This window comes from Chaetodon trifascialis, chromosome 13 (genome assembly GCF_039877785.1).
Source record: "Chaetodon trifascialis isolate fChaTrf1 chromosome 13, fChaTrf1.hap1, whole genome shotgun sequence".
Lineage (NCBI taxonomy): Eukaryota > Metazoa > Chordata > Actinopteri > Chaetodontiformes > Chaetodontidae > Chaetodon > Chaetodon trifascialis.
Window position 1 is genome coordinate 4,516,877 of NC_092068.1, and position 72,089 is coordinate 4,588,965.

Consider the following 72,089-nt stretch of genomic DNA (forward strand, 5'->3'; position numbering starts at 1 on the left):
AGACTGTATGTAGGTGGCAGTTCTCAGTGTGCTTGGTTCCAAGAGAGACTGCTTCACATTACAATTGTTTTCACTGTTAACATCAAATATATTGCTTAATGCAGGTTGATGTTTATTGTTGCTCTGCATGTTTGCACACTGGGGAGATTTAGAAATAAACGTATTAGTATTCGATGATTGTATGCATGACAGACTGACAGATTGATTGAAAACTACAGGCATATGATTCGGTCCTCTGACTCTGAATCCCTGTGCAGGGTTCACACATAGTGTGTTGTGAACTGAAACTGGAGTCTAAGTGAAAGTAACAAAGGCAGCAGGATGGACTTCACCCTCTTTAAACAACAGGCTGTTTCAGACAGGGCGGGTTGGGACCTGCGCTGACACACAGATGGGAATGCTGCAAAGCCTGAATCATCAAAGTGTTAAGTGTTGTGCAACCATACCTAACCGACAAACCTGTGAAGAATTGTGATGTGGAAGAATTTCTGTCACTAGGAATTAAGCATTATAATGTTTTGTATGTCAGTCTCAGCAGTCTGTCAGTTCTGTGATGAAGTCACTGTGAAACTGAAAAAAATTCATGTTTCACTGTTGGTGCCTCTCGGCCATGTTGAATACAGTCCAGTGCTGGACTGTGTAGTATGAACGACAATTTCTGTCTCCACCTGCTGGACTACAATCTCAATTCAATTCTGTTGAAGTAAGACATGATCGTTGTGCAAATGTAGATGTGAAAATGTTCTGTCTCCACCTGCTGTTTTCCCCCGTTGCTTAAGACTTTGCTTCAAACAGTCCTGGATTACTGATGATAGAACAATGAAAATACAAACCAAGGAGGTTTTGGAGAGCTTTACTGTGTTTGTCACATTTGAATTAAGTATGTTTCATGATGATAAAATGACTGTTTTTGTGAATGGAGTCTGGTGGCTTCAATGCATGAAAAACCACATACGACCACTAAACCCCCGCGACGTTCGTTGATTATCCGCCATTAACGGCCAGTTTACCGGGAATTTCGCCCGCTCGGAATATCGTCGGGAACGGACCATCTGTCGGCGGGGGGCGTGGTTATTCGCACCTTTGCGAAGGTGCTAATAACTAATTAAACGTAACTATACGTAATTACTAGCGTATTGTCTATGGAGGAAAATACGGAACAAATCGCGTCCCGTATTGGGACATTTAATTGTCAATTAAAGGACGATTCTGTATCTTACGGGACGGGTGGCAACCCTATACATGTATGACGTTTGCAGCAAAAACAACAACAACAACAAAAAAAAAAAAAACGGGTGAAAATCAGTTTAGTATTCAGAGAGGTACGATGGATTAAATGCGCTGACACTTCTTTGCGCCTGCCAAACAGCACTGAGTGGAGCGGCTGACCGCTCCAAGACGGCGGCCCCACGGCTCATCAGGTATGGCAGCTCGCCCGCCGCCTGCAAGAGAGCTTGCCTGTGGCAAGAGGGCCGCCGGTGATGACGTTCGAGACTCCGCTATAAAGCATCTAGCCTTTATTATGTATATCTATGAATACTACCGACGTTGATCTACTCAGGCTGGCCTGCTGGCATCACAAATAACCACTGGATGATTCCACAGGCATTTTAAAAGGAAACCCTCATGTTACTGGATAGCAACTCCAATCACGAGTGATCATGCGATTGGATGGCGCGCGCACGCACGCACGCACGCACGCACACACACACACATATATAAAATTTTAATGATTTAGACAAAACTACACTACCACACAGTAGAACACAAAAAACACAGTTGACAGAATGTGGTAATGAAATTGTGGCAAATAAAATAAATACAACACATCAATAAGGAACAGCAAACAACCAAATAAAACAAGTGACTACTGGGGACTGGGCCACACAGCTGGTCCCTGGTACCTGGAAAAATAAAGGAAATCTGCAGAGGAGTTCCCTGGTAGAGTCTCTGCCTCTGGGTCATACTGAGTTGGTGCCTGTCGCTTTGAAGGGGACTTGATGCAAAGCCTGTTGCGGTGTGTCGCCACATACTTTGGGTCGCTCTCCAGCCGCTCTTGAAGTGTCTGGCAGAGTTGGGAGAGTGTCTGACTGCGGAGAGATGGAGGGTTTACTATCCACCCAGCTTCCCCTTCCACGGTGTCATCCTCCTCATCAGACAATCAATCAATTTCCTGCTGGGTGACTAAGACACTCCTTCTTGCTTCCAGCAGCTGTAAATACAGGTATTAATATAATATTAGTACTGCTAAGAAACAATAACACATGATAACATATGTGAGCATGTTTGTCAAAAACAATGCAGCTAATAAATAAAATTCAGGCCATTTTTACATTGTTGTGAAAATAAAGCGCATTCATGGGACTCTTACCCGCTTCCTACTCTGTCTGCTGCGAGCTGAAATCTTCACAGCTGCTGCCTGAACTGAAAGAGCTGGCTGGGCATACCTGAAGCTCCTCCACACCATCTCATAATATGTCTGACAGGCCGCTGGAAGAAAATATATATTGGTTTGAAATAATTAAGATAGGCTTCAGTAAAAACAACAACAACAACAACAACAACAACAACAACAAAGAACAGAAAGGGGTTAAATAATAATAATAATAATAATAATGATAATAAACTTACATAAAAGGACTCCTCTGTCCACACCATCCATGTCTGGACTCCCAGTTAAAGTGGCCATCAAATATGACGTCACCCCTTCGTTGTCGGACGATTTCAGTCTCTAAAACACAAAAAGTACAAACACGTCACGCGACGTTTATATTTACTTACATTCTGCAGAATATATACTGTGTATTTTTGTGTATTTTATTAACTTACCCCTGCTCAGGTTCATATCGCCTGTCGTTTCCGTCACAGACGCCGGACCTTTTCCTTTAAAATACAAAAATACATTGTAATGTTAAATGTAACGTGAACGGTTACCAAACGTTCGGAACGAAGTGCAATAGGAATAATAAAGGTTTGGCGGCCTAAAAACTGCACAATGTAGTATTAAATGCTAACGTTACTTGTTGCAACTTTTGGGTTATGCACCCGGTCCTCTTCTGGTCTTCTCCACAGCTGCAGTTCGGTCGGGGCTGCTCCTCCAGAGTGAGCAGTCTGGCTCAGCTATTTCTCGTTTTAAGTCCGCCAATTGTATGATCAGCTGCGTTACCTGCCGAGACAAGCCACTGAAGGCGCTCAGCAGTTTCTTCTCTTGGTCATTGTTTGGGCTTTCTGGATATGGTCGCTCCACTGCCAGGCCGTCTGGTCGCAGAGGAGTGCCCTCTGGGGTGAACTGAAGACAACGTCCGGCCATTCTATGAACACAGTTAAAGCTTAGTAGGAAAGAATCTGCTGCTGCTGCTGCTGCTGCTGCTGCTGCTGCTGCTGCTGCTGCTGCTGCTGCTGCTGCTGCTGCTGCTGCTTCTTCTTCTTCTTCTTCTTCTTCTTCTTCTTCTTCTTCTTCTTCTTCTTCTTCTTCTTCTTCCCTCGAATTTTTGGCGGATCGCAAACAATTGAAAGTTGCATACCACCACCTACTGTACAAGAGTTTGTAAAATCATGTCAATTATATTCTGCCTAAAAGTGGAAGTTTAAAAGGTACCGTGAAACAAAAACAAAAAACAAACCTGATATTCTGCCCGCTTTGGCCAGAGCGCTGTAGCAGCTTTTTCTGCTTAAACAAACCTGATCTTACTCTTTAACAAACATTTCTGGCTCTGTTGTCAGACACTTAAAACAATCTGGGCCTGTCACTGGCAAAAACAAAAACCTTTAGCTGCAATGTATTTTGTGGCTGGAATATTCGAATATCATTATAGGCTAAAATAACAAGAAAACTGGGACACAATACAGACAATTACTTCAAACTCCAGTCAGGAGTACTATCATCCAGTCAGTACCTGTTGTCCATATTTTCATACTTTTTATATTCCTTGTTTATATTGTTTATATTAGTTTGTTTGATATTTAATGTGTTTGTTTGTTTGTTTGTTTGTTTTACTGATGCCCTATATTCCTGCTATCCACTTTGCTGCTGTAATACCTGAAATTTCTCCACTGTGGGACTAATAAAGGTATATCTTATCTTATCTTATCTTATCTTATCTTATCTTATCTTATCTTATCTTATCTTATCTTATCTTATCTTATCGTCTACTAATCCAGTTTTCATGTCTTATAGATATACTACAGTATGAATCAACAGATACTATAGTACCATGGCTCTAGCTGTTAGGGAATAAGATAGTGGCTAAAAGCAAGCTGCTAAGACCATAAAGCCAATAACACAAAGACAGTACAAAAGAAAAGAAGTAGACAAACCACACTAGAGTTAGTCCTCACTTTATTAAGACAGTTTTCCAGGCATGAAGATCTTACATCCATCAGCTTTGAAGTCTTGTTCCAGTAGCTGGACCTGAATTATAATAGGATCTTCAAAGCCACTTTCACTTTACAAATCAATCCAGTGATCAGCATATACACAGCACTTAAAAATATTATCTTAAGCACCTTAATTACCTATAAAGCAAGGAATCTGTGTGTGTACGTCCTTATATCTGGAGATCTGTTCAACTTCTTCTTGTGGGTATATTGCTGGGAACCCAAAGATGTTCAGTGCTGAATTTGGACCAAGCTGGACATGCAACATGTTTGGTCGTAATAAACTCTGAATATACCATAGGATTAAAAAGCGAGAGAAACTCTGAGAAGCAATGGGTGCAGATCTTCCACGCTTTTATGTTATCCTAATGTAAACGAACATTTCTTACTGCTGCAGATTTAGATTAAAAGAGAACAACTGTTTTTCTGTTCCCGCAAGAATATTTACGTCTCGTAGTGTTTTCTTCAGCATCCCCTGGACTTTCAGACAAGTGAAGGACACTTACCTTGGCAGGGAATTCAGTATTTTTGCTGGTTCACTGGGTTGACTGCTGTTGGCAACAGCCATTTACTTACAAGCATATAAATCACTGACATCATCTTTGATACCTATCAGTGATATAATGCCTGAGCAGAGCCTAAAGGATCCTATAAGGCAATACCCACCACAGCCACAGCCACTTCACCCTGCAATACAGAAATCTCTGCTGCTGTACCACCAGACTACAGAGCAGCTTCTTTCCTCACTTAGGTTTACTGTTCACTTAAATACAACTGAATTACCGTATATAGAGAAAACCAAATAAGAAACATTTGTTCGGACTCTGTATTGGCACATAGTAAATATTTAAGGCACAGGAGCAATAAATGATATTGGGACATCCCTAGCTTTGACTGAACCCTGTGACTTTCCAACATAAATGCTTACTTCAAACACAGGCTGTGACTTTCTTTGTCCTCTGGCCCTGTGGGCCGTTTTAGAAATCCATTAAGGTTGCCCCATGTGGATCCAAGCCTATGTGGGAGAGATCACAGTAAGGAAAGGTTATTTCAGTTTTAGCATGTCTCGAACTTGACTGGGTCATGTGTTACCTACATGCAGACAGTTCATTCACACAAACTACACTTTACACTCTCTTCATACAGAAAGAATTTGAAGAAGCCATGCTTAGATTCTTTTCATCCAGTTGGCCTGCCTCTGTAAGGGCCAAACTGAGAAGTGTGATACAGTATGCTGTGACAGAAACCATGTCCTGTGCTGCTGTGCATGTCTGCTCACTGTCACAGGTTACTGGGAAGAGAGCCTTTGTAATGTTGGTAGTAACACTTGTGCTTATCTGACTTGAATAATTCAGAGTGAATACTGTGGAGAAGGCCTATATTACACAGATTTAAGGTTAGGGAAAGACCATGGTCTTACAGAAGTGTGTATTGACTTGAATCATGACACAGGTTCATTAGCATTCAACTGAAACTACTGCTCTTTCTTAACCTTAAGGAAGCCACAAACACGCACAAGATACCAACTCTAGTCTAGTCCTACATTTTCTAAACTAACTATCCACCACACTCTCCTTGCTGTGACAGACATAAAATCAGCTCACTCAAAAAGTCATGACCATTATCCTGGCAACAATTACATTTAGCAGCAGGTTACATTCTATCAAAGCAGCATTCAAGGATTCTGCCCACCTGTAAAATTTGGTTTACGGACACATTTTATTCTTGACGTTGTCCAAGAAGACTGACCAAGTCCACCTAAAATGTGGTCAGGCAAGCCTTAAGACGTTGATGATGCTTTACTATAAAGATTGATCAATGCACTGCAAAGAGTATTCACGTGACCACTCATTTATTTAAGTTATTTTTAACTCTTTTTAATGAACTGTAAACATACTTCTGTGCTTTTCTTTCATCTAATGTCATAACAGGAGATAATATTTTATATTTTAGGTAAAAATGCAGACAAGTGAGATGGAGAAGGAACTGCACAATGTGCGCATTGCATTTCTAATACCACAATGGTGTTGGTCTTTGCAAAATGTGCATGCAACAGCAATGGTACTGAGAAAGATGGACTTGAAGACAAATAAGGCACTGCTTAATTTTTCAAACATTTAATAAAAAATGAATCCAGGATGTGAGGTCATACTTAAGACATACCATAATTATATGTATTCACTGTAATGTAAAAACAGGTAGGAAAGATGTAAATGTAAAACAGCCAAAACAAATTTCTATCAATTTCATCTTTTTGCTTCCAGTAGAGTTCACCCTGGGATGTGTGTGACCTTGGCTGGCATAAACACTGGAAGCACACTGGAAAATTCACCTCCAAGAACTCCCCCACTTCCAGTTTTGGTGCTAATTATACTAGATGCACAAGGACAAAATTGATATTAATCTTCTCTTTTGACTATGGTTGACAGTAACAAAGCACAACAATGAATCAGTCCTTGATGGCTTCCTCCATCTTCTGATCGCACCAATACAAAAAGAACTAAGGCTAAGAGAAAAGAAAGCAACAATGTGGTACCCTGGAGTGTCCTGATAAAACTCAACCTTTTTAAGTGTGGAACCTTAGGCAGCAACAAGCTGCCGACATCATCTCAGGGATCAGTCTGGTATGGATATGGAAACTGATGAGCATAATACAACAATTAGGACTTATCAGTCTTCTTCTTCTTTTTCTCCTTCTTCTTCTTTTTCTTCTTATGTGTTTTAGCTTTGGGGGTTTTTCCTTTGTCACTGCCACTACTATCACTGCTTTCGTCTTTTACTTTGTCTTTTTCTTTGCTGTTCTTGGAAGACTTTCTCTTGCTGTCTGTGTTTTCTACTTTAGCTTTGTTATGGCTTCTGATGGCCTGCAGGTCCTTGTTGACCTCCTCCTTGACACTGACATTTGGAAGAGGTGTCGGTCCACTGGACACTGTTATGAGCATCCTCTCCTTTCTCATCTCTTCTTTCAAGGAGATATTTTCCTGGCTGGCCGTGTGACTTCTGTGATCTCTCTTATCTCGCCAGTCTTGTTGATAGTCTCCGTGGTTCCTGTGGTCTCCTGAACCTCTATGATGACCGTAGTCCCTGTGATCCCTCCTGTCTGGAGGGTGTGGCTGTTGGTTACTGCTGCTGCTGAAATAGTGCAAGTGTGCTTTGCTGTCTCCAGGAAGCTTGTCCATCTGCACTTTTGGCTAAAAACAAATAAAAAACAATTTTACAGTGTGAAGATAAAGAAACCAAAGACTCTATAGGCACCTTGAGACTGGGGTGGTCAGTAAACATAAGAAACTGTGGGAATACATATTGTTCTTTTGATAGGGTCTTGTCAGTAACAGGGATAAAATGTTATGTTGTTTGTGAATGTTTGCCCTGAGAGTAGATGAAAATTCATTGGATTGATAAAATCAAAGGATTTATACCCATTAGAGCAGAGATGGGGAATGTCTGGCCTCTAAGCCACATGCAGCCTTTGTTAGCATTTGATCTGGCCCACAAGGCAATTCGTAAATAGAAAAAAAACAACTCAGAAATACAAAAAAATTCTCTGGACAGCAATCACTTTTAATATACCATGTGATTGAGGTGATCCCTGAATGCAACACACATAGTTACAGTGGTAGTGTCATACTTATGTGATGTGTCATCAATGACATGCATCATGGCAACTGTCAAGAAAAGTAGATGTGGACAATTTTTTTGGTTGAGGTAAAAGGCTAGCCTGCGTACCTAAGTTAGTTCATGGGGACGCGCTCTTAGTGATGAAAAAGGCTAATCTCAAACACTGTTACAACTCAAAAAATGCTAAACTGGAAGCTAGAAAGCTACAGCTACAAAGACAATGCACTTGGATAAGGTCTTTGGTGAAGTAGCTTTCACAAGACCACATTCTGACAATGTTATGCAGGCACATTTTGTGGTGAGCAAACGAATAGTTCACCATATAAGTTCAAAATGTTGTCTGCTTATTTTATTATGTTCTTATCCTAAATATATGCAGGACCGATGACACGTATAAACTAGGCCATTTAAAGTACACTGAGGACTTAAGCATCCCTTCCTTTTTAAGAATATAGTGTCTTATACAATTAATTACATTTTTCTTCTTGTCAACATACTCTATAAAAGCACCAAAACCAACAATGCATTATTCCGTCTTTCCTACCCTGTCTGTGACTCGGTCAGCACCAAGCCCTACACGCTGAAGATGTCAATCTTTGAAAAAGGATTAATCCACATTTGGTGCTCCAGTGAATATTTGGGGCAGCAGGATTGTGCATGTTGGACTGAGTATAAACTCTGTGAGTTTTCATGGTAATGAAGGAACATATATCATGTTTTGATACACACACAATGAATTCAGTGTTGATCTGGTCTTTTCATGGGAATTGCTGACAATTAATTAATTAAATAAATATCAGACTCAGAGGTATATAGGAAGTATACTTACACTGCTAGAGTTACTATGGTGGTGGATGCTTGAATGATTTTCAGCACTATTCAGATCTCCAATGAACTCCTCACACTTCTGGCAGTAAAACCCAATTACTGGTGTCAGAAAACTCAATGCTGCAAATGGACAGTGAAGTATATTGATTATTTTAGTGTGTAGAAGACAACAAAGAGGGTGGAATCAGGAAGTACAGGGTTGTCTTTAGAGAAAGCTGCTTTACCATTCTGTTTCAACAACTCCTCCAGTTCCTTCATCAAGGTTTCAATTTTGCTCATTCTGACATGTTTCTCCCTCTTCCGTTCTTCATCGTCACATGCCTGGGAAACACAAGTGACAATTTCAAAATTAAGGGGTTTTGCCATTCTTGAATATGTTCAACCTCTCAGATCTTGGGCAATAAATTTCACAGCTTGGAGATCCTTTACCTTGTGTTTATCAGAGGATATTTGAGATGTGCCACTGATATCTCTTTTTTCCCGCTTCTCCTTTGTCGCTTAAGGAAGACAGAACAACAACATAATCCTGTACTCTACAGTAACAGCATTAAACAGTGAAGACAGAGAACATAATTCATCAAGCCAGGTGGCAGAAGTTTCCAACTTATTGAGTACACCTCCAGGTTCAGCTGTCACAAAATCTTATCCTTGACAACTGGAGAGAAAACAGATCCAAAATTAACTTGACAAATCTTTTAATTCTAAATGACTACCATTAGGCAAGTAAACACGCACCAAAATAAACTAGACATAAACAATGCACCCACACTTTTACAGATCAAAATACTTTTTTTTTTTTAGGTGTTGCAGAAGTGAACTGTTTTCCACAGACATATCAAACTTCAGTTGAACAATGTCATCAAACAGTTTTCGTCCAATCAACTTATCTTTGTACATTTTTGGTATGACTAACTGGGAAACTATAATGCTGAGGCAAAGCCCTGTGTGAGGAGTAGACGTAGGCTACTTTGCCAGTAAATGTTTGATCACATGACACTCTGATCCAAGGAAGTCGTATACAAAATTGAACATTGCATCCTGAATGATTCAGGACCAACACACGTACCATTACACCCCTTACAGCCATATAACAGCTATAATATCAAATATAAATAAACTATAATTTAACAAGTTGAGTGATTAAGTTGAATCTTTCATTGAATAAAGGATTCTCACCTTTGATCAGTGACTGTAGAGACTCCAGAGCTTGCCGTACATTCGGGTCACTCACTGCTGGCAATGCTAAGCCTGCTGCTGCTGCTGCTGCTGCTGGGTCTGAACTGAGAGGTGCAGGAGACAGCTGCTTCCCCTCCTTCTGCCCCTGCATCTTCACCATGATATCACTGATGTTTGCTTGACCCAGACTTTTTAATATGTTTTTGATCTTCTCACACTCACTGCTGTTAAGATTAGCAGAGGCAAAGCTTGAGGAAGTCATCTGAAGGGGTTGCTTCAGATCAAGAAGATCCCCAAAGCAACTGAACATGGATTTGTTCTGATGCTGTTGACTGCCAAAAGCAAGACTATCCTTTTCCTGTAGGTTGGCATGTTCTCCAGTCTGGGAAAAGGCTGAAAAAAGTGCAGTAGAGGAGGCTGGTTTTCCTCCAATGTCTTCATTCCCATACAAGAATGACTCTTCGTCTTCAAGCTCATCAGCCTTCTGGATTGAGCAGTCCTCTTGATTTTGTGTCTGGAGCCAAGAGAAGTCACTTCCTACTCTGTCATGAGGAAGAAGCATACTGTCGTTTTCCAACACTGAATTCTCTTGACTGTCATGCTGTTGATGTCTGTGCTCATCAGGCACAGACTCCACTTTTTTGCTTTCATCTGAGGCCTATACAGAAGAGATCGCAACAATTACATACAATTAACAGAAGGGAGTGTTGTCATACATAATTACTAATGTTTAGATTAACCTGCATATACAGGAATTTACATTTTGTCCAGAAGCCAGGGGCCATATTCACATTCTCAGAGAGCCCCTAACTTAGCCTACAAACTTCTAGCAAGGTGAGTGATTTACAAAATCAGAAAGGCAAGGGACTGAAACTTTTATCTTACAGAGGAGGTGTTGACCCCATTGCTAGGTATGAGGCATATTTTTAAAAAGGTGTGATCAGTTGATAAAAAGATATGAAATTCTTAGTGATAATGGAGAGTGAAATTGAGAGGCCTAATCATGGAATTTAGTCTCTATTAAGACATGGTGTAATTGTGAATACTATTTGATGTAATGCACATCTCTGTTAAATAGCCATACTTTAAAAGTAGCCTACAGTATGGCAGCACCAAACAAAGCAAAGTTGAAGAGGCTGATCGCTGCAGCAGCTGTAATGCAGTCAGTGCAACAAATAGGAAACTTCCTAAACATAAACAGATATGGAGGTGGATACCAAGAAGGGCACTGCTGCAGACCGTATAGTGTGTGAACTAAGGCAAGAACACACCGGAGCTCACCACTTAATATTTGTAAAGCATCTATCAATATGCACAGCAGCATAGCTTTTGCACAAAAAAATCTTGAAAATGAATTTCAGTGGAACTTCATGAAATATACACAACAGTATTAAAATATTTCGTTATACCAAACATACCAGTGCACTGGTCTCCAATCCTATCAAGTTATTTGAAGCAGTCTAAGGTTTAAATGTGGTTGTGGAAGTGAATCAGGATTTTCAGGATGAGTATCACAGAAAGGTGAGCCACTCTTTTTAGAAACCTGTGACTTGACCTGATACATCCTGCCATCGTCCTTGCTATGTCAGCAGTGCTATAATGATGTCCTGACTGTTGGGGAAAGAACAGGGCATCATCCTCAGTGCTGTTCATAGGTGCAACTGCAGGGGTAATGTTTCAATGGTGCATCTAACATGTCTGGATGCATCAATGGTGGACAAACCAAACTGAAAGCAGAGTGCCCAGGCTCCTTGTATGTCCACTGCGGTAATCATGCATTGGACCTCACTACGCAGGAAGCAGCGAGACAAGTAAGACTCATAGCTGACGTGTTGCATTTTTTTCAAAGAGTTTCTGTAGTCATCAGAATCGTCCAAATGCAAGAGTTTGTTTCAGTCTCTTTTTGGCCCAGAAAAAGTGGTGTGCAACATTTTTAGACTATGCCCTACCCAACAGTGCATCCGCATCAATACCATTTCACAAGTTATCTCCACATATATGACACATCTCGAGACTCTAAAAGCACTGGAACAGGACAAGACAATGAGGGAGGAGACTTAGGCCAAGATTCCTGGACTGTATAAGCAAGCAATGAAAGTGACATATTTCAGTTTGGTGTGCAGCGAGGCTCCTTTCAGGCCTTCAAGGGCAGAGGCCAGAGGTCTTCAAAACAAGTCAGAACATCCACTGCTGGTGAAGCCCTGGAATGCATCAAAGCTTTTCCACAATGGATGCAGGTACTTTGGGAGAATGATTTGCTAAAGCAGCTCATGGCCAAAGTTAACATCTGTGCAGCCTGCAACAGAGTGAGCAAAACCCCATCTTGTCTTCGCAACACTACGGAACCTGAAACTGCGGTGTCCGACTCAGGAAAGGCACAGTGGAAATGTCAGTTCTAAGGAGCTCTGGACTTAGTCCATACAGAACTAGATCAAAGGATTGACCAAGAGCTGTGAGGGAGGCTGCCCAGACAGAAATCACTGTTGTCAATCCTGCAAATCAAAACTTGTCTGGGCTGAATGAGGTTCCACTCCCCAAAGATAGACGGATCAGGCCTGCAAATGCAGCTGACTTTACTGGGTGACTTGGCAAAGAACAGACCTTCAGCTCTGCCCAGGAAATAGCCAAATTTCTGACAGCATTGCACAGGGGGAACCATGGGACTGTTTAAAGGAGCTGAGAGATTTGTTAAACTTTGTGTCTCCCTATGTCAGCTGCCTCATCAGTCAGGTCATTCTCTAGTCTACACCAACTCAAAACTTGGCTGCGAAGCACCATGAGCCAGAAAAGGCTGACTCACCTCCCTATTATGCATGCGCACTGTAACATTTTGGACAGATTGGACATATCAAATCTCCTTATGCGCTTCATTAGCAACACACCAGAATGCAAAGCTATGTTTGGTAGAGCATGGAAAACCGTGATAACACTGCTGCTGTGCAGTTTCTGTTATTGTGCAGTTGTTGTTGCTTAGCACCTGTAGACAAGCTAACGTAAATGGATTTTGCCAATAATAATGCTGTTGCTGCACAGCTGACGTTGTTGCTGCTGGTGAGTACCTGTATTTGCAAGAAGGATAACTTAAATGAATTTATTGTATGTGTGTTTCAATGAATATGCCCATAACAGGACCATATCATTAAAACTGAGTGGGAAAACTGTTCAGCTTCGTGACAATGCGTTGCTTTGCGTTGGCTAACAGGAAATCAGTTGTTTACATTTCCTATGCAACTTGATGCAGAACGCTATGACTGACGGGTTACACAGATTTCCAAAATGAAAACACGATCACTGGTATGTATGTGTATAGTACATGGCTGTGAGCCTAGTGAGTGGTTGCATGCGTTGTTGCCACTGTCATTGTTACTATTGCGAGTGACATTGCCACAGAGGCCCTATTCTGCGCTAAAAATACAATTCAATTCAATTTCAATTCAATTTTATTTGTATAGCACCAAATCACAACAGAAGTTGTCTCAGGACACTTTCCATATAGAGCTGGTACAGACCAAGCTCTTTTATCTACAAAGAAACCAACAATTGTAACAACATGTCATTACACTTGTATTCTCAGTTGACAGCTCCCCATATTAAAACATCTTCCTGTGCATCTGGTGCTGTTTAGGATCGGGAATGCAGTGATGAGCCAGCAGTCAGCTGCAGCATAGACTATAGGTAATAATTCAATAATAAATGCCAGATGCAAATGGCTAGGATTTATGTAGGCCTATATCTTTTAATCGAGAGGTCCTTATGGAATAATTGGTGTCTACAAGCACTAACACTACCACTGGCATAATTTGTTTATGATTAAATTAATATATTAGCCATAGTAAAGGCTCCTGGTCATTTGGTCCTGTTTACCTAATGACTGTCCTTTTAAAATAAATTATGTAATTTCTTTATGTTCAGGACAGCATCCCCTCATCTACTTGACACCTCTCTCTCTCTTTGGACTATGTTAATAAAAACACTAGATGCACATCTGTTCATGATACATGCTAGTAGTTTGTCTTGTGATGTTTTGGTAGACATCAGGCTGTTATGACAAATTGCCGCTCCATGTAGTTGATACAGAACTTTTTGCTTTGAATGCAACTTTTGGATTAGGATGTATTATGCAAATGCCTTTGGTGTACCGAGCACACTATCTTCAAGAATCAGACAGACATTTTTGGAGATTTACACTACTCACAGACAGAAACAAGGCATTTTGCAGAAAGAATTATGAACTCTACCTTAATAGTGAGGATGGCATCTTTAAGGGTGGGCAGCCGTTCTTCCAGTTCTTTGCTGTTCATGACTAGCTTTAGACCTTCTAACAGACTATTCCCCATCAGATTCTTACTGCTGCGAAAACCGGTGTTGCAGCTATGGCTGGGGCTCCTCTTTCTTTTCTTGTCTTTGTCATGATTCTTTTCACTGCTGCTACTTCGTGACTTTGATCTCCTGACTCGGCTCTTGCTCCGTACATGACTGTTCTTGTTTCGGCTGCGGCTGTGGCTCCGGCTCCGACTGTGACTGCGAGCCCTGCTTTTGCTTCTTGCTTGACTCTTGCTGCGAACACGACTTTTGCTCCTTCCCCTGCTTCGGCTGCGTGCTCGGCTTTTGCTTCGCACATGGCTCTTGGCTCGAGATTTGCCCCGGCTTTTGCAACGACTTCGGCTTCGACTGTGGCTTTTGCTCCTGGTCACATGCTTCTGGAACTCAGGGTCTGATTTGACTGCTTCTTTCAGGACATTCGCTGACTTAAATGCATCAGCCAGGTTGTATGCCATGTTCCCTTTGAGATAATCTGGGAAAGGCTTATTCGCTGCAATGCATCTCAGGAATTCCTCACCAGCTTTGTCACTGAAAATCAACAATGCGTTTCAAACATCAGCAAACATGAAAAATACATTCGTATGAATGTTCCAGCTTAGAAACACAAAACAATTAACACAAATAGACATATACCTGTTGTCTGAAGGACGATGTTCCACAGGAATTGGATTCCATTGTGGGACTTGAGTGTGCGGTGATTCTGCAGGAGGGCCAATCTGCTGCCTGCCTCCCAATGCATTCACTGTACTATGGTCTATGGAGAAGCTGCTACAGTGGGGCTGAGAGTATTCAGAATTCATGTTATAGTGCTAATCAAGACAGAACTACAACAGCATATGTAAGATATTTGATTACAAATTTACAGATTCTAAATAATTTGTAAATACAAGGGATGGTTGTACACATTCCAAGGTTTAAATGGAATAAAAAGTGTACACAGTTTACTTTACATTTAGTCTGTGGCTGTAATATAGACAATGTACAGCATACTATTTGCCTGGGAGTCATATTACATCTTATGCTGATCATTTGCATCTTGTCAGAAATGACATGCTCAACAGATTGAAAATGCTCATCAACAGAAATAAAGAAAGATATAAAAAAAATAATGTGCAGAGTAAAGAACAACCAGGACACGTGGATCAATGCTTTTCTGTTGGCCTACATGACCAAATAATGCTGCTAAATCTGTGCTTTCTTCCTTTGCAGACCAGTAAACTGCAAAAGTATATTACCAGTCAAATTCTGGTTTACTTTTTCTGTCTGAATGTTGAAAAACTAAATAATCTATTCCATTAAATATGAAACACTGTATTTGCCCAAATATGAGTGTCATCACTGAACAGGAGACTATTTTGTGCAATCACCACGTTCACAGTCTTTGATTCCTTGCGATAGGCAGCTGTTAAGGCAGCAAGCAGAGGATCTGCAGTGGAAATGGGTTTGTTAGATGTGTATTACTGAGAATAAGACAACTGAGCTGTTCTACAAATTGCATAATGTTGTCTTCACTGTCAACAGTCTCTCCCAGCATTATATACTTGTAGGAGTAAATACTAGCAACTAGGGCTGGGCGATAAAACAATAACGATATGTCTCGCGATAGACACGTAATCAATATCAATAAAAAATGTGTTCAATTAAACATTCAATTTTTTTTTTTCTTTGCCAGAAGAAACCTGAAGTTGCGAAGCAAGGTTGGTTGCATGAACAAAGGCACTTGCTCTAAGGTAACCGAGCAACGTAGGGAGTAATCGCTAATCAGTGAGAGAGACACGCTAACACGCCAATCATGTAACAGTATCAAGTTCAGATCAGTTTTTTGGATTTTATAAGTTGGACCGTAGTTAGGCCAATGTGGTCTGTAACTTATGCAAAACTGTCATCCCCACCAACAACGGTAATACCACAAACTTGTTTAACCACCTTAACCGCGCTCACCCTTTGGAGCACAGCCGTATTTGCCAACGTCCAACAACATCTGAAAACGCAGCACCACTGCACAAGCAGCAGACCTCCATGCAGAGGTATCTGCTTCAGTGCCTGATGACAAATCATCTAAAAGGCACAAAGACATAACGGAGGCAGCGGCATATCATATTGCTAAAGACATGCTTCACTGAGCACTGAGGAGAAGCCAGGTTATAAACATCTCTTACATGTGCTTTTTTTTTTTTTAAACACACTTGCAATAAAAATATAATTGAAGAGTTCATGCATGTTTAGAGTAAGAAGAGTGACTAAAGTTATTCATATGTCGAGGCTGGTTTTATAGTTCAATCAATCTTACTGTACTGTCTATCATGTTTGTTTTTTGTATGTTACAGATGTCAAGTCTACCTCAGTTTCTGCTATGTTTCCAAAACACTGCACATATTTGAAAACATTTTATTCACCAGAAGGTGAATCAGCTTGTGAACTTCCTGCACTAAACCTGCAGAAAAAGGTTCTCAGGTTTCTCTCTGTTTACATTTTTACACTTTATTTACATTTATTATTTGAGTGTTTTCCATGGTTGTGTTGACATTTCCTTTCCTTTCTGCCTTGATAGCTGAGGGGATTATAATCAGAGGAAGGTTAAATTTAAAATAAAAATGTTTAAATGTAATGTATTTTTCTCCTGGTCCTTATTTTAAATAGGTCAGAAAAATATTGATAATTATCGATATCGACCGATATAAAACACTATCACTATCGTGATACAGTTTTCAGTCATATCGCCCAGCCCTACTAGCAACCTAAGGTGACCAATCGCAGTTCTTGCTGTATGCACAAGGTGTCTGTGAAAACACTGTGGCCCTGAGCTGGAGATACATTGCAAATCAGCTACTACTGCTATGGCAGAAAATATGTGTCATTGCCCTTTATCTTATGGGTATTCTTGTCAGAGAATGGTATTCCTTTTTCACCATACATCACTACGTTTTCTGCACTTGATGTACTCAAGACAGTGTTGGTATGATAAGCAAGGCCACAGTGTGTATTTCCACTGGTGGCAGTATTTGCACAATTACAATTACAATTAGTCATTTCACAGACACTTTTATCCAAAGCAATGTACGTAAGAATTCACACACCGATGGCGCAGCATCGGGGGCGGTTTTGGGGTTCCATATCTTGCCCAAGGATACTTCGGCATGTGGACTGCTGAGACCAGGGAACGAAACACCGACCTCCTGATTGGCAGATGTCCGCTCTACCTACTGAACCACAGCTGCCCGCATTTGTAGCAGAGCAGAAGTACAATGTGGGGTGTGCCAGTATTGAGAGCAGGGACCACAGTAAAGACGAAATAGCTTAAAGAAAGACATCAAACAGGTTTTCTTTTAAACTTCTGATATATTTTGTATAAGAAATAAATTCTCTTTATGTGATAAAACAAAACAGATGAAATTAAGACATTATCATAGGTTACTACACATATAGGAGAGTAAAATGTTTGACCAACGTTTCAAAACCTGCTTACATAGATTTTCTTTTGTTTGTAGATAATTGTTTTAAACATTATTTACAGAAAACGTCCTCGTTTTGACTTTCAGCCAACAAAAAGTTTCAACAGATCAATGACATCTCAGTGAACGAGTTGGAGATTTTCAGTAGACTTACAGAAAATTTCCAAAAATAACATGGACTATAAACACTAAAACAAATTGATTTTTGTTTAAAAAGAAAAAAAAACTTTGAGGGACAATTCTTCATTCAGGCTTTCAGTCAATCCATCCAATAAATGTCCAAATTTTATACTCTGGACAAAGTGCTGGAATGAAGGACTGACCAACATAACCATCCTTCAGGCGCGGTCACAACAGCATTTGAAAAGGGTTTAGCTCTGCAACTTTCTGTTGTGATCGGGCCTTTATAATCATGTTGCTAGCATAGCTAAGAATAACAGAAAAAATGTAGCAACAACATCTTTGGCCTTCATAAAACTTGACTGAAATTCTACTGAAAAAAATGATCAGCTGGCACAAATTAAATAATGGATTTCTCTTCCATGGCTGAAGCAGCATTCGCTAAATAGCTCTTAAAGGAACTCAGCAGTGTACTTCCGTCTGCAAGCTTTCTTCCTCTTTACTCCAGCTGTACAGGAATGCTGCAAATACCTTTCAGCCTGGTCCAATGCTCTGCCATTCCTTGATTCTTTTATATTTTCACTGTAAAATATAGGAAGCAATTTAAAAGACACTGCCTGTTAGATATTAGTTCATAATTAATAAAAAATACATTTATATATATCACAGTATTATCATTTCTGCTAAAATAACCTTGATTAGATTGAAGCAAAAACTTAACTTTATAACAATAATGATAAAAAAGTAATAACCAAAGTCTAGCAGTCTTTTAGGTTGCACAAAACTTTAAACTGATGCAATATGTAGCAAAAAAAAAAAAAAAAAAGCATAGCTCACAAACAACCTAGTCTACTTTGCTTTAAAAAAAAAAAACAACAACAAAAAATGATGATCTACTTACCATTTTGATGTATAGCAGACACACAAAATACTGGGGCCAGTGCAAGTGGCTGATCCATACTGTGCTGACAAAGTTGACTGCTCTGTCTGTTGTGATGCAACTGAAATTTCCTCTGCAATATGGTCATTTAAATGGGAAATCTGTAGACGGTAACTGTATTAGAGGCTGAGATCAGTTTCACTGTTCATCATGTGATGAGTTTATATGTATATATACATACACATACACAATGCTTAACAAATTTATTAGACCACCTGTCATATCTTTCCAAAACTTGTTTAAAACTAAAAATGTTATTGTTATTTATTATTATTATTATTATCCATACTGTGCTGACAAAGTTGACTGCTCTGTCTGTTGTGATGCAACTGAAATTTCCTCTGCAATATGGTCATTTAAATGGGAAATCTGTAGACGGTAACTGTATTAGAGGCTGAGATCAGTTTCACTGTTCATCATATGATGAGTTTATATGTATATATACATACACATACACAATGCTTAACAAATTTATTAGACCACCTGTCATATCTTTCCAAAACTTGTTTAAAACTAAAAATGTTATTGTTATTTATTTGGCAAATAACAAACAAACTGAAACGACTAAATAGCCCTTTTTCACAAATAATTACCAAAAAGCTTAATATTTTGTATGGCCTCCTTTGGCCTTGATTACAGCTTACATTCTTGTTTTTATGTACTTTTCAACAGTCTACTTTGTTATTAAGTTCCAAATAGTTATCTGGATATATATCCAGATAACTATTTGGAACACTTTATTTAGAACATAATGTTAATTGTTCTGTCTGTCATTTACTATATTGCTGGGAACTTTTTCCTTCAAGTGTGAGGACTTTCTGCTTTGTCTGCTTTGACTTTCTGACTTGTCTGCCTTAATGATGTTTCTGCTGTTAAGGAGGCAGCATTTGCTTTCCATAGCCTAATATTGCTTGTCGCATTTGCCATGGTGTCTTTTGCTCTTTTTATTTATTGTTTGTCATTTGTGTGTTATTGTCTGACTTTTGTCCTCTTTTCTGGTTAATTCTAGTGATCTTATACAGGAGAGGGCCACTGTATATGTATATCTGATAATCAGTGGTATGCACCGGCAGCAAAATCTGTGGGAAATTTACTGTTGGTTTGGACATCAAGGCTGGGTGGCATGATGTGACGTTGTTCCACTAGCATTGTTGGATTGACAATGAATGCAACTGTAGCCTTAAGTTGTCCTTACTCTAAAATTAACATCAGATTACATTCTAAACGACTTACTTTTTACTTCTACCAAGGTAAGTTATTTTCCTTAAGTACCATTTCTTTCATGTAACTGTACTTTTATTTGAGTATAATATTCTGATACTTTTTCCATCTCCGTCTAAAAGTAATATGAATAGCCAGAACATCAAATCAAAATCTTGCCACTGTCAGATAATCTTATCATCCGGGGTTGAGATGGTTGGACTTTATTTTGTATTGTTAGTTAGGGGTAATTAAAAAGTCATTTCTGCATTAGTATTATTATGTCGCTTTTCACTACTTTTACATTGTCCAAACAGTAATTCTGATGGATCGTATGTTTTTCAACTGTTCTAACTTACAAATCACAACCTTTAAGCTTAACTATACAAAAATGTTCTTCGTTTAAAAAAAACATTTAGTATGAACTCTAAAGAAGTGTCACGGGAGCAACAATTGACAAATCCACTGAGCCACAAGCCCCAAAGAGGATACTTTCAAAAACCAAGTACAACCTATAGGTAACTTTTGAGATGCTACCTTTCTTGGTCACATGATCCACTCGTACCACTCTCCTACAACAGGTTTCATCACTGAGAGATGATTTTTCTTTTGCCTTCATATTGTAATGTCAACATTGGCACAAATAGGGTAGAGTTGACCTATTTCCACCTTGGGGTCAAAAGACAGCAGAAAGATACCGGGCTTCCTGCATCATCTCCTATGAAGACATGCTACTGAAGTATACATGTGGTTTTACATTTCTCACACTATTATTGTGTAATTACAGCAGAAGGATGTATAAGCACTGTAAACGTGTAAATATGGGGTGGGGGGCACTATACAAAACTGGAGTTGAATGTTAAGCTTGGGTATTTTAGATCAAACATGGATAACTTCAGGTATGGGTTTACAAAGTGTGAAGACCATAGGTTGTATATAAGCAAGCTTTTCTTGAAATTCACTCTACAAGTCAGAGAACAACATGTCAACGAGATTTTAGATACCTTTGTCGGTCACATGACTCATGTCATATTTGTCTCAAAAAATGCAAGAGATTGTAGGGAAAATAGCAATTTGGTTGAGATGAGAAATCCACACAAAAAGTTATGATGGTGTGTACTCAGGTGACCCTTCTTTTTCTGCAAATTCAGAGATACACATTGGCTAGCTGGTAACATTTATAGCTAATTCTCAGAGAGGTCTACAAAACAACACTGAAGTTAACTTCCAATTGGGCAGTCCAGGGGAAGTTACGGGAAACTTAACCTACACTACCTTTTTTGTTAAAGAGTAACATTTGTTTAACCAGAAACATTAGTTATATCGCTCTTGCCAAAGCAATACTTGTAGTATTGCTGGTAGTTAACTCTCATCAGTTAACTCCCAGCACATGGCGTCACTGGGGATGAGCATTTCATGCACAAATAGTATTTGACATTCTCTGGGAACTATTTGACTGTGACACAGTTCAGATGCATGAAAAGATAATTTTCACAAATACAAGGTAAAAAAAAAAAAAGGTTAAAAAATCTGGTATTGTGTTTTTAAGAACCTCTGGCTTCTCTGGGACAATCTAGTGTGGCTTTGACATGTCAAGGTATAGTGGTTTTTGACCCAGACCTAGTCCAATGTGGTCTAGAAGTAAAAAAAAAAAGAAAAAAAAAAAAGCAGTGTAATTTCAGAAATTTTAAAGGTGGTTTCTGACAGCGTTACATACATTGTGCAACACCCCTTCAGTAAATAAGTCGCTCACTGTACGAGAGGTGAACTACCCAGTTGGAAGTTGCGAATAAGAAGCAAATTTCATCGCTGTGTCTATAAACCTATTTTATCCGTCAGAGTTATGCTAGCTAATCCCTTATCTGAATCATATAATGTATGCTAACATCCAGCTAGCTTTATTAACCTGTTGGGTACGTACCCTGATGAAATGCCCACTTGGAGGCCTGTTAAGGATAAAATGACTGTCCATTGCTGAAGCCGAAAATGGGCCGCAAGGTCCAGGGGGCAAGTGTCCAGGAGGAGGAACACCACAAGGGCCCCTGAGTCTGAACGGAGGGCCTTGTGGTGGCGGGGGTCCGAACGGCGGCTGACCGTGTACAGGTTTACCTGGGCGGTACATGTTCCTGCTCAGTACGGTATTCTGACACGGGTATAGCTCAGCGAAGAAACCAGCATGAATGAAAGCAGTTTCTCGGAAAACGTGGAATTTTATCCACGTACTTGCGTATCTTTGATTCCACTGTCTGCAGAAATGACTATGGCTCCCAGCAGACACAACACAGACGCAAAACGGTTCTTCTTCTTCGGCTTTTACTGTTTAATGGTGGTTGGCAAACAGCTTTTAGCCACCCTGTGGACTGGAGTGTGAATTACAACAGATACCATACTATTGGATTAACCTCCGTCTGTAATTATCTGACTGTAACTGATACCCGACATCACCTGAACTCATCTACAACATTTCCCTAATATCTAATGTCATGTGATTCATCTGGAGACTCGTTTTAAGTGTATGGTTCTCTTGTTAATATCTAGGACAGTATAAAAAGAAATGTTCCACCGTTTTGTGTAGGCTGCAATGTTGACATCTACTGGAAGCATGCTTATTCATTATGTTTGATGTACTGCTTAGATCAGTGTGACCAAACTTCATCCTTGATTTAATGGCCTGTTCTATTCTATTCTATCATTTCTCCTGCCTTTCTTTGAATGTTGTGGGAGCATCTGCTGTTTCCTCTATCCCACTCTGCAATTATTCTTACATTCTGGTTTGACTGTATTTTAACCTCAGCCTTGCTAAATTTTTCAATCATACTTCTGTTTCTTGCTGCTCCTTTTGGATATTGATCTGCTAGCTTGTTTTCATTAACACAAGCATGTGCAGGAATCCATGGGAATTTAATATCTTTCCCTGCCCTCTTAATTCTGAATATTTGAGCTATGTCAACTATGTCATGCCTTGTATGTGACTACATTTGGTTAATACTTGTTCATGCACTGCTCGACTAGAACTATCAAAACTTTGATTGGCTTTACCTCCTCTATCTCAACAAACAATACAGAGTAATTACAATTAATTCCAATATCAATCAATTCATATGCCAGAGCTAATTCATTTGTGTATCATACTAGATAATTAACCCACTCAATGAAAAAGTGATCATGCTCTCATTTCAGATTTTATTGCTCATTCACACATCCATGCAAACTTTCCAACATCCATATTTGTATGCACACAATCTTCCATGAGCAGTACAAGATGACATCTTTTAAATAAGTAACAAAGGAGATTCCAGTCAAATCTACTGAAACAAAATGTAGACTGGAAAGATGAAGCTGTTTTCAAGTAACTGTAAAATTCAATTAAACTATTCAGGATTTCAAGAATCCTACATGAAATAATGAGGTGCACTTACCATGTCAGACACACGGTAAATGCACCAACACTGAAATCTTAGGATTTTTTCCTGTTTTCAAAAAAAATGTTCCATATAAGGCTAACTCATCTGTTAAGTGTCAAAAGGAGGTCAAAACAGCAGAGTCCAACTAATCGATCAACCATTTATAGCAGAGTTATCGGCTTGAATACTCATTGAGGAGGCAGAGAAAACGAACACACAAGTATGAAAAAGCAAAGAACTACATTAGAACAGTCGTCTATAGTAAAACGATAACTCCCAAACAGCCTGGTGAGTATATACAGTATCTGCATGTGTAGATGTCCTAGATCCTCATTTTATCAACTTTCAACCATGCTGAAAATTCAAGATGATAAGGCATTTAAAATCTGTTCACGCATGAAAAGCAGTTGAGTGGACTCTGCTGCGATGCCCCCACGGTCTTCAACTAGTGTAGTGTCTGCCTTGATTAAAGCCAGCTTGGTTGTAGTGCTGCCCACCATGTTGGAAGAACTGTTCAAACTGTCCTCCTTGGTTAAAATTCTGACCCCCTCTCCCTCCCCAGCCCCCTCCTTGTCCTCCTCCTCCTCGACCCCCTCTACCCCTGCCCCCGCGACCTCCTCGACCGCCACCTCTCTCATGATGCCAGCTTCCATCTTGGTGGTAACTGTCATGGTAACCACCTCCTCCTCCATGGTGACCAGAGTCCTGGAAGCCTCCTTGGTTGCTCCCTCCTCCTCCGTAACCACCTCTCCCTCCTCCCCCCTGATGACCTCCTGCATCTTGATAGTGGCCCTGACTGTAATTTCCTCTCCCTCCTCCACCTCCTTCTCCCCAGCCACCCTGCACCTTCCCACCTCTGGCGCCTCCCCTGCCTCCCCTTTCTCCATGTCCTCCTCCGCCTCCTCTCTCATATCCCCCACGGCCACCTTGGGAGTAGTGATCGTAGCCCCCCCTGCTGCCTCCATGCCCACTCCCAGCATAGTGTCCTCCACCTTGGGGAGCATCCTGACGCTTCTGCCAGGAGGGCATCTCTGGAGGAGGAGGCTCAATCTCACAGGGTCGTCCTCCTCTATCTGGCACTCGGCCCATTAGAACCTAGGAGAAGGACAAAGGTTACAACAGGAATGTTGAAAAGGAAGCACGCTAGCCAAATTTGACTGTCTTTTGTTGGTATGAGGTTCAGTTTCTGTCAGTTTGACTGAACTTGTGTTAAAAAAGGGCTCCCAAGCACAGAGCCCTTAGTCTGCAAGCTTTAGTGCATCACAATGGATTTCTGTACGTGCATTATGAACACAGAAATGGGACAAAAAAGGTACAAATCAAAAATGAAATAGAAATAGAAAACATGTTGTGACCACACTGTTTAAACCACCTTATTAATGGCACACGCAGTCTTCTCTCTGATCTTGCCACTGCTTGTGCGGAGGATCTTAGAGAAATCTTGTCGAGCAGCAAGAAGGTGGGCAACAGAGATTTTGCTTTTGGTTCCGAGGGCAGAACGCAGCGGCTGGTAAACTTTGGCCAACTTTTCAGCATGTGTCTGTAATAAAACATACAAAAGGAAGTCATAATCGTTTTTGTAAAGCCAATACATCAAGGACATCAGTCAAATACTGTATATATGTCAAGAATGTGGTTTGCAGCAAATCACCAGAAGTTGTTATTCACATGTCCCACTACTGCACCTCATGTAATCCATTTAGCATGGACCACTTTAATGGTATGACGAAAAAATAAGAATTCATTCATTCATTCATATTGCAGAAAATTAGGTCAACACACAATACTTTAAGGAATAGTGGAAAAAGAACAGAAAGATGTTTCCATTACATCTTGCAGAAACACTGCAGAAACACTACTAAAACATTTTTCAAATCATGCTTGACACATTCGAATAAGAACAATTGTTATCAGATACTGACAGGCCTGATATAGAATCAGGTCACGTCAGTGTTTATATAGAACTGTGGCTGCATTCAGTTCAGAATATGATAAAGTTTAGTAGACTGCCAGAAAATCAGCCAAAATGAGCCAACTATTTACAATAGACTAAATTGACATGTCAAGCAGAAATGCCAAAGATTTGACAGTTCAAGCTTATTTTCCTCTTCTTACATTGTTGTGCACACAGAATCTTTAGATGTTTTTTTTTTTAATAGACCAAACAATAATCAAGAAAATAATCCATTAATCCAACAGTCCATTCATTCAAAATGACAATAATTATAGGCGCAGTGCCAGGAGGTTCCCTTTACATGGATCATATGGGGTTAGAAAAAACAGCAGTGCATTGTGTCCTTTTCAAATGTAGGATTGGACGTTTCCACATACCTTTGCTCTGTCAGACCAACCAAAAGACTGCACTGTCACATCGAGACGTTTCAACAACATTTTTCTCCTCACGTCATACTCATTTACAAGTGCTTGGTTTATAGCTTCAATTTTTTCCTGGAAAACAAGGAGGGAGTATATTCATGCATGCGATCATTCATTTATGCAGTGCTCTTCAATTACACAGTATTTCTGCATTGTTTTGAGTATTTACCAAGTGCACGGGTCCAAGGGCCTTCTTCATCAGAGGCTCTCCAACATGATTTGGTGGGACTCTGCTTATGGCTTCTTTCAGCTGTGGATGTGTGTAGTGTGAGTGTACGGACAGGTAAAAGCACAGAGCAGATGCAATACATTAAAGCACATTGACAAAAGCAGAAATGGGTATAACTTGATTTCTTCTGTCACTGTGACTGTGGCTAATATGAAAGTATGTTTGGACAGAACCTGCTGACATTACTTTGTGCTTGTTCTGCTTATTATTATATTTTCATGCCAAAACATTCTAACCAAAATAGGCATTTCCTGTGAGGACAGAAAATGTAGTGAAACTGGCTTCACATCATTATGATGCACAAAAGTCACATCTACTACTGCAATTTAAAAAGAATTGTGTTGGGTCTGTTGCTCTTGAAGGCAGTTTAAATAATCAGATTAAACTGTAGGGGACACATTACAATCCAATTGCACAGTAGTTTTATGAGGGGTGTTTCAGTAGCTACTGTCAGGAACTTAAAGAGAACAGGCAGCTTCAAAAGCAGGTTTAACCAGCCTAAATGTTCAGTTCACTCATGAGTGCACACCATCTGGCTGAGTCACCAACTGACCTTCTTCTCAATTCCACTGAAGAACTGGAACATGGTGATGTTGGCTGGAGGCTTGGACATACCCAGCGCCATGCAGATGCCCTTTAGCTCCTGGAACAATGGGCTGCCTGACTCCTGGGCTTTCTTCTCAGGCTTATTAACCAGGATCATCCTTGATGCCTCCAACTCAGACACCAGAAAGGCTGAGGTTAAAAATGGATTTAGTTAAATTATAATTGCTGTTACAAGATGCTTAGGTTTCAGTGCTATCTGAAATTAAATAAACAAAATAACTGACAAAAAAAAAAGTCACCAGGCAGGACTTAAGACTTGTTTTTTCCACTAGCGGTGCTCCCAAATGAGAGTTTATATATTTTCCATCTCAACTGCATTGACAAATAATAATAGGCAGTTTAAAGAAATAACAATGTTCTGCCTAATTTTAAAGGAAAAGGCTAGGAAGCAAAGTGCCTTAAGTGAAAGTCATTTTCCATGACTTCTTAAAGGAGGGGCTGCAGCAGCTAAAACCAGATATAATATAAACCATCAACTGACCAACTGAAAATGAATGTGTTTTCCTCTTTCTCACTGGCTATATGTGGAGCACACAAGTACTTGTATTGGAAAAGAGGATTTGTTTTGTTTTTGTTTATTATCAGGATCACGTATTACTCCATGATTCCTTGAGAAGCTGTCCACTTGAAACCAAGGAACAGACATCAGTACTAGACAGACCAACTGGAGAGACTTCAAAAGGTAACTGCTATTACGGCTCTGTACAGCGTCACTTGTGGGCAATTTGAAGACAGGTCTTGCAGGTATAAAGCTGCAACAGCCACCTGTATCCTGTTCAGATCCCAGAATGTTTTGTATTTGTGATTTTTTTTAAATCACTGTGGCAGCCTGCCACTACAAAACATTACTAGCAAAAACACTGCTCCTGTTGTTTGACGTGCTAAACGATGATTTTAAAAAACAAACAGATGGCTTATTTTTGAGTCGCACCGGTGCTCTTAGCTCTAAAATGTAGTCATACTGTCTCCAAAAATGGTTGCAAAAGGCGACTAAATGGTCTCAGCTCAGAGTCCTGCAGGCAATTTTATTAAGGCTTATTGAATTTAGCTCTTCACAAAGACATGCAGGAAATCCACCTGTTATAGGCCATTCCAGTGCCAAACGTTATGACATGTCACAGCAGGAAACCCACAGCTGAAACTGTTATCATTGATTATGGGGATCCATTCTATGTAAGTTGGGAGGGACCATACAGGTAACCCGGATCACAGATGTTCCTGTTAGATGACTGTCTGCAGTTCGAACAGTTTCTTGGATGCTGTTGTGAAACGATTCACTATAAACTGTACTGCTAGTTTTAATATACCTGGAGTATGATTTTACATGTTGTAGCTTAAAGTGTAGTCTTGACGAGACTGAGCGTTGAGCTGTCAGCATCTTCCACCCATCAGCAGCTCTGAAGTTCTCTTTTTAAAATTAAGATACCACTTCTTGATTGATCACTTCACATATAACTTAAATTGTGTAGCAAACATTTGACAATATTAGCTTTTTTTTCTATGAGGTCATAAGCTACTTAAATAAAGATATACAAGTCGAGATAAAACTAAAACCAACTAAAAATAAGTGACGAGATAATATATAGCAGCTACAGTGATGGTAACAAGGCCAGAACATTAAACAATGCTCAATAAAACTTAAACTAATCATTTGTGTGTGTCATGTGTCTGTCTTCCCGGCTTGAACTGAACACTGACCTGCTGTGTTCTTATGGAGGCCATTGACATTGGTGCGAAGCAGAATTCTTCAGCAGGCCTTTTATTACAGACTATTTGTAATGATAATTTATTGTTATGATTTGGTTTCAATCTTTTATTACAACTGGAAATAACTAACTACAAATTAATGTGACCCATTTTAAAACAAATCATTGTCATTGTTGAACACTGCATGGAAAAGGCTTCACCACTTACTACTTATGCAAACAAATTCAGTCAGTGGTTTTGACCAGTTATATTTATGCAGAATGCACAAATACGTTAAATTGTTAATGGTAGTAATGCACTCATTAAATATGTTTGTTCCTACTTGACTTCATGTAGATAAACACTGCGGCATAATGACAAAAAATCAATTAATTGCAAATGGTGATGTAAAACCTTTGCATGACCAATTGGAGAATTTTATCAATACCATTGGGTAAAAAAAAAACAAAGAAAAAAGAGCTGACAACAACAGTAGGAAATTCCTGGAGACAGTCAGCATCTCCACAACAGGCGTGCATACCTTGCACTGCATTATTGGCAATGGCCACCATTTGCCATAAGGCCTGCATAGTACTGAACTGCAGTTTGCAAAGTTTGCAGTTTTATGTTCTGAAGTGCAAATGTTACTTTTTGGTTTGTGTTTGGAATGTGCCTGTGCAGAGTATGGTGGTTTATGCTGGTAATTGGCATTTTTGTGCTGTTTTCATTTTTGTGCCAGTGAGTGAGGTATCTGTTACATTTCTTTACTGCAGCTGTATTTTAGCAAAATACTCCTGGCATGCTGCTGACACACAAGATAGTGTGCGCACATAAACATAAAGAATTGAACTGAATAGAATGTCCACATATCTGCCCCACTGTCGCCAATACCCAATCCGGCTATTTAGGTCAGTATCAGACCAATATCCGATAATGCAACTGTGTTCTTGCAGGGATAGCGTGAGTGTTTCCTTCTATAACTAACATGAATTCTTTCTAAAATGGCATAATGTAGAAAATGATTTTCAAACAAATCCGCCTCCTCCGGTAAAGTATTTCCATACCATTGACTGAAGTCAAGCACGGACATACATCCATGTTTATTTCTGTGTCTAGATGCATGTCTAGATGCATGTCTGCATCTAGATGCACTGCATATTGTTAAAGTCATGCATGACGGCTATGACTTGTCAATGAAGACCCTCAGCAGCCCCATCCCCATCTATCTGCTGTTGATGCACTGCCACTATTTCCTCAGGTACTTCACCATGGAAAACCCACAGATGAACAATTATTCTAGAACAATGCAGTGTTGACCAGTGGTTCTGACAGCCAACTAGTCGACAATTCTGTGAAACCCAGAGTAAAGTGAAGCAAGTCATATCAGCTTCAATGCTAAATGCTGTGTGGGGGTAATAATCAAAATCTTCACAAAATTTGACATGCACTATTTAAGCTGGAGTAAGCTGCTAAAACAAACCCCCTCCAATCAAAGCTAACAACCTATACTGGTATTGATACAGATGCAATAAAATAAACAAAAGATGCTTCTTTGTCCACTTTCCCTTGGATTAGAATGTTCTCCGAAGTGAAGCAAGTGAAGGCAGTACATCATTACATATCACAGTCAGATTTGAACAAGATCACTGGGATGAGACCCTAAAAGGGACATACCAGTTTAAGAGATGTTCAGGTCCTTTTAACAGCAGAGATTTGGACATGGGACTGCTGAAGATGGATGGTGGGAAAAGCAAAGCCACAGTTATAAATGTTGATGGCTGTATTCCATTTAGATGCATCAGTTCCGGAGTGCGTATATAATGCATGCTTGCTCACTTGAACACTTCAGTCAAACCAAGCTATCATTAACAGTATTCGCTCCACCTGTGTTTTTCCTGCTATAACGAGTCAATTATACACATTTGCTCAGGTGGAAGCTGGGCACAGCTATGATGGGAGTAAAGTGAGTTCACCCAACTTTGTAACTCGAAAATACAGCTACATTATCCCTTAATTTAATGAAACTGCCCCACATTCAGCCATGGAAAAAAGGTCACAGCTCCAACATGGGTAATACATGAACACTGCTCTCACCAAGTGTAAACAACCTGCGAGAATGATGCTGCAGTCTGTAGTGTTGAAGTAAAATATTGCACTAAAATGGATGACGGCACATTCCAGAAGAATAACTTTTCTATTTCCCTAAATATCAGTGCTTCTGAACAGGAAAAAATGCCTGAATTTGTCTAATGTGTATGAAGAAAACTTGGAGAAGGTGCAGATATTTGCAGAGTGGACATGTAATATGACCATGCCTTAATACAAATGGTTGGCTCATTATCAAAGTACTCAGGCTTGATATAGATAGTGTGGGTGAAGTTGGCCATTAAAATCAAGCAGCAAAGCTTCCCTGTTCACTCCAACCCAAGAGCCAAGACTGACGCCAACAAAAAACAATCAATACAAAAAAAACATCTGGCACAAGTGTGGCACCGTTTAAGTTGCTAATGCAGCCATCTAGTGGTGGCTGCACGAAATGTCAACACCTTGCACTGCAAAGCGCTTCACAATATACAACTGTGAGGCTCTTTATCACAGGTGGGTGTGGTAGAACAGTTGACAGAAAGTGCAATACACTTCAACCTTTCAGGCCACAAGCCAACACAGCAATTCTTTTCTTCCAGCTGAGGTGCCCTTGAGGAAGGCACTGTGCTGTGCAGCTGCCCCATTATTCTAACATATTTCCACTTATGCATGTGTGTAGGTCCTCTGTGTACATGTATGTGTATTTCGGGTTTGTGTGTGTAAATGAAAAATAACAACAGAGAGAAAAAATGTAGTGTTTCCCAAGGAGAAAAGCAATTGTTCTATCTTCTTCTTATTAAAATATTTAAGGTTAACTTGCTCTTTAAACTGAGGTGTTGCAAAGTGTTTTTATCATACTGAGGAGCAGCAGACAGTCTGTCCTGTTGAGGAGCCTCTGGGTGATGTCTCCGCTGATGAGGACAGAGTAAGGACAGGCGAGCTCTGACAGCAGACCGCTCATCTCCAACTGGAAGCTCTCCGCCTCGCTTGGACCTAAGAGTGGTAAACACACCAAACACGAGGTAACAAGAAAGAAAAATAATCTGTTTAAATCTCACATACCCACTCTGAGCAATATAGCCAGTTCAATTAGCTGCGTTATCAGCAGCTTGACAGACCTCAAACAGAAACACTCAGTGCTGAAATTGTGACAACAGTGAAATGTAGATTTTTTTTTTATCTCTTCCATCAACAGTTAAAAGATTAGAGATTTGACATCATGGCTTCCTTAATTACTCTCAAACCCAAACCATAACCATTTTACTTTTCATTTCTCCATCGACCTTCCACTAGCAGGAAGAGGAAATGACGCTAATAGAACCATTTGATATGTTCAGGTCTCCTGTGACTATTCAATGTGATCTCTTGATTCTGTATCAGGAGCAACTTCACTTAAAAATGCAACATGTCTTACAGTTTGTGGCCTGGACGTTCTCCTCCAGCTGGCAGTAAAGTTTAAGCTCTGAGACAATCCAGGCACAGAGCTTGGTATACTCAGGTGAAGCTGCACCTCTGCTCACAGCAGAATCCAGAGCTCCTTCTTCCAACAGAGGGCCTTGGTACCTACAGTTACACACAGAACTGAAACTTAAAACAACATAAGACCACATTCAATCTGAACCACAACTCTTCGCTTCTCTTACCAGCACAGTATGGCAGTTAGGATAAGTAACACTGAGGTTTGATTCAGTGAGCAGAGCCAGGTTTGACACTACCAGTGAAACAAAAGCACACTTTAAAATCTGGCTATTTTAAGAAGTCTTCCTTATTGCCATTTTGCTCGTATGCCGAACAGAGCTTGGTTCCTCTGATGACTTGTGAGAAGCTGCTGGATATTTCACGGAATCAATAAATGATGCTTCTTGGCAAAGTACTGCAAGAATCAGTGACCACACAAAAATGTGTTGGGGTTATCCTGACATGAAACATGACAGAAGCCTATTCTGCTGACGCAGCTTATGGCACGACATGTAAGATCATACTGTAATGAGGTCTAGTGATACCGGTGCGCACATAGTTCGCTATGATGCACATAAAAGGCTATGGGGAAAAAAATCCATCACCATCAAACTCACGTTAGCTACAACAGCAAGTTAGCCCTTTGGCTAAAACAAGCTACACTGTAGTGGCCATACAGGCTAAAGTAGGGAAAGACCGGCACAGCTGGTCATTACACTGCCAGCTTTTGCACATAATTTTTCATACAGCGACATAAGGCGTTTTCTGACTTACCCTAAATCCTCAAGAGAGACGAGAATGTCATTCTCCATCCCGAAAATCTTTCGTTATGCTCCAAAATTACGTACTGTCAAATAGGGTATTCCACATGAGCCAGCTCAGCTGATGGCATACACGTTTTACTTCGTCTTCTTCTTCTTTGGTTTGGCAGTGTAGACGAAGCGATGGCGTGTTGCTGCCCCCTCAGTCAGAACAACAGCATTGGTATGAATCTATACAGAAACTGAAATTGTGGTAGAGAGCAGTTTCAGCAGTTTCTCTGCTTATTTTAGATGACAGCTTCCCCTCAGTTCCAATGGGTCTCTGCACAGAATAAATTGTGTGCTGCAGTAGAACATGTTCACTTTCTCAGTGTACCCACATTGAGACTTGATGATGCTCTTTCATCACGGCGTGCCCACTGTTAAAGGTGAATTTTACCACTGGAAAGATGGCCTTATCATAAAACTCTTCTGTCAGTGCAGTAGAGAGATGCAAATGGTTTTGAAATTGGTGCTACCCTTGACCAGAGAAAATAAAAAAGGTTGTTGTATTCCCTTTTACTCAAATGTACAAAGCCCACAATAACCAGAATGCATGGTGCACGTTGTTCTCCGAGGCCACTCCAAGGCTGCTCCTATTGGACAGGCTTGACCAGAGTTTCCAGATCAGACCACACCAGCATCATCCCTCGCCCTGCCCCAGACTGCATTGCCAGTCAGCATTGCACTGGTGCCCAAACCATCAAAGGGAACAGCACTAACCCAAATCTGAAGCTGCTTCTGAGGCAGACAGACAGTGCATTAATTGCCATTGATTTAGCTGATTCTGATTAAAATATCCACATCGATACATTTCCAGTCTGCTGTTTAAATAGTCAGTTTCCATGTAATTGCAGTAGAAATCAGAAAACTCCTGTGTTAGGATTGCTAATTTATTTTTTAATTTCTGAAACAATTATACTGACATAAAACAGACCTTTGATGTGAGAAAGTGTGTTAGACGTGTGAAAATCAGTAGGTCTGCATCTTTAGGGTTTGATATCAAACTTTTTCCATGATAAAACAATAGTATTTCTTAGTTTAATACAGTACTCTAGTGTAACAGCACTCTAGCTGATATAGCAAACTATATTCAAGTAATGATGCCGGTGCAGAATGAATCTATGACAGCAATAACTGTATGCAAAGAGAAACCATAGCAAGCAGGTGTCAGGTGATGGAAAGTTTATTTTATGGTTTGACCACACAGTCTGGCAAAACTAGATGACTATGTCTCCCAAGTCTCTTACCCTGTAGAATCTTCTCAAAGAAATAGTGACAGGTTGTTAGGTAATAAAAAACATGGACACAATCAAAAAAGGCAAGTTTACTGACAGCACACAGTATGTTCCACATGAACTTCAAAGTTCTTTAAATCATGTACAAGAATGCTAACACTTGATGAATGCAGGGTATCTGACAGCTATAATATGATAGAATGCGCATGTTGAAGAGACATGCATTCAGTCAAGAATGTTAAAAAAATCCCTGATGAAGGAAATCATTTGTTATGATCGGGTAGATCAAAGTATATTTTTGTAGGACCCATGTGGCAGACAAAAGGCAACAAAACAAAAAGAGCTGTTCAAAACACAGCAATTTATTTTACAAAACAAAAACAGTACCAGGATAATCAACAAAATGCAATCTAATAAACAAATGCAAAATCAGCCCTAAAACAAAAAGTCAACTACACCGTGGCAAGCGGGTAGGAACAAAACACACACTAAATGCTAGAGAATAAAATGAGAGTAACAACGGGCAAAAAACACGAGACAATGAAGCAAAGACACGCTCAACAGCGGCTAGGAAACAACAAGATCGAGGATGCAACAAGGCTGGAAAGTTTTAGTGAGAGCTCAAAACAATCTGACAATGAGACAGAGCAGCCACGCTGCTTAAATGCAGGAAGAAATCAGTGGATGAACGTCAGGCACGCCGTCTGCCCTCTGCCCTCTGCCCTCCACACCTCCGCTGCGGAAAACAGAGGGACAGAAAAACCCCTAACAGAAACACACACAAAACACAATGTCAAAAAGCACAGTTTAACATCATTGGGAATATCATGCTTCTTTTCCAAAACCATGTCACAAAGGCTACAATTAAATTAATACAGTGACTAGTGGAGATGTTCAATAGATATTATGTTGGACTGTACTAGACGGCGTGAGATTGACAGGCGGATTGGTGCAGCGGCTGCAGTAATGTCGCTGTACCGGTCTGTCGTGGTGAAGAAGGAGCTGAGCCGAAAGGCGAAGCTCTCGATTTACCGGTCAATCTATGTTCCTACCCTCACCTATGGTCAGGAACTTTGGGTCATGACCGAAAGAACGAGGTCCCGGATAAAAGCGGCTGAAATGAGTTTCCTTCGCAGGGTGGCGGGGCGCTCCCTTAGAGATAGGGTGAGGAGCTCTGCCACCCGGGAGGAGCTCAGAGTAGAGCCGCTGCTCCTCCACATCGAGAGGAGTCAGCTGAGGTTGCTTGGGCATCTTTATTGGATGCCCCCTGGACGCCTCCCTAGGGATGTGTTCCAGGCATGTCCCAACAGGAGGAGGTCCCGGGGACGACCCAGGACACGCTGTAGTGACTATGTCACTCGGCTGGCCTGGGAACGCCTCGGGGTCCCCCTGGAAGAGCTGGGGGAAGTGTCTGGGGAAAGGGAAGTTTGGGCGTCCCTGCTCAGACTGCTGCCCCCGCGACCTGGCCCCGGATGAAGCGGGTGAAAATGGATGGATGGATGGATGGATGGATGGATGGATGGATGGATGGATGGATGGATGGATGTACTAGACGGCAAGGGAGACACCTGTTGGTATCTCCACACACCTCTAGAGAGGGGCCCCACGTTTTAAGGAGAATTTTCCCCTCTCCCTCCAACAGGGACATGGGCTTAAGGAGAGTGGCCCATTACTGTCGGAAGGACTGTTTTGATTTTTTAGTTCATAATGTTTCTCATGTGTCAAGTGTCAGTGAGAGAGAAGATGAAGCTTTTAAGAGAGGACAAAATGCAATATAACCAACTCAAAGTGGTGTCTTTGAATGTAAATGGATTGAGCAATCCAATGAAAAGGGGGAAAAGTCATTGCAAAGCTAAAAAGGAAAAGTCACAGATGAATTTTCTACAAGAAACACATCTATCAGTTTTAGAGCATGAAAAGTTTATAAATAGCTGGGCTTTATAAATATTTACTATAGTACATATAAAGAGGGATGTAAGAGGGGAGGAGCAATCTTAATTTCGAGCACAACAAAATTTGAAACTCTAAAGGAACTAAAAGATAAAGGAGGACGATACATTTTGGTAAAGGGGAAAATTGAAGATCAACTCGTCACACTTCTCAATGTCTATGCACCCCCAGATAGTGATAAAGGTTTCTTTAAGAATTTATTTGAAGTTATTGCGCAGGAAACAGAAGGGATATTGATATGTGGAGGCGATTTTAACATTACCCTTAATCAGACTATGGACATTATTAGCTCAAAAAAGGCAGTAAAAAACAACTGACTCGTTATATAAATATGGTATTGTCAGATTTGGGAATTATGGATATATGGAGGGAATTACATCCACTTGAGGTATATACGAGAATAGACTACTTCTTCATCACTGTAGTAGATAGATTTAGGGTGGAAGAGTGTAAGATAGGGGTTGCAGATCTGTCAGATCATACACACTAAGAAATTAAATGTTGATTTTACTTAGCCAAATTATGTCAACCAGTCCCACAAAACTGTATTGTTTAAACAGGAAAAACAATACAATATTAATGTGAACAACACATATTAATTAAATCTAACTTCACTGTTTTACTTTAAAGCTACATGATATTGCTACATTGCATGACCACAACAACATTATGTTGGATTTACTGACACCATATTAAGTAACAAATTAATATGATTGCGTTCAATTAACTTAACACAATTGAATATTATTAATGTGGTAAGTTTGTGTTAATGCAACACCTTAGTTGTGATGATTAATCAATAAGTCAAATAAATACAATTTAAGTTGCTTAAATTCACTTGAGCCTTTATTATATTCTGGAAACATTAGTAGGACTATTACAAATAACGTCACGTGTATATTTGTATGTGTATACACACACACACATTCACAGAAACTGAAAATGTATTTATGAAATTAAAAAAAAGAGTATGAATGTATAATATCACTCTTTTAACCCACCTGAATCATTTTGTTTTGTTTTGTTTTGACAAAACAAGCAACAGCATTTAAACTATAAAATGGTGATCAAATGTGACCTCTTCTAAATACCCATTTGTTGAACCAATTAACTTTTATAGATGACTTAAACATTTGGTTAACTATGAACTGGTCAACCTGGAGGTTATGCTTATTGAAAATGCCAAAAGCTGTACTGTGTGATACAGGCAGTGCTGCAGAGGTAAAAATGAAATGTAACTCCTCAAGCAAGCCATCAATTGCTGAACATGGTAGATGTGAAAAAACCTCTAATTTCAAAAGAACACTTGCCAATTTTTGAATAATTGTTTCTTGTCTTGCAAGTTCTCATTTGGTGAGCCAGTTTCAATCAAATGACAATCTAAGTCTGAAGCAGTTTCTCCAAGATCACCTGGATGGTCTTCAGATGTATGGTCACCATTTACATTACCACCTTTAACTACTTCAACTTTGAAGTGTTCAGCTGTCTAATATGGATGCCTCCTACTCTTGTGTGATTTGGAAACAGCATAGGCCTGGCATTAGCTTGAAATGTACATTACTGTTTCATAACACTTGAGATGCATCACAGATCACAGTATCAACATGACAAACTCCATTACTTAAAAAAAAATGTACCACAGGTGAATGTGTCAAATAACACAATTACAGAGCAACAAAAAAATGTCTTCAAACTTAACAGTTGTGTGCAGCATCAGCCCACAGTCCAAAAGCGCTCAGTTTTTCCCTCGAGTAAGAACATCAACATCCTCAAAATGGCAGAAAGAAACAGTACTAATCAAACATGTGATATGAATGTATATTTTTCATTAATATTTGTCAGTGTCTTTAAAGAATAAGAATTGTGTTTTTCTTGTCAAGAAATCAGTGAAAAAAAAAGAAAAGGGCAAGATGAACAATGAATATACATTATCCTATTAAAATGTACTTGTTTGTGCCACAGAGCTGTGTTGTACCATGGTTTGTAGAAGCATCTTCAAAAACTAATGGTTAAGGAATATACAGGAGCTTCATGGTTGATTTCTTTTACAGGAGTGATTTTTATTATTAGCCTGCAGTGTCTTTTCTAAATTATATACTTATGACCATATATATTTATATATATTTAGACAGAAATCAAAAACATGGAGGAGATACAAAAATGTTTGGGAAAATAAAATAAAACAAAATAAAATAAAATAAAATAAAATAAAATAAAATAAAATAAAATAAAATAAAATAAAATAAAATAAAAATACCGCCCAGTACTTTTTGGTTAACAAATGTGTCAGTTACAGTAAATGTCTCTGCTATCTTTGGAAAATTCATCATATCAACAAGACAATTTGAGTGTAAGCTATCCAGACAGGTTTCTGAAATATTAACATAACAGTGTTAAAATGTATTTTCTATATTAATTAGCTATATCAAAAGCTATTGTTGATCAACAGTGTCATAACTTACCATGTACTTCTTAACAAGGCTGTCAGGATCTTCATTTAAGTAGACGCATAATGCTTTCAGTATGCATTCCTGTCTTACTTCAATGCTTGGATTCTGTGGACCAAAAACAGATTTTTTACCAAACCTTTTAAAATAACTAATGGTTTTAGATTTGTAATTTTAATATTAAAGTAACATAAACTGAGGATATAGAATAATGAAATGAAATAGAATTAGAAATTGTGTTAATGATGCTCATGAGTTCATTCTTTTATGATACTACATCTGATTATGATATGGCTCTAAAGCATATTTGAACTTGATTCAAAGTGAAACACCTAATAAGAGGGAAAGAGGTTAAACAGTGACACCAACAGCTTATTTATGTTAATAGTTAAACTCTAAGGGGTCAGGATTAAAGTAAAAAACACACACCTGGTCCATGGCTACCATGATCAGGCTGATTCTGCGTCCTGCTGCCCCTCCCTTCTTTTTGAAAAACTTCAGTTGGCTGGAGTAATGATCCAATTGGGCCATAAAAGTTGACATCAGGGGGATTGTGGTAATGCGGGTGAACTCTGCATTTACCTGCAACAGATTGAGACAGAATCTAAAATAAAAACTAAAAATGATCTCACATCACTTTCTACTAGTCACATATTGTGGAAATGTCTGCTATTGTCTATACATTTTAAGGTGGTGGGTTAATGGTTTGCATTTATGCTAATACACTGTGCATTGTAATACAGACAGATTGACCACATGCATGGAATTTTCTCAATTCACCTGGTTCAAAAGAATTACACCTACACTGATATACTTCAGTCCACTTTTTTTCCAAAATGAAGAGCTTATTGTTTAATAAATGTACAACCATGAGAAAAAAAACAAAACAAAGAAACAAACAAAAAAACATGAACAATACCTGATTCTCAGAAAACAGAGCTGGCCATCTGTTTTTAAACTCTGCCATGAAGGGCATATCTTCAATTACTTCTTGTCTCCTATGGGCGAAGGTTTTCTCCATTTTACTGTTGATTAGCTGATGGTTCTTCTTCTTCTTCACCTCTAATATAAGTGCTTGCCTTTTCCTCTCAAGGCTTTCTTTGGTTTCGCCTGATGGATAATCAGGACAGAAGTTGACCTCTGCTTTCTTTGGCTTCTTTACCTGGTTTGGACTTTGACCCATGGCACCTCGCTTTTCTTTGACAGCATTGATGCTCAACTCTGGGCAGCCAATTTTCTTTCAGTCTTGTGTGGTAGTTTGCCATTTTATATTTTAGACTAATTTTCCATCCATAGAAGCCAGTAACTGATCCCTGCTGCTTTAAACAAGGATATTTAGTTATCAGGGCCTCGGCAACATCATCAAACTCTATACTTGAAGGATAAACTTTGTATTTGACAATTTCTGATGCCAAACCATCAAGTATATCTGACTTAAGTTTGGGACTTGGACTCAAAAGAGTACCACTGTTCAGGAAGGCTTGGTTGGCCCTATCCAACTGAATCTGTACCTCATAATTAAACTGAGGTATCTGGAAATGTTGGGGCCATGGCTGTGATCTAAGGGAAGAACCTGAAGATGTAGACTCGGAGGAGGAAAGTATATCTGTATCTGATGCTGTGGACAAAGAACTGTCATCTAACTGATATGTGGTTGCGTCGGACTCATATGTTAAGTATATGACTTTAACTGTGCTCTTGTCTTTGACTTCTGAGATCTCTGTTAAGTTCACAAACTCATTGTCGAAGTCAACATCTCTGTACTGCAGTTTGAAAATTCCAGGCAAGCTGAATTGTCTTTTAATTTCTCCTTTGAGAGCCTCTACTGAATCCGGCATCCCACTGGGCAGAGTTAGTTTTGATGCGTTGTCTTCTCCAAGTACAACTCTCAGTGATGCAGCCATCTTGTGTTCATTCAGAAAAACAAAAACAAAGTACTTAATAACTTTCTTACATAAATTTCATCAGCCTTTGCATAATGAATTTCAGCACTGCAACACTTTATTTAAGAGTAACTGAGTTTTAATAACTGACAAACCATTTTACCATATTCCATTTAAAGAAATTACCTGTCACATGTACAAATCTTTTTAAAGTCACCATTCGTAAGGATCCAACTCTGTAGTCAGCCAAAGGATACTTGTCAGAAAGCTCCTTCAATTCAACCACTGCAAACTGTCTTGTTGGATACAACTCCAAAGCTTGATAGTGGTCTCTGTACCATGAGGTCAGTTTTTTAATGATGAGACTCAAATAATTTCTTATAATGCACAGCTGAATTATTTCTGAAAATTCTAGCAGACCACCACATGATCCATGCACAACTATCATACCTTTTTTTTATTTTATGCTATTATCAGTGACACTTTGAGCAAGGTTTACAGTTGTGATTTCAGGGGATTTCTGGGTAATTGTGTTCACAACATCATCACTGAGGACCTCAATGGGGACCTTTGAGCTTTGAACAACATCCAAGTAGAAGTTTTCATTGTCAGGACAAAGCATATGATAGCCAATCATTAACTGATGTTTTGCTGCCAATGACAAAGTTACATTCCTAAAGTTATTTATATGCCTAACAACCTGCTTAAAAAAGCTATGCTTGGCTTCGAATCGCATGGTCCATAGTGACCCAAACACTGAAAATGATGTTTGGGCAACAACCTTTGATCAGGAAACACTTCCTGATAACGTTTTCGATGCCTTGATATTTTGGACAACAATTATGCAATTGATTCAAGACTATGAACAGGTGCAACGACCAATTCTGCAGTATCCTTTAAATCCAAAATCACTTGCCACGCAGGTTCCTCAGTGGGAACAAGTTTTCCTGCAATTAAAGGAAGTAACCAAAGAAGACACCAATTTTCATGGGCGTTGCCACCTAATGTGTGTTTCTTTTGTAAAGTTTTTGGTAACAAATGAGGGCGGTTCGTGTTATCTCCTTCTTTGTAAAGAAAATAATGTATAAGATTATTGAGGTGTTCAAAAGTGAACAACTTTTTAGATATTAGCACCTCAATGCTCTGTGCTAGCTCGACAGGAACTATGCCCTCAAATAGATCATGGACAATATCTGGGGGATAGCCTGTTGTCACATTAAAGTGAGAAAGGCTGCTAGTTAAAATGCAAGACTTTCTTACCCCAAAGCAGCTTATCCCCTTTTCTTGAGCTGTTCTGACATGAAGCTGGTGAACTTCCTTGGTTCTGCGCTCAAAGACTCCTGTTTTTACTTCTTGTTCCTGAATATCAGAGCACTGAGCTGTACAAAATTGACAGAAATATTTTCCTGAAAAACTTTCCACAAATCCAGCTAGCCTATGAGCTCCCAGATTGTCAGCAACAACACACTGTATTGTGCCCTTGATAAAAGCTCCAAGATATGGAATATATAGGCCTTGCTGTTCCAGAATCACTACATCATGCAACAGAGGTTCAAATATCTTCTCATAGCCAAAAGTTTTAACGTAATCACTTTCGCACAATAGTGCCAAGTAGATTGAGGAAAGGGTCAAGCTGCTACCAGGAGGTAAGTTACTTAAAATCCAGTACACTGCACACAGTTTGTGTTTCTTGCGTGATGTTCCCAATGGATTGCAAACTTCAAAGTCGTCGACATAATACATAGGGAAATCCTTAAATCCTCACAAAAAAACTGATTGTTTTTGTGATGCTCGCCATCCTGAAAGCACCCATACAGTTTACATTTGCCGTTAAGGCTGTATGATTATCAACAAGCTTATCAACTATAATCTTTACGAGCAAGTAACTGCTGTAGAGACTTTAGTAAGGGTACTGAAATGTTTTGTTGGACCTTGCCTCTAGTACATACTTGACAGTAGGGCTGGGCGATATGGCTGAAAACTCTATTGTGATATAAGTGTTTTATATTGGTCGATATCGATAATTATTGATATTTTTTATGACCTATTTGAAATAAGGACCAGGAGAAAAATACATTCAATTTAAACATTTTTATTTTAAATTTAACCTTCCTCTGATTATAATCCCCTCAGCTATCAAGGCAGAAAGGAAAGGAAATGTCAACACAACCATGGAAAACACTCAAATAACGAAAGTAAAAAAAAAAAAGTGTAAAAATGTAAACAGAGAGAAACCTGAGAACTTTTTTCTGCAGGTTTAGTGCAGGAAGTTCACAAGCTGATTCACCTTCTGCTGAATAAAATGTTTTCAGAGATGTGCAATGGAAACATAGCAGAAACTGAGGTGGACTTGACATCTGTAACATACAAACAAACAAACATGATAGACAGCACAGTAAGATTGACTGAACTATAAAACCAGCCGGTTGGCGGACATTGGCAAACACGGCTGCGCTCCAAAGAGTGAGCGCAGCTAAGGTGGTTAAACAAGTTTGTGGTGTTACCGGTCTTGGTGGGGACGACAGTCTTACAGACCACATTGGTCTGGCTACGGTCCGACTTATAAAATCCAAAAAACTGCCATACTGTAGGGCTGGGCGATATGGCTGAAAACTCTATTGCGATATAAGTGTTTTATATTGGTCGATATCGATAATTATTGATATTTTTATTACCTATTTAAAATAAGGACCAGGAGAAAAATGCATTCAATTTAAACATTTTAAACATTTTTATTTTAAATTGAACCTTTCTCTGATTATAATCCCCTCAGCTATCAAAGCAGAAAGGAAAGGAAATGTCAACACAACCATGGAAAACACTCAAATAATAAATGTAAAAAAAAGTGTAAAAATGTAAACAGGGGGAAACCTGAGAACTTTTTTCCTGCAGGTTTAGTGCAGAAGGTTCACAAGCTGATTCAACTTTGGCTGAATAAAATGTTTTCAGATATGTGCAGTGTTTTGGAAACATAGCAGAAACTGAGGAAGACTTGACATCTGTAACATGCAAACAAACAAACAAACAAACAAACATGATAGACAGTACAGTAACACTGACTGAACTATAAAACCAGCCTAGACATATGAACAACTTTAGTCACTCTTCTTACTCTAAACATACACAAACTATTCAATTATATTTTTATTGCAAGTGTGTTTAAGAAAAAAAAAGTACATGTAAGAGATGTTTGTAACCTGGCTTCTCCACAGTGCTCAGTGAAGCATGTCTTTAGCTATATGAGCCAAATACGGCTGCGCTCCGAAGAGTGAGCGCGGCTAAAGTGGTTAAATAAGTTTGTGGTATTACCGGTCTTGGTGGGGACGACAGTTTTGCATAAGTTACAGACCACGTTGGTCTGACTACGGTCCGACTTATACAATCCAAAAAACTCCATACTGGCGAGCTGACTTTCCCTGTCTTATCGACGATTTCTTCGCTCGCTGCAGGACTCACTTTCTATTTCTCAACTCCTAGCGGAGCAACAAACACGTGACAACGACACGGCGCAACCGAACTTGATAATGTTTACATGATTGGCGTGTTAGAGTGTCTCTCTCACTGATTAGCGATTACTCCCTACGTTGCTCAGTTACCTGAGAGCGAGTGCCTTTGTTCATGCAACCAACCTCACTTCGCAACTTCAGGTTTCTTACGACGAAGAACATAAAATTATCGAACGCTTTATCGAACGCATTTTATATTGATATTGATGACGTGTCTATCGCAAGATATATCGCTATCGTTCTATCGGTCCACCCCTACCATACTGGCGAGCTGACTTTCCCTGTTCTATCGACAATTTCTTCGCTTGCTGCAGCGCTCACTTTCTATTTCTCATCTCACTCCTCATGGAGCATCAAACACGAGACAACGAGATGGCGCAGCCGAACTTGATAATGTTACATTGGTACATTGATACATTGGTGTGTTAGCGTGTCTCTCTCACTGATTAGCGATTAATCCCTACGTTGCTCGGTTACCTGAGAGCGAGTGCCTTTGTTCATGCAACCAACCTCCCTTAGCAACTTCAGGTTTCTTCCAACGAAGAAAAAAAATTATCGAATGTTTGATCGAACGCATTTTTTATTGATATTGATGACGTGTCTATCGCGAGACATATCGCTATCATTTTATCGCCTAGCCCTATGTGGAACTTCCAGTACACCGCCTCACATCCAGGTTCATGGTCTCCAGCACCTCATTCACAAGTTGTGCAAAGTACAGCCCAGTGGATGCTTCACATCTGATCACAGCCACAAGTTGCTCATGAACGATGTCTGTCACATAACGTATCACAACAGAGCACTGGTCTTGGGACGTGATGTCAGGCGTGGTGTCAATCTGGATAGAGTACATGCCAGATTCCCAGATTTCAGTGGTGATAGTGACCTTCATTAGGTATTGGATAGTGGTGATGTCAATGGTTGTTTTGGATAGGAATTTGACAAGGGAACCTCTACCTCTTTTTGATCCAGAGTCAGACTGATGGATTTGCTTTCTTTTTTAAATGCGGAGAGTGAGGTGTTCCTTGACACAGACATCATATTTTCCCAGCAAAAGAATTATCTCTAAAAAATTCCCGTGATCAATAGTGTCATCATCCAGTGTGTATGCTGCCTCTGCCTGCTTGTCTCTGTGGCTCAAACCCCTTTTGCTGATGAGCTTCATCACGTCTATGATGCGCTCCAACACTTGTCGCGTCCTGCGGACTTGCTGTCTGTGAAGTGACATCTGAGGCTCCATGAGATGGTCCTTAATAGTCTTTTTAGAGGACCTGAGGAAGTATGCCTCAGCACAATTTCTGTGATTATCACCCTACTCATGCTCATTGACTCTAAGGTGTATGCGTGTGAAGTTGGTTATGCCAGTGATGAAGGAGCTGCTATCTCTAGGATTAGCATAAGCCTTGCAAAGAAAGCAGAAGAGTGCTTCTGTGTCTTCATTGTATAATAGCCATTTCCTGTTTGTACCATCTTTGAAAAAAAAAAAAAACCCTCTGCACTACAGGCTTGTCTGCCTTCTGCTGGGGGTGAAAATGGAGGAAGAGGTCTAATGTCTCTGGCTTGGTGAAATAATAAACTGCTGCATGGGGGGCACTGACTTCCTGGCCTTGGCTATCTTTGTCAACAGCAGGATCATCTTCAGACTACAAAAATGATTAGCATTGATATGTTAGTAAACCAGTAAAACTGCACTATCAACAAAAGGATGGCAGTATTTGGTGTTAGTGCATGAGTTAGTGCATATGGCTGAAAAGCAAACAAGGCAAACAAGCATTATAGTCATCAGCCTTACCATAACAATAACAGTGCTTTGTCTGGGATCCTCTCCTCTGTCCACAGCTGGATCATCTTCAATCTAGATAAGAGATTAGTATTGTTAATTATGCTAGTTAACCAATACAACAACAACAACATCATCAGTGAATATTTAAAAGAAATAGTTTAATATCAGTAAAGTATGTACATGAAATGATGGCTTAATATGGTTATTAAGCCTTATTAAGCAAGACACATACACATTAGGGCTGCACAATTTATCATATTTTCATCATGATCAAGATAATGACATAGATACTAAATATAGCCAAGACAACCTGAACCAAAATAAATAATAAAGTTAATTAAGACGTGGTAATAAATTATATCTTGTAGCCTCAAATTACGACTTAATGAGCTGTATCTTTTGTGCACATCAGCACATTATTCATTTTCCTCCCCATGATCACTGTTGGGCTCCATACATGTTTATTTATCATAAGTCATGTCGTTATCGCAATATTAAACAAGGTTATCGCACATTGCAGTTTTTCCTAATTTCGTGTAGGCCATCTGTCTGATGATTATCCCATGTAGGATGGGCCATATAGACACATAAATAAACTATTCATTCATTTATACTCATTTAGTATTAGAGTCAATTCAAAGACAGTAACAGGTTGATTTCAACCAGATGATAACATTATCTATAGGCAGGTCGACAAATATAGGAAACATCTGGGGCCCGTTGCACAAAACTAGGATTAAGACATCCAGGATAAGTGACTGAGCTGAGTTCAACCAATCCAAAACATGAGCGTCCAGGCTTAATCGGTTGCACAAAGCCAAGCCAGGACGAGCAGACACGGATTCATCAAGCCAGGTGAAACCTATCCTCGATAAGTATGTGCACGCTTCCTCAAATAGACCCCGCCATCTATCACCGATTCACTATGGCAACTAGAGCTGCGTACTTTTCTCCGTCGGAGGCAGCAATCCTCATGGAGGCTTACGAGGAGGTGAAGGACCAAATTGAAAAGAGAGGCAACACTGCCACAGTTATGAAACAATGAGAGAAAGTGTGACAAAGTATTGCAGACTGCCTGAATGCGCTTGCCATCACAATTACAATCCAAATACTTAATTAACATCTCTGAAAACGTTGTTGTACTCTGATTATGAATCAGCTGAAATTGTAAGTGAAATTGTGTAAATGTAACTCCATCAGACTGTATAACTCCTATTATTTTACTATTATTTTTGTTAACATGCATGCTTTAAATTTCTGTTAAATATGGCTTGGGATCCTGTTCACGAGTGAGGGAAGGATGGAACGTGAGATTGACAGGCGGATCGGTGCAGCGGCTGCAGTAATGCGGTCGCTGTACCGGTCTGTCGTGGTGAAGAAGGAGCTGAGCCGAAAGGCGAAGCTCTCAATTTACCGGTCCATCTATGTTCCTACCCTCACCTATGGTCATGAACTTTGGGTCATGACCGAAAGAACGAGGTCCCGGATACAAGGGGCTGAAATGAGTTTCCTCTGCAGGGTGGCGGGGCGCTCCCTTAGAGATAGGGTGAGGAGCTCTGTCACCCGGGAGGAGCTCAGAGTAGAGTCGCTGCTCCTCCGCACCGAGAGGAGTCAGCTGAGGTGGCTCGGGCATCTCTATCGGATGCCCCCTGGACGCCTCCCTAGGGAGGTGTTCCAGGCATGTCCCACCGGGAGGAGGCCCCGGGGAAGACCCAGGACACGCTGGGGTGACTATGTCACTCGGCTGGCCTGGGAACGCCTTGGGATCCCCCCGGAAGAGCTGGAGGAAGTGTCCAGGGAGAGGGAAGTCTGAGCGTCCCTGCTCAGACTGCTCCCCCCGCAACCCGGCCCCGGATAAGCGGAAGCGGAAGAGAATGGATGGATGGAATTTAGATTGATTTGGCCTCTTATGTTTGTGCTGTATACTGTGTGTATACCAGCTTGCAGGGAGGCTACTGCATCCATTCATTTGTCTGTTCATTTGTTGTGTACGGATTTGTTCTGCATTTATTTCAGTGTGCGGATATGTGGGGTGTATTATATACAGGCCCTTGAATGTGTATTTATTCTTGTGTTGTATAACATGCTTTGATTCTGTGCTTTCTATCTTGTCACTGTGTGACTTCAGTTTTGAAAGGAACTGATGCTTTGATTTGTCCTTATTCAATAAAGGAACATCATGTTACTCTTTGATGTGTATTTATATTTATATTGGATGTGTATTTTAAATATAGTCTATGGGAAACTGTCTATCTGATGATTGCAACATCATCTAAAATCATTTATCTACAATGATTGAAATTAATGAAATTAATTTAAATTGAAATTAATGATGCTTATGTTTTGTGTTAATGTTTAAATAATGACAGTGGATCTAGTTGAATGTGATAACAATGTGTAGTGGTCAGTGGAATATCTATTGGTTTCCGTTTGTGATGACTGCTGACTGAGATAAAGGATGAGAAAATAGATCCTGGAATTTAGCCTGGTCTTGAGCAGGCTAGCTCCACAGAATAAATCTCCTGCTTTTGTCCAACCAGATCACGGATAAATTGAGCCAGGATAACCGACATATCCCAGCTTAATCCCTTATCCTAGTTTAGTGCAACGGGCCCCTGGTCAGTGAATGGTGAGACTAACACTAGGCTATGCACTTCGTGCCATTAACTAATGTTAGCCAAATGACCAAGTTCCAAACATAACTTACCATCATTATATCACTGGTTCCTTGTCTGGGCTCTGTTCCATGCTTTGCTGTGTAAGAGTCGGACTCATCCTAGACTCATCCTAGCTGCTGGACTCAGGAGCATGTCTGGTAAAATCCAGCTGTTGAAGCTCACCACTGCTAATGCTGCTACTAGTGCTGGGTATGGCTAAACCCGGTCCCGAATGACCACCAAATAGGTCCATAATTTTCCTACTTGTTGATGCAAGTTCCTCGAGGGATTTCTTCTTTTTTTTTTTTTTTTTTTTTTTTTTTATCCCTGAGCTTTTCAGCACCACCTTTGCGTTTTGGGGCTTGTTTTCTATGCTCCATCTGCCCGGACTGTGCTAGCTCTCAACCCTCCACCAAAGCTGTCTAGCACCGTTAGAGTGGCGTGATTGACAAGTGACAGCTGCAACAGGTTGAGGAAATGGGTGGGACTTACTCACGTGGACAAAATTTGATTGGCTATCAGCAAAGACAGTGACAAGGGAACACAGGTAAATGAACACAGGTATAGCCTATCACAACAATAGCCAACCGACCCCCCCCCCCCCCCCCCCCCCCCCCCCCCCCCCAAGCGGACCACAACGCTGTTGGCTGTTGCGATAGACTGTTTATCAGCCTTTCTTTTTCTTTTTCTTTTTCTCATGGCCCGGCCCACCGACTCAACGGCCCACCGGGGAAATCCCCGTTATCCCTAGTCCGCCCATGCCTACCACTACTACTTTCACGTTGGTTATATATATGTAGCAGGGCGAGATGCTCAGCAATGCCCCTAATGTGAGAGTGCGCTGCCTTGCTCTCATTTCCGCTCGTAGCCAATCACCATACGAGGGTACTCTATATGAGAGGAGTGGGTCCATGCGGACTCCCTCTTGCTCTTTGGCTCCGAGACTGCCCACTTCCTGGTCGCCTCACTTTCTTTCCCCGCTGCCACCTGTGCAGGTAATGTAGTGATAACTGCCTGTGGTGGTGTGGGAAGCGGGCTATTTGCCTCACAAATTTGTTCGTTGTAGCGTCCCGTATGGCCATCCTGGGCTGACATCGCTGACAACGCGCCATTCTCCCAAGCTGTCGGGCTGTCCTCCTCCCACTGCTGCACAGTGCGAGCTTTCCGCTCTTGCTCAGGTGGTCAAACACCACCCGATCGGTAAGTTCGCCTGACGGCAGTTGTTGTCGTGAGCACTTTTAGCCGTCAGTGAAGTTTCAATTTGGTTGATTTGGCACGGATGCTGTCGAACGGAGGGGGACCGCTGCTGTTTAGTATGACGCTGTTTTGCCTGATGCTGTTTTGTCTTACGCTGCTTTGCTTCACGTAGTGTAGTTTTACATTGCGTTGCGTTTTTTTTTTTTCGCCAGTGTGTGTATGTGTTTATAGATTAAACATGACTGGGCCAAAACGGACATGGCAGCTAATCAAGATTAGATACAAGAACATCTTGCAGAATGGTAAGTCCCCTGACTAATACTTAAGAATGCACATGCATATATTGTACCCTGCTCACACATTGTCTGTACTGTTTTAGCAGTCAAAAAGAAGACCCAAATGCAAGGCACGGATGGTGGGTCACCAACAGCAGACCTCACCCCAGCAGAGGACAAAGCCTTGGCACACAGCAAAGGCAGGCCTGTGTTGGAGGGGATTCCTGGGGGGACAGACACAAACATACAGGTGCTGGTCATAAAATTGGAATATCATGGAAAAGTTGATTTTTTTTTTAATTTTTTTTTTTTCAGTAACTCCATTCAAAAAGTGAAACTTGTATAATGTATACATTCATTTCACACAGACCAACATATTTCAAGTATTTACTTCTTTTAATATTGATGATTATACCTGACAACTAATGAAAACCCCCAATTGAGTATCCCAGAAAATTAGAATATTGTGGAAAAGGTCAATATTGAAGATATCTGGTGCCACACTCTAATCAGCTAATTAACTCAAAACACCTGCAAAGGCCTTTAAATGGTCTCTCAGTCTAGTTCTGTAAGCTACACAATCATGGGGAAGACTGTTGACCTGACAGTTGTCCAAAAGATGATCATTGACACCTTGCACAAGGAGGGCAAGTCCCAAAAGGTGATTGCTAAAGAGGCTGGATGTTCACAGAGCTCTGTGTCCAAGCACATTAGTAGAAAGGCAAAGGGAAGGAAAAGATGTGGTAGAAAAAAGTGTACAAGCAATAGGGATAACCGCACCCTGGAGAGGATAGTGAGACAAAACCCATTCAAAACTGCGGGGGAGATTCACAAAGAGTGGACTGCAGCTGGAGTCAGTACTTCAAGAACCACCACTCACAGACGTATGCCAGACATGGGTTTCAGCTGTCGCATTCCTTGTGTCAAGCCACTCTTGAACAAGAGACAGCGTCAGAAGCGTCTCACCTGGGCTAAAGACAAAAAGGACTGGACTGCTGCTGAGTGGTCCAAAGTCATGTTCTCGGATGAAAGTAAATTTTGCATGTCCTTTGGTAATCAAGGTCCCAGAGTCTGGAGGACCTTAGGTCCAAGGTCAATGCAGCTGTCTATCAAGAAGTTTTGGAGCACTTCATGCTTCCTGCTGCTGACCATCTTTATGGAGATGCAAATTTCATTTTTCAACAGGACTTGGCACCTGCTCACAGTGCCAAAGCTACCAGTACCTGGTTTAAGGACCATGGTATCCCTGTTCTTGATTGGCCAGCAAACTCCCCTGACCTTAACCCTATAGAAAATCTATGGGGTATTGTGAAGAGGAAGATGCGAGATGCCAGACTCAACAACGCAGAAGAGCTGAAGGCCACCATCAAAGCAACCTGGGCTCTCATAACACCTGAGCAGTGCCACAGCCTGATCGACTCCATGCCACGCCGCATTGCTGCAGTAATTCAGGCAAAAGGAGCCCCAACTAAGTATTGAGTGTTGTACATGCTCATACTTTTCATGTTTATACTTTTCAGTTGGACAACATTTTTTTTTGTATCAGTCTTATTTTCTGAGATACTGAAATTTGGATTTTCATTAGTTGTTAGTTTAAAATCATAAAAATTAAAGAATTAAACATTTGAAATATATCAGTCTGTGTGTAATGAATGAATATAATATACAAGTTTCACTTTTTGAATGGAATTACTGAAATAAATCAACTTTTCCATGATATTCTAATTTTATGACCAGCACCTGTATGTCCCTCTCACAATGCCACCCGCTTCATACAAGGTACATTCTTCCATTTCTACATGGGACATAACCACATTCATATTGAATCCATTTGGACTGTCTGACTTTGGTTTGCCTTGCAGTTTCTGGCAACATCGTCACACTGTTGGAGCCACCGACACCAGAGTCACCAACACCAGAAGATGCTGATCCAGTGAGTACTCTGTAGGCCTGGCATGTCTCGTCTACTAGCTTCAACATTAATCCCATTAAATGTGATAGGGTGAAGCCACCAGTGTATCAGCAGCATCAGCAGCAGACGACAGCGAAGATGAGGAGACCATCTCTCTGGATTCTCGAAGGCATGAGGTATCATGTCAAGCTTGTGGAAGTACTATTCAGTCAACAGTGGTGAGGAGTCATCATTTGGTGACCACACAAAATTTCATTTCTGTTACAGGATCCAGATGCTGTACTGGGAGAAAGCCAGCCTGGCAACATAATGAGTATTAATGGAAGGACATTCCCATTATGCAAAATTCCCGCTGTGCTAATTGTCATGCGTTTACAGAACTCACAAACTATCAGACAGTTGTATGCCACCCATCTATGGCGGCAAATACAACTGGCAGATGTGGAGATGGCCTACAAAAAAAAGCTAGAAGACCTTGCAGTGGAGTCTGAAATTAAAAGGAGGACAATAAGAAAATTGGACCTCAAAATAAAAAAACTTGAGCGGGAGGTGAGTTATGCCTTCAATGCACACTGTATGCTGACTGTAACACAAATAATGTATTAATCATTATTCTCCTTTCCTCCCCCAGCTCCAAGAAGATGACACATCTTAAAAGAATAAAAGGTGAAATGGAATTTGGTGTCTGTCTGTTTAATGTATGCACAGTTAGGGCTACTGTACAGATGACATGAGGCACATGGACTGTGGACTTTTCATCTGTCATCCTACTTGAACCCCAAGTGCTGTAATTGGTTGGAAGTTGAAACACTGGCTGTATTAAGGTTAGAAGAAAGGCACATAATGTACCCAGAAATGCAATTTCCCAGATATATCAAAACACCTTATGGCAATAAAAAGTGAGTAGAGGGAATGGTTTGATTATCTATTCTTTGAGGTAGTAGATAATCAAGGAGGAGTTTTATAGGATTGCAGGTAAGAGAAACTACAAATTGCAGGACAACTGTTAACAGTCATAGTAGGATACTCATTGCTTTGTGTTACAGGTTTCCCCAATGTCATTGGTGCATTGGACTGCACTCATATCAAGATCCCCTAATTCCCTGATGACGACAGTGGTCGGCTGGTCAGGGACCAATATGTGTTAAATTATTATAGCACATATTATTATTTATCCTTATTCAATAAAGGAACATCATGTTAGTAGTCTAGTTAAATGTGATAACAATGTGTAGTGGGCAGTGGAATAACTGTTGGTTGGTTTCTCCGATCCTGGAACTTAGCCTGGTCTGGAGCAGGCTAGCTCCACAGAATAAATCTCCATGGTAACTTATCCCATAACATATCCCACTTTCAGCTATCCCGCTTTTGTGCAACCGGATCACAGATAAGTTGAGCCAGGATAACCAACATATCCCGGCTTAATCCCTTATCCTAGTTTTGTGCAACAGGTCCCTGCTCCTGCCATAATTCAAATGTGTGCCACATACAACACGCCCCTTAAATAATAAAAGACTTCCGCGTAGGCTACACCGGTGTATCCTCACTCTGATCTCCTTCAGAAGCCTCCTCTCTCCTTGCTCCTCGTCTCCTTCAGGTGCGTTTAAGCAATTGGAAGATCCTTCATCATGGCGGAGGGGAAACGACTTCCGGGTTGACGGGGGAGACGAGGAGGCACAATTCAACGTAATGAAAAGCACCCAAGGGCAGCACGGTGGCGCACGTGCCTCACAGCAAGAAGGTTGCCGGCTCGATCCCCAGGCGGGGCCTTTCTGTGCGAAGTTTGCATGTTCTTCCCGTGCATGCGTGGGTTCTCTCGGGGTACTCCGGCTTCCTCCCACAGACCAAAAACATGCTCATTAGGTTAATTGGTGACTCTAAAATCTAACAACAATACGACTTTCTGAACTAGACAATTTCCCCTGGGGAAATTTTGAAAGGGCCACGGGGGCTATTGCCGGAGTGTGTACATTATGATGTGATTCTTCAGAAATTTCAAACAATTAATGTTAGGCTAACATTAGCATGTCAAATAACACATTAAAAAGATCTTACATGTGATAAGAATGCATTTAAGAATCAACAACCTGAAGTCAAACCTGTATGCACCAACAAGTTCATAGGACCTCATGTTAGCATTAGCCACAATGCTAACAGCAGCTAATGCTAAGCTAACATTAGCATATCAAATAACACACTGAAAAGATCTCAAACACCATTAGAATGCATTTAAGAATCATTTTACAGTTGGTTGTCATGTTAGCATTAGCATGCTAATCATTAGCATATTAGCACAACAACCTTTTATCAAAAGTCAAACCTGTATGCACCAACAAGTACATATAACCTCATAGCCACTGTTAGCATTGACAGTGTTGTTAATTGTTAGCATTGTGGCTAATGCTAACAGGCCATCACTCATTACATTACTAACATTTCAAACTCACCAGTAATCATAAGTAAGAAAAGTGGCTTGTTATCAAGTCACTGCAGAGCTTGATGTCGAGCTGATCATTTGAATCAGGTGTGTTGGAGCAGGAAACGTCTAAAACATGCAGGGCAGGTGGGTCCAAAGACCGGAAACAAGGAGAGGGCAGTGATGATCTTATGATGTATGTTAGCTGTGTGTATGTGTGTTTGTAACTGATAAAGTTACCTGTGTGTTGGTGTTTGTGTGTGTCTCTCTGTGTGTGTATCCATGTGTGTATCTGTAATCACATTAGGCTACATGTGTGTTGACATACATATGTGAGAGGAATGCTCAGAGGTTGCCATGGCAACTTGAGGTGGTTGCCATTGACAATAGCCCCCCCCCCAAAAAAAAAGAGAGAGGCAGACAGATCTGGCCGTTTCTCAATACCAAGTACGCCAAGTTCGGACTTACGAACTTGGCAGTTCGGACTTAGCAAGTTCAACTTGGGAGTACAGTCTCTCCAGGACGGGAGGACGCAGGACCGTCATTCTGCAATTGGGACAGCAGCGTACTTGATGACGTTAGCAGGACGACACATCTCCGAAAACTTTGGAGCAAATTTTAAACTAGGGACAAGGGGTAGGGCTAAGGGGTAGGGGTAGAAAAGAGAAATGGGATTCACCCTTAGTCTCTGATTTTTTAAGCACATTCGGTGAGACATAACAAATTTGTCTATAAATTTGGAAAAAATTATGCGTGTAGACTGTGAATTGTGGCTGGGAGGAGTGTGGAAAGAGAAAAAATCTGGAGTTTTTTTAGGCTCTCTCCCACTCTGACTGATGACATCACCCACTCTGACACAAACATTCTGTGCAATACACACCCACTATAATCTCAAACTTTCTCCAAAAACGATCATGGTCATTGAACAGTGATTGATCAAAAACTATATGACCTATCTAAACGTGGAATAATACACCAACACACAAGAATTGTGTCTACAGTTTAAAGTTCAGATGGAGTCTCTAGGTGAAAGTATGCCGGAGCAGTAGGCAGTAGGAAAAGTCCAATGATTTGTTAGTTTTTGACCTCCTCCCATTCATTCTTTATGAGAAATTTAAGAAAGTCAAGTCAAAGTGTTTTATTGTCATATGCACAGCAAGAAACAAGTTTCCTTGTACAATGAAATTCTTACTTTGCCGTCCATGAGAATGCCAGGATAAAAAAGATATATAAGAAGCAACAATATCAAACAAAGAGCAATTTAAAGAATCAAAGATAAATAAATAAACAAATCCAAGATAAATGAACAGAATTGCAAAAGCAGAAATTGCAAGTGACTATATACATAATTTCAATAGCTATTCACGTAGTGCAAAGTGGTGTTATGTGCAAGCTGTTAGGTGTAAACAGTTGACAGTGGCATGTGCAAATTGGTAAAAGTAAACATTAAACAGTGAGGCCGTTTCTCAATACCAAGTACGCCAAGTTCGGACTTACGAACTTGGCAGTTCGGACTTAGCAAGTTCGACTTGGGAGTACAGTCTCTCCAGGACGGGAGAGACTGCAATTGCAAATTGCAAATTCTGCAATTGGGACAGCAGCGTACTTGATGACGTTAGCAGGACGACACATCTCCAAAAACTTTGGAGCAAATTTTAAACTATGCGCTATCGTTATGAATCGACCACAGATTTTAAGTTTTAACATCCACTTTCTCACATAAAATAATCTTAAAACCACATTCCGTACTACTAAAACAGCAGTATTTCCAAACTTGTAACTTATAGTTGTGAGTCCTCTCCTCCGGCATCGTTGTGACGAAATGCATTCTGGGATACGTGGTTGCCCTAAGTCCGCACAAGTCACCATCCAATGCATCCTCGATAAAGTGGGAGGGGCAAGAAAACATCCGGGTATTTGAGTGTACTTGTCGAGATGTGGACTTGAGAATTGGAACAGTACTTGGACTCAGAGTGATGACGTTTCTCAAGTACACAAGAACACAAGTACAAAGAAGAACGCATATTGAGAAATGGCCTAAGTGTGCAATTAAACAGTAAGTGTGCAGTCCAAAAATGGTAGAACTAAACCGTAAAAAACAGTATAGTACACAGTGGAGAGTAAAGTGTGAGGTACAGTGCAGTTATGAATGCAGCTAAATGAATGAGGTAGTCCAGTTATCTGTTAAGGAGTCTGATGGCTGTGGGAAAGAAAGAGTTCTTTAATTTGGACGTCCTGCATTTCACACTTCTGTACCTCCGGCCTGAGGGCAGAAGTGTGAACAGTCCGTGCTGGGAGTGGGTGGGGTCTTTCAGGATGGAGGCAGCTCTCTTGTGGACTCTGTGGTGGTAAATGCTCTGCAGAGCACCAGTGAAGTCCTGGTGATCCTCTCAGCAGTCTTTACCACTCTCTGCAGGCGTTTGCGGTCCAAGGCAGTAGCGCTGCCATACCAGACGGTGATGCAACTGGTCAAGATGCTCTCGATGGTGCTGCTGTAAAAGTTCCTGAGGATTTTGGATGACATTCCAAACTTCCTCAGTCTCCTCAGGAAGTACAGCCACTGGTGAATTTTCTTGACCAGTTGTGTGGTGTGAAGTGTCCAGGTGAGGTCCTCAGTGATGTGGATGCCCAGATATTTTAGGCTGCTCACCCTCTCCACCTCAAGCCCCCGGATAAACAGTGGACGATGTGGTCTCTGCTCCCTTCTCATGTCCACAATAATCTCCTTCATCTTGTCCATGTTGAGGGTGAGGTTGTTGTCCTCACACCATGACACCAGACTGGCCACCTCCCTCCTGTAAGCTGCTTCCTCTCCGCCAGTGATGCGTCCTGTCACTGCTGTGTCGTCTGCGAACTGGAGAATAATGTTGTCCACGTGGAAGGCAACACAGTCATGCCAGTATTGGTGATGATGCTGGCTGAGGTCCTATTTCCAATCCTGACAGTCTGGGGCCTGCCAGTCAGGAAGTCCAGGAGCCAGTCACAGGGTTGGGAGGCAGACCATGTGTGGACAGTTTGGAGGTGAGTTTGTGGGGGATGACTGTGTTGAAGGCGGAGCTGTAGTCTATGAAGAGCATCCTCATGTAGGAGTCTTTGTTTTCCAGGTGTGATAGGGAAGAGTGGAGGGCGGCAGCGATGGCATCTGTGGTGGACCTGCCCGGTCGGTAGGCATACTGCAAGGGGTCCAGGTTGTCCGGTATGCTGCTCTGAATGTGGGTCAGCACCACTCTCTCATCTCAATCATTATGATTGGAGTGAGTGCTACTGGCCTGTGGTTATTCAGGCAGGTGGGTGGGCTCTTCTTGGGAAGGGGGACGATGGTTGTGGTCTTGAAGCATGGGGGTACTGTGCTCTGTCGGAGGGAGAGGTTGAAGATGGAGGTGAGAACATCTGCCCAGCTCGTTAGCACATGTTCTGAGGGCCCGCCCAGGAATGTTGTCTGGCCCTGCTGCCCTGTGGGGGTTAATCCTCCTCAGGGCTTTGCATACCTGGCCTGATGAGACAGTTGGTGGAGGAGAGGGGGGTGGGGTGGCTGGCAGGCTGTCTGTGGAGCTGATGGTGCTGGTGGTGGTCCTGTAGTCTGTGATGTGCCGCAGGCCTTGCCACATCAGCCCGGAGTCAGCAGTAGAATAGTAGCCATCCAACTTCTCTCTGTACTGCTTTTTGGCCGCTGTGATGGCTTTGCTCAGTCTGTACTCTGCAGCTTTGTACTCCGTCTCATTGCCAGATCTGAATGCACAGGAGTGGGCACGCAGCATGTGGCGTACCTGACTGTTTATCCAGGGCTTCTGGTTGGGGATCTTCCTGACCTGTATGGTGGGCAGATTGTTGTCAACACAAGTGCTGATGTACCCAGTCACATACTCAGCATAGTCCTGCACGCCGACAGAGGCGTCCTCCAACGTGGCTGCAGCTTTGAACACACCCCAGCCTGTCCGAGCAAAACAGTCCTGCAGGGTGCTCTCAGTGTCTGTGGTCCAAAGTTTAACCTCTTTGGTCACAGGGTTTGCCTGTTTTAATCTTTGTCTGTAGGCCGGGTACAGAAAAAGACAGATGTGGTCTGAGTGTCCAAAGTGTGGATGGGGTGCAGCCCTGTATACACCACGTATGTTGCTGTAAACATGGTCCAGAGTGTTCTTTTCACGGGTGGGAATATCTACATGTTGGTGGTGTTTGGATAGTACAGTCCTAAAATTACACTGATTAAAATCGCCAGCAACAATAAAAACAGCATCTGGGTGAGCCGCCTCTAGTGCGCTGATGACGTCATGGAGCTTGCCGAGCGCTGCTCGGAATTTGGAGGATCTTCAGAGGTCAGCAAAACTACCCCAACAGTAAGCACTTACTGCAATCAGAAGTCAAGTTAGTGCTGGTGTTTAGGTAATGTTGGTGACAAATGCATGTATTCGGCAAGTCACCTGAAAATTCACACAACAAAAGATGCAGAGGTCAGCAAAACTACCCCAACAAGAAACACTTACTGAACTGGCAACCAAAGTGAGTGTTTGTGTTAGGGTAGTGGTAATGACCAAATGTAGAACTTGAAAAGAACTTGTGTATGACATTCAAGTCAGTGGCAACTCCATACAACTTTCCTGGTATTGCAGCCAGAGGGCTGCTTAATGTTGACCTATATTTGCCACTGAAAATGATCTCTGCAGTTTAAAAGTGATTTCTCTATTCTTCAATCAGCAGTATGAGATATGACCATGGAGGAGCTTGGCACAAGCAAGACAACCCCAAAGAGAAGCACTTCCTTGTTTTTATCAGAAGACTCAGCATTTACTGGATTGACGAATCAAGCAATTGTCCAAGTAAGGGAACACTAAGGCCTTCCACATCCATTCCAAACACAATGCGTGACACAATTAAAATCACCTTGAACAGTTATCATGAAGAATTCTGTACTGCAGGCTTCAGAGGTCAGCAAAACTACCCCAACAGTAAGCACTTACTGCAATCAGAATTCAAGTTAGTGCTGGTGTTTGGGTAATTTTGGTGACAAATGCATGTATTCGGCAAGCCACCTGAAAATAAAGTAATGTGACGGTCGTGTGTTTGTCCAGTGGTAGGTCTGTTGAAGCAATCACAAGCAAGACAACCCCAAAGAGAAGCACTTATGAAGACAAGAATCATCAGTGTCTCCATTTGAGGTGATCTGAATGTGTTTCCACCATAGGTTGAGCTGGAGGATGTAGCTTGTGTCATATACCACCGCCCCAACAAGTAGCACTTACTGAATTCAAAAGTCAAGTCAATGCTCAGGTTAGGCCAATCACACTGACTTGCGGTGAGCAATCTTTAGTTTGCTTCCTCCGAGTTTCTTTGCAGTCCCAGTGTCTCCTTCTGGCATCTTCTGTATTGTCGCAGTAGCAGTGGAAGTGTTGTTTCTGGCCGAGATTTGGCCACCTTAAATACTGAATTGAGTCATTTCCACCATACTCCGCCTTCTTTCAGACAATGATGAGACAACAACAGAGCCGTTTGTACTTAACGACCAGACAACCATAATGCTAAATATGTGCATACCATTAGTGTGTGATGAGTGGTCAATCAGAGTCCTGTGTTTTCTTGATGGAGAGAACTGAGTGGAGCTGCACCACTGCAATTTGAAGTGCAGCACTTCATTAGGTTTTGAAAATTCACACAACAAAAGATGCAGAGGTCAGCAAAACTACCCCAACAAGAAGCACTTACTGAACTGGCAACCAAAGTGAGTGTTTGTGTTAGGGTAGTGGTAATGACCAAATGTAGAACTTGAAAAGAACTTGTGTATGACATTCAAGTCAGTAGCAAATCCATACAACTTTCCTGGTACTGCAGCCAGGGGGCTGCTTAATGTTGACCTATATTTGCCACTGAAAATGATCTCTGCAGTTTAAAAGTGATTTCTCTATTCTTCAATCAGCAGTATGAGATATGACCATGGAGGAGCTTGGCACAAGCAAGACAACCCCAAAGAGAAGCACTTCCTTGTTTTTGTCAGAAGACTCAGCATTTACTGGATTGACGAATCAAGCAATTGTCCAAGTAAGGGAACACTACGGCCTTCCACATCCATTCCAAACACAATGCGTGACACAATAAAAATCATCTTGAACAGTTATCATGAAGAGTTCTGTACTGCAGGCTTCAGAGGTCAGCAAAACTACCCCAACAGTAAGCACTTACTGCAATCAGAATTCAAGTTAGTGCTGGTGTTTGGGTAATTTTGGTGACAAATGCATGTATTCGGCAAGCCACCTGAAAATAAAGTAATGTGACGGTCGTGTGTTTGTCCAGTGGTAGGTCTGTTGAAGCAATCACAAGCAAGACAACCCCAAAGAGAAGCACTTATGAAGACAAGAATCATCAGTGTCTCCATTTGAGGTGATCTGAATGTGTTTCCACCATAGGTTGAGCTGGAGGATGTAGCTTGTGTCATATACCACCGCCCCAACAAGTAGCACTTACTGAATTCAAAAGTCAAGTCAATGCTCAGGTTAGGCCAATCACACTGACTTGCGGTGAGCAATCTTTAGTTTGCTTCCTCCGAGTTTCTTTGCAGTCCCAGTGTCTCCTTCTGGCATCTTCTGTATTGTCGCAGTAGCAGTGGAAGTGTTGTTTCTGGCCGAGATTTGGCCACCTTAAATACTGAATTGAGTCATTTCCACCATACTCCGCCTTCTTTCAGACAATGATGAGACAACAACAGAGCTGTTTGTACTTAACGACCAGACAACCATAATGCTAAATATGTGCATACCATTAGTGTGTGATGAGTGGTCAATCAGAGTCCTGTGTTTTCTTGATGGAGAGAACTGAGTGGAGCTGCACCACTGCAATTTGAAGTGCAGCACTTCATTAGGTTTTGAAAATTCACACAACAAAAGATGCAGAGGTCAGCAAAACTACCCCAACAAGAAGCACTTACTGAACTGGCAACCAAAGTGAGTGTTTGTGTTAGGGTAGTGGTAATGACCAAATGTAGAACTTGAAAAGAACTTGTGTATGACATTCAAGTCAGTAGCAAATCCATACAACTTTCCTGGTACTGCAGCCAGGGGGCTGCTTAATGTTGACCTATATTTGCCACTGAAAATGATCTCTGCAGTTTAAAAGTGATTTCTCTATTCTTCAATCAGCAGTATGAGATATGACCATGGAGGAGCTTGGCACAAGCAAGACAACCCCAAAGAGAAGCACTTCCTTGTTTTTGTCAGAAGACTCAGCATTTACTGGATTGACGAATCAAGCAATTGTCCAAGTAAGGGAACACTACGGCCTTCCACATCCATTCCAAACACAATGCGTGACACAATTAAAATCACCTTGAACAGTTATCATGAAGAATTCTGTACTGCAGGCTTCAGAGGTCAGCAAAACTACCCCAACAGTAAGCACTTACTGCAATCAGAATTCAAGTTAGTGCTGGTGTTTGGGTAATTTTGGTGACAAATGCATGTATTCGGCAAGCCACCTGAAAATAAAGTAATGTGACGGTCGTGTGTTTGTCCAGTGGTAGGTCTGTTGAAGCAATCACAAGCAAGACAACCCCAAAGAGAAGCACTTATGAAGACAAGAATCATCAGTGTCTCCATTTGAGGTGATCTGAATGTGTTTCCACCATAGGTTGAGCTGGAGGATGTAGCTTGTGTCATATACCACCGCCCCAACAAGTAGCACTTACTGAATTCAAAAGTCAAGTCAATGCTCAGGTTAGGCCAATCACACTGACTTGCGGTGAGCAATCTTTAGTTTGCTTCCTCCGAGTTTCTTTGCAGTCCCAGTGTCTCCTTCTGGCATCTTCTGTATTGTCGCAGTAGCAGTGGAAGTGTTGTTTCTGGCCGAGATTTGGCCACCTTAAATACTGAATTGAGTCATTTCCACCATACTCCGCCTTCTTTCAGACAATGATGAGACAACAACAGAGCTGTTTGTACTTAACGACCAGACAACCATAATGCTAAATATGTGCATACCATTAGTGTGTGATGAGTGGTCAATCAGAGTCCTGTGTTTTCTTGATGGAGAGAACTGAGTGGAGCTGCACCACTGCAATTTGAAGTGCAGCACTTCATTAGGTTTTGAAAATTCACACAACAAAAGATGCAGAGGTCAGCAAAACTACCCCAACAAGAAGCACTTACTGAACTGGCAACCAAAGTGAGTGTTTGTGTTAGGGTAGTGGTAATGACCAAATGTAGAACTTGAAAAGAACTTGTGTATGACATTCAAGTCAGTAGCAAATCCATACAACTTTCCTGGTACTGCAGCCAGGGGGCTGCTTAATGTTGACCTATATTTGCCACTGAAAATGATCTCTGCAGTTTAAAAGTGATTTCTCTATTCTTCAATCAGCAGTATGAGATATGACCATGGAGGAGCTTGGCACAAGCAAGACAACCCCAAAGAGAAGCACTTCCTTGTTTTTGTCAGAAGACTCAGCATTTACTGGATTGACGAATCAAGCAATTGTCCAAGTAAGGGAACACTACGGCCTTCCACATCCATTCCAAACACAATGCGTGACACAATAAAAATCATCTTGAACAGTTATCATGAAGAGTTCTGTACTGCAGGCTTCAGAGGTCAGCAAAACTACCCCAACAGTAAGCACTTACTGCAATCAGAATTCAAGTTAGTGCTGGTGTTTGGGTAATTTTGGTGACAAATGCATGTATTCGGCAAGCCACCTGAAAATAAAGTAATGTGACGGTCGTGTGTTTGTCCAGTGGTAGGTCTGTTGAAGCAATCACAAGCAAGACAACCCCAAAGAGAAGCACTTATGAAGACAAGAATCATCAGTGTCTCCATTTGAGGTGATCTGAATGTGTTTCCACCATAGGTTGAGCTGGAGGATGTAGCTTGTGTCATATACCACCGCCCCAACAAGTAGCACTTACTGAATTCAAAAGTCAAGTCAATGCTCAGGTTAGGCCAATCACACTGACTTGCGGTGAGCAATCTTTAGTTTGCTTCCTCCGAGTTTCTTTGCAGTCCCAGTGTCTCCTTCTGGCATCTTCTGTATTGTCGCAGTAGCAGTGGAAGTGTTGTTTCTGGCCGAGATTTGGCCACCTTAAATACTGAATTGAGTCATTTCCACCATACTCCGCCTTCTTTCAGACAATGATGAGACAACAACAGAGCTGTTTGTACTTAACGACCAGACAACCATAATGCTAAATATGTGCATACCATTAGTGTGTGATGAGTGGTCAATCAGAGTCCTGTGTTTTCTTGATGGAGAGAACTGAGTGGAGCTGCACCACTGCAATTTGAAGTGCAGCACTTCATTAGGTTTTGAAAATTCACACAACAAAAGATGCAGAGGTCAGCAAAACTACCCCAACAAGAAGCACTTACTGAACTGGCAACCAAAGTGAGTGTTTGTGTTAGGGTAGTGGTAATGACCAAATGTAGAACTTGAAAAGAACTTGTGTATGACATTCAAGTCAGTAGCAACTCCATACAACTTTCCTGGTACTGCAGCCAGGGGGCTGCTTAATGTTGACCTATATTTGCCACTGAAAATGATCTCTGCAGTTTAAAAGTGATTTCTCTATTCTTCAATCAGCAGTATGAGATATGACCATGGAGGAGCTTGGCACAAGCAAGACAACCCCAAAGAGAAGCACTTCCTTGTTTTTGTCAGAAGACTCAGCATTTACTGGATTGACGAATCAAGCAATTGTCCAAGTAAGGGAACACTACGGCCTTCCACATCCATTCCAAACACAATGCGTGACACAATAAAAATCATCTTGAACAGTTATCATGAAGAGTTCTGTACTGCAGGCTTCAGAGGTCAGCAAAACTACCCCAACAGTAAGCACTTACTGCAATCAGAATTCAAGTTAGTGCTGGTGTTTGGGTAATTTTGGTGACAAATGCATGTATTCGGCAAGCCACCTGAAAATAAAGTAATGTGACGGTCGTGTGTTTGTCCAGTGGTAGGTCTGTTGAAGCAATCACAAGCAAGACAACCCCAAAGAGAAGCACTTATGAAGACAAGAATCATCAGTGTCTCCATTTGAGGTGATCTGAATGTGTTTCCACCATAGGTTGAGCTGGAGGATGTAGCTTGTGTCATATACCACCGCCCCAACAAGTAGCACTTACTGAATTCAAAAGTCAAGTCAATGCTCAGGTTAGGCCAATCACACTGACTTGCGGTGAGCAATCTTTAGTTTGCTTCCTCCGAGTTTCTTTGCAGTCCCAGTGTCTCCTTCTGGCATCTTCTGTATTGTCGCAGTAGCAGTGGAAGTGTTGTTTCTTGCCGAGATTTGGCCACCTTAAATACTGAATTGAGTCATTTCCACCATACTCCGCCTTCTTTCAGACAATGATGAGACAACAACAGAGCCGTTTGTACTTAACGACCAGACAACCATAATGCTAAATATGTGCATACCATTAGCGTGTGATGAGTGGTCAATCAGAGTCCTGTGTTTTCTTGATGGAGAAAACTGAGTGGAGCTGCACCACTGCAATTTGAAGTGCAGCACTTCATTAAGTTTTGAAAATTCACACAACAAAAGATGCAGAGGTCAGCAAAACTACCCCAACAAGAAGCACTTACTGAACTGGCAACCAAAGTGAGTGTTTGTGTTAGGGTAGTGGTAATGACCAAATGTAGAACTTGAAAAGAACTTGTGTATGACATTCAAGTCAGTAGCAACTCCATACAACTTTCCTGGTACTGCAGCCAGGGGGCTGCTTAATGTTGACCTATATTTGCCACTGAAAATGATCTCTGCAGTTTAAAAGTGATTTCTCTATTCTTCAATCAGCAGTATGAGATATGACCATGGAGGAGCTTGGCACAAGCAAGACAACCCCAAAGAGAAGCACTTCCTTGTTTTTGTCAGAAGACTCAGCATTTACTGGATTGACGAATCAAGCAATTGTCCAAGTAAGGGAACACTACGGCCTTCCACATCCATTCCAAACACAATGCGTGACACAATAAAAATCATCTTGAACAGTTATCATGAAGAGTTCTGTACTGCAGGCTTCAGAGGTCAGCAAAACTACCCCAACAGTAAGCACTTACTGCAATCAGAATTCAAGTTAGTGCTGGTGTTTGGGTAATTTTGGTGACAAATGCATGTATTCGGCAAGCCACCTGAAAATAAAGTAATGTGACGGTCGTGTGTTTGTCCAGTGGTAGGTCTGTTGAAGCAATCACAAGCAAGACAACCCCAAAGAGAAGCACTTATGAAGACAAGAATCATCAGTGTCTCCATTTGAGGTGATCTGAATGTGTTTCCACCATAGGTTGAGCTGGAGGATGTAGCTTGTGTCATATACCACCGCCCCAACAAGTAGCACTTACTGAATTCAAAAGTCAAGTCAATGCTCAGGTTAGGCCAATCACACTGACTTGCGGTGAGCAATCTTTAGTTTGCTTCCTCCGAGTTTCTTTGCAGTCCCAGTGTCTCCTTCTGGCATCTTCTGTATTGTCGCAGTAGCAGTGGAAGTGTTGTTTCTTGCCGAGATTTGGCCACCTTAAATACTGAATTGAGTCATTTCCACCATACTCCGCCTTCTTTCAGACAATGATGAGACAACAACAGAGCCGTTTGTACTTAACGACCAGACAACCATAATGCTAAATATGTGCATACCATTAGCGTGTGATGAGTGGTCAATCAGAGTCCTGTGTTTTCTTGATGGAGAAAACTGAGTGGAGCTGCACCACTGCAATTTGAAGTGCAGCACTTCATTAAGTTTTGAAAATTCACACAACAAAAGATGCAGAGGTCAGCAAAACTACCCCAACAAGAAGCACTTACTGAACTGGCAACCAAAGTGAGTGTTTGTGTTAGGGTAGTGGTAATGACCAAATGTAGAACTTGAAAAGAACTTGTGTATGACATTCAAGTCAGTGGCAACTCCATACAACTTTCCTGGTACTGCAGCCAGAGGGCTGCTTAATGTTGACCTATATTTGCCACTGAAAATGATCTTTGCAGTTTAAAAGTGATTTCTCTATTCTTCAATCAGCAGCATGAGATATGACCATGGAGGAGCTTGGCACAAGCAAGACAACCCCAAAGAGAAGCACTTCCTTGTTTTTGTCAGAAGACTCAGCATTTACTGGATTGACGAATCAAGCAATTGTCCAAGTAAGGGAACACTACGGCCTTCCACATCCATTCCAAACACAATGCGTGACACAATTAAAATCATCTTGAACAGTTATCATGAAGAATTCTGTACTGCAGGCTTCAGAGGTCAGCAAAACTACCCCAACAGTAAGCACTTACTGCAATCAGAATTCAAGTTAGTGCTGGTGTTTGGGTAATTTTGGTGACAAATGCATGTATTCGGCAAGCCACCTGAAAATAAAGTAATGCGACGGTCGTGTGTTTGTCCAGTGGTAGGTCTGTTGAAGCAATCACAAGCAAGACAACCCCAAAGAGAAGCACTTATGAAGACAAGAATCATCAGTGTCTCCATTTGAGGTGATCTGAATGTGTTTCCACCATAGGTTGAGCTGGAGGATGTAGCTTGTGTCATATACCACCGCCCCAACAAGTAGCACTTACTGAATTCAAAAGTCAAGTCAATGCTCAGGTTAGGCCAATCACACTGACTTGCGATGAGCAATCTTTAGTTTGCTTCCTCCGAGTTTCTTTGCAGTCCCAGTGTCTCCTTCTGGCATCTTCTGTATTGTCGCAGTAGCAGTGGAAGTGTTGTTTCTTGCCGAGATTTGGCCACCTTAAATACTGAATTGAGTCATTTCCACCATACTCCGCCTTCTTTCAGACAATGATGAGACAACAACAGAGCCGTTTGTACTTAACGACCAGACAACCATAATGCTAAATATGTGCATACCATTAGCGTGTGATGAGTGGTCAATCAGAGTCCTGTGTTTTCTTGATGGAGAAAACTGAGTGGAGCTGCACCACTGCAATTTGAAGTGTAGCACTTCATTAAGTTTTGAAAATTCACACAACAAAAGATGCAGAGGTCAGCAAAACTACCCCAACAAGAAGCACTTACTGAACTGGCAACCAAAGTGAGTGTTTGTGTTAGGGTAGTGGTAATGACCAAATGTAGAACTTGAAAAGAACTTGTGTATGACATTCAAGTCAGTGGCAACTCCATACAACTTTCCTGGTACTGCAGCCAGAGGGCTGCTTAATGTTGACCTATATTTGCCACTGAAAATGATCTCTGCAGTTTAAAAGTGATTTCTCTATTCTTCAATCAGCAGTATGAGATATGACCATGGAGGAGCTTGGCACAAGCAAGACAACCCCAAAGAGAAGCACTTCCTTGTTTTTGTCAGAAGACTCAGCATTTACTGGATTGACGAATCAAGCAATTGTCCAAGTAAGGGAACACTACGGCCTTCCACATCCATTCCAAACACAATGCGTGACACAATAAAAATCATCTTGAACAGTTATCATGAAGAGTTCTGTACTGCAGGCTTCAGAGGTCAGCAAAACTACCCCAACAGTAAGCACTTACTGCAATCAGAATTCAAGTTAGTGCTGGTGTTTGGGTAATTTTGGTGACAAATGCATGTATTCGGCAAGCCACCTGAAAATAAAGTAATGTGACGGTCGTGTGTTTGTCCAGTGGTAGGTCTGTTGAAGCAATCACAAGCAAGACAACCCCAAAGAGAAGCACTTATGAAGACAAGAATCATCAGTGTCTCCATTTGAGGTGATCTGAATGTGTTTCCACCATAGGTTGAGCTGGAGGATGTAGCTTGTGTCATATACCACCGCCCCAACAAGTAGCACTTACTGAATTCAAAAGTCAAGTCAATGCTCAGGTTAGGCCAATCACACTGACTTGCGGTGAGCAATCTTTAGTTTGCTTCCTCCGAGTTTCTTTGCAGTCCCAGTGTCTCCTTCTGGCATCTTCTGTATTGTCGCAGTAGCAGTGGAAGTGTTGTTTCTTGCCGAGATTTGGCCACCTTAAATACTGAATTGAGTCATTTCCACCATACTCCGCCTTCTTTCAGACAATGATGAGACAACAACAGAGCCGTTTGTACTTAACGACCAGACAACCATAATGCTAAATATGTGCATACCATTAGCGTGTGATGAGTGGTCAATCAGAGTCCTGTGTTTTCTTGATGGAGAAAACTGAGTGGAGCTGCACCACTGCAATTTGAAGTGCAGCACTTCATTAAGTTTTGAAAATTCACACAACAAAAGATGCAGAGGTCAGCAAAACTACCCCAACAAGAAGCACTTACTGAACTGGCAACCAAAGTGAGTGTTTGTGTTAGGGTAGTGGTAATGACCAAATGTAGAACTTGAAAAGAACTTGTGTATGACATTCAAGTCAGTGGCAACTCCATACAACTTTCCTGGTACTGCAGCCAGAGGGCTGCTTAATGTTGACCTATATTTGCCACTGAAAATGATCTTTGCAGTTTAAAAGTGATTTCTCTATTCTTCAATCAGCAGCATGAGATATGACCATGGAGGAGCTTGGCACAAGCAAGACAACCCCAAAGAGAAGCACTTCCTTGTTTTTGTCAGAAGACTCAGCATTTACTGGATTGACGAATCAAGCAATTGTCCAAGTAAGGGAACACTACGGCCTTCCACATCCATTCCAAACACAATGCGTGACACAATTAAAATCATCTTGAACAGTTATCATGAAGAATTCTGTACTGCAGGCTTCAGAGGTCAGCAAAACTACCCCAACAGTAAGCACTTACTGCAATCAGAATTCAAGTTAGTGCTGGTGTTTGGGTAATTTTGGTGACAAATGCATGTATTCGGCAAGCCACCTGAAAATAAAGTAATGTGACGGTCGTGTGTTTGTCCAGTGGTAGGTCTGTTGAAGCAATCACAAGCAAGACAACCCCAAAGAGAAGCACTTATGAAGACAAGAATCATCAGTGTCTCCATTTGAGGTGATCTGAATGTGTTTCCACCATAGGTTGAGCTGGAGGATGTAGCTTGTGTCATATACCACCGCCCCAACAAGTAGCACTTACTGAATTCAAAAGTCAAGTCAATGCTCAGGTTAGGCCAATCACACTGACTTGCGGTGAGCAATCTTTAGTTTGCTTCCTCCGAGTTTCTTTGCAGTCCCAGTGTCTCCTTCTGGCATCTTCTGTATTGTCGCAGTAGCAGTGGAAGTGTTGTTTCTTGCCGAGATTTGGCCACCTTAAATACTGAATTGAGTCATTTCCACCATACTCCGCCTTCTTTCAGACAATGATGAGACAACAACAGAGCCGTTTGTACTTAACGACCAGACAACCATAATGCTAAATATGTGCATACCATTAGCGTGTGATGAGTGGTCAATCAGAGTCCTGTGTTTTCTTGATGGAGAAAACTGAGTGGAGCTGCACCACTGCAATTTGAAGTGTAGCACTTCATTAAGTTTTGAAAATTCACACAACAAAAGATGCAGAGGTCAGCAAAACTACCCCAACAAGAAGCACTTACTGAACTGGCAACCAAAGTGAGTGTTTGTGTTAGGGTAGTGGTAATGACCAAATGTAGAACTTGAAAAGAACTTGTGTATGACATTCAAGTCAGTGGCAACTCCATACAACTTTCCTGGTACTGCAGCCAGAGGGCTGCTTAATGTTGACCTATATTTGCCACTGAAAATGATCTCTGCAGTTTAAAAGTGATTTCTCTATTCTTCAATCAGCAGTATGAGATATGACCATGGAGGAGCTTGGCACAAGCAAGACAACCCCAAAGAGAAGCACTTCCTTGTTTTTGTCAGAAGACTCAGCATTTACTGGATTGACGAATCAAGCAATTGTCCAAGTAAGGGAACACTACGGCCTTCCACATCCATTCCAAACACAATGCGTGACACAATAAAAATCATCTTGAACAGTTATCATGAAGAGTTCTGTACTGCAGGCTTCAGAGGTCAGCAAAACTACCCCAACAGTAAGCACTTACTGCAATCAGAATTCAAGTTAGTGCTGGTGTTTGGGTAATTTTGGTGACAAATGCATGTATTCGGCAAGCCACCTGAAAATAAAGTAATGTGACGGTCGTGTGTTTGTCCAGTGGTAGGTCTGTTGAAGCAATCACAAGCAAGACAACCCCAAAGAGAAGCACTTATGAAGACAAGAATCATCAGTGTCTCCATTTGAGGTGATCTGAATGTGTTTCCACCATAGGTTGAGCTGGAGGATGTAGCTTGTGTCATATACCACCGCCCCAACAAGTAGCACTTACTGAATTCAAAAGTCAAGTCAATGCTCAGGTTAGGCCAATCACACTGACTTGCGGTGAGCAATCTTTAGTTTGCTTCCTCCGAGTTTCTTTGCAGTCCCAGTGTCTCCTTCTGGCATCTTCTGTATTGTCGCAGTAGCAGTGGAAGTGTTGTTTCTGGCCGAGATTTGGCCACCTTAAATACTGAATTGAGTCATTTCCACCATACTCCGCCTTCTTTCAGACAATGATGAGACAACAACAGAGCTGTTTGTACTTAACGACCAGACAACCATAATGCTAAATATGTGCATACCATTAGTGTGTGATGAGTGGTCAATCAGAGTCCTGTGTTTTCTTGATGGAGAGAACTGAGTGGAGCTGCACCACTGCAATTTGAAGTGCAGCACTTCATTAAGTTTTGAAAATTCACACAACAAAAGATGCAGAGGTCAGCAAAACTACCCCAACAAGAAGCACTTACTGAACTGGCAACCAAAGTGAGTGTTTGTGTTAGGGTAGTGGTAATGACCAAATGTAGAACTTGAAAAGAACTTGTGTATGACATTCAAGTCAGTGGCAACTCCATACAACTTTCCTGGTACTGCAGCCAGAGGGCTGCTTAATGTTGACCTATATTTGCCACTGAAAATGATCTTTGCAGTTTAAAAGTGATTTCTCTATTCTTCAATCAGCAGCATGAGATATGACCATGGAGGAGCTTGGCACAAGCAAGACAACCCCAAAGAGAAGCACTTCCTTGTTTTTGTCAGAAGACTCAGCATTTACTGGATTGACGAATCAAGCAATTGTCCAAGTAAGGGAACACTACGGCCTTCCACATCCATTCCAAACACAATGCGTGACACAATTAAAATCATCTTGAACAGTTATCATGAAGAATTCTGTACTGCAGGCTTCAGAGGTCAGCAAAACTACCCCAACAGTAAGCACTTACTGCAATCAGAATTCAAGTTAGTGCTGGTGTTTGGGTAATTTTGGTGACAAATGCATGTATTCGGCAAGCCACCTGAAAATAAAGTAATGTGACGGTCGTGTGTTTGTCCAGTGGTAGGTCTGTTGAAGCAATCACAAGCAAGACAACCCCAAAGAGAAGCACTTATGAAGACAAGAATCATCAGTGTCTCCATTTGAGGTGATCTGAATGTGTTTCCACCATAGGTTGAGCTGGAGGATGTAGCTTGTGTCATATACCACCGCCCCAACAAGTAGCACTTACTGAATTCAAAAGTCAAGTCAATGCTCAGGTTAGGCCAATCACACTGACTTGCGGTGAGCAATCTTTAGTTTGCTTCCTCCGAGTTTCTTTGCAGTCCCAGTGTCTCCTTCTGGCATCTTCTGTATTGTCGCAGTAGCAGTGGAAGTGTTGTTTCTTGCCGAGATTTGGCCACCTTAAATACTGAATTGAGTCATTTCCACCATACTCCGCCTTCTTTCAGACAATGATGAGACAACAACAGAGCCGTTTGTACTTAACGACCAGACAACCATAATGCTAAATATGTGCATACCATTAGCGTGTGATGAGTGGTCAATCAGAGTCCTGTGTTTTCTTGATGGAGAAAACTGAGTGGAGCTGCACCACTGCAATTTGAAGTGTTGCACTTCATTAAGTTTTGAAAATTCACACAACAAAAGATGCAGAGGTCAGCAAAACTACCCCAACAAGAAGCACTTACTGAACTGGCAACCAAAGTGAGTGTTTGTGTTAGGGTAGTGGTAATGACCAAATGTAGAACTTGAAAAGAACTTGTGTATGACATTCAAGTCAGTGGCAACTCCATACAACTTTCCTGGTACTGCAGCCAGGGGGCTGCTTAATGTTGACCTATATTTGCCACTGAAAATGATCTCTGCAGTTTAAAAGTGATTTCTCTATTCTTCAATCAGCAGTATGAGATATGACCATGGAGGAGCTTGGCACAAGCAAGACAACCCCAAAGAGAAGCACTTCCTTGTTTTTGTCAGA

At 41.1% G+C, this 72,089-nt stretch overlaps 2 protein-coding genes across 2 annotated transcripts; both read right to left on the minus strand.

Annotated features, from left to right (window-relative positions):
• Positions 1–4,329: 4,329 nt before the first annotated feature.
• Positions 4,330–22,328, minus strand: LOC139341583 (uncharacterized). The gene is made up of 8 exons (XM_070978145.1): positions 21,956–22,328; positions 14,956–15,101; positions 14,238–14,850; positions 10,000–10,657; positions 9,253–9,320; positions 9,048–9,144; positions 8,825–8,943; positions 4,330–7,568 (listed from the first exon to the last, which is right to left on the minus strand). Exons 1-8 carry the CDS (start codon positions 22,154–22,156, stop codon positions 7,038–7,040), a joined length of 2,433 nt encoding a protein of 810 aa, XP_070834246.1. The 5' UTR covers positions 22,157–22,328; the 3' UTR covers positions 4,330–7,037.
• An 869-nt stretch (positions 22,329–23,197) lies between these two features.
• Positions 23,198–32,803, minus strand: fam98a (family with sequence similarity 98 member A). Its single transcript, XM_070978378.1, has 8 exons — positions 32,653–32,803; positions 31,835–31,983; positions 31,279–31,413; positions 26,597–26,778; positions 25,984–26,064; positions 25,770–25,886; positions 24,811–24,978; positions 23,198–24,533 (listed from the first exon to the last, which is right to left on the minus strand). The coding sequence occupies exons 1-8, from the start codon at positions 32,688–32,690 to the stop codon at positions 23,880–23,882; spliced, it is 1,524 nt and encodes a 507-aa protein (XP_070834479.1). The 5' UTR covers positions 32,691–32,803; the 3' UTR covers positions 23,198–23,879.
• Between the last annotated feature and the right edge of the window lie 39,286 nt (positions 32,804–72,089).

Excerpts from the sequence above, each read along its gene's own strand:
- LOC139341583 (XM_070978145.1), bottom strand. The coding sequence starts at position 22,156 with ATGTACCGCCCAGGTAAACCTGTACACGGTCAGCCGCCGTTCGGACCC. Across the intron at positions 9,321-9,999 it reads TCTACAGTCACTGATCAAAG|CGACAAAGGAGAAGCGGGAA; the intron begins GTGAGAATCCTT and ends GTCTTCCTTAAG. Across the intron at positions 8,944-9,047 it reads GGAGTTGTTGAAACAGAATG|CATTGAGTTTTCTGACACCA; the intron begins GTAAAGCAGCTT and ends GTCCATTTGCAG.
- fam98a (XM_070978378.1), bottom strand. The coding sequence starts at position 32,690 with ATGGAGAATGACATTCTCGTCTCTCTTGAGGATTTAGG. Across the intron at positions 25,887-25,983 it reads CCCTTGGACCCGTGCACTTG|GAAAAAATTGAAGCTATAAA; the intron begins GTAAATACTCAA and ends CTTGTTTTCCAG. Across the intron at positions 24,534-24,810 it reads CTGCGTGTGCCATTAATAAG|GTTCTAATGGGCCGAGTGCC; the intron begins GTGGTTTAAACA and ends TCCTTCTCCTAG.